General features: G+C 46.8%; 1 protein-coding gene across 1 annotated transcript; it reads left to right on the top strand.

Annotated features, from left to right (window-relative positions):
• The first annotated feature begins 22,686 nt into the window (after nucleotides 1-22,686).
• On the top strand, nucleotides 22,687-56,516 carry LOC123127357 (uncharacterized). The gene is made up of 2 exons (XM_044547011.1): nucleotides 22,687-23,354; nucleotides 55,714-56,516. The coding sequence occupies exons 1-2, from the start codon at nucleotides 22,713-22,715 to the stop codon at nucleotides 56,260-56,262; spliced, it is 1,191 nt and encodes a 396-aa protein (XP_044402946.1). The 5' UTR covers nucleotides 22,687-22,712; the 3' UTR covers nucleotides 56,263-56,516.
• Nucleotides 56,517-72,089: the final 15,573 nt, after the last annotated feature.

Below are 72,089 nucleotides of genomic sequence, written 5' to 3'. Positions count from 1 at the left end.
AGCCCTTTTTTATTTGACTCCAAATTGATATGATGTTGTAGGCCGCCTGGTGTCCCTACCCTTCCTAATCCCAGAACCTTTCAAAGAAAAGCGGCATGGCAGTTGCAGGTGGTTCCTGGCTCGATCAGACAACGGCGAACGATTGATGATCGTTCACACATACCGGACATGTTGTTTTGCGGAATACAATCACAGTCACTGCAAGGTCTTTGAGCAGGATCCCAGCTTCTTTGGGCCATCAGGAATTTTTGACTGGAGGCTGGTAAGTAGCCTTGGTACACACTCTCTGTTTGTCGGACTGAATTATCCGATTAACCAGGAGATAACCGACGGAAAGGATCATGATGGCAGCGCAGTTTCGTTCATCAGGCAAAACTGTATGTACATAGTGTACCATGCCTCTCTGCATGTACCATACCCTGATATGTGCCGCCACGCTCTGCAACCCAAAGTAGGAGATAGGGTCGCAAGTATCAGACTTTGACCTGCTGGCTGGAGTTTCCCCTGTCAAGCACCCATCTGGTTCAAGCCGTCAGCCAATCTCCACAGCTTAATAAATAGTAACATCTAACTGAGCTAGTTAGTTAGATGCGTACACTTGGTATAGTAGGATCTTTATTTAGCTCAATGCATACACTTGTTCTTTTCTGGTAGCCCTTTTGTAATAATGGCTGATGTTTGGTTTGGAAGAGAGAGCTGCGTCTTCACTCTTCTGGCCTGCTTACTGCTTCTGTTGCACCCCCAGCCCTAGTTGATGTTGCTGCTGTTTTCAATATACAATCAGTAGTATATTTCGTCTGTTGGTTGAATAAATGTGTTGTTAGAATGACAAACACAATGTTTTAAAAGTCATTGCACGGTTCGATCCTTAGTGCCCCGTACCGTACGTAACGCATACTATTTTTTGTACGGAACACATTTTCCACTTGTTGATAACATGCAGCCCACTGATGAAGGCCCAATAGAGGAGCCCATAAATTAACTAGAAGGGAGGCTCTCACATGAATCCGGCCCAGGTACATGCTCATGGTCCCCTAAACATAAATAAGTAAATAAATAAATAAAGCTAAATGCTCATGCACCAGTTCTTTAAATTCATGATTTAACAGGAGGATATTATTTCCTATGATAGTGTCATTACATTCAGTCGATATTATTCTTAGGCAAAGATAGCGACCAGTCTTCTTTCTGCCAGCATTTTCTTCCTGCAACCAGCGGACCCATGCAAATCGGAGTCAACGTCGTAAATAGTTCCAGTCCATCTTTATTTTTCAATAAGAATGTCCAACCCAGCCCAGCACATTGGCGACAGCACTTTATCCTCCACCTTGGTGCGCTCGCCGCGGCGCCGCCGTCCGGCCCTGTCAACATAGTTTTTTCGAAATGGTCCCTGTCAACATAGTGAAATGGGAGAGAACTGTAGTTGTGGGTATGATAGTACGGACCCACCAGGTCCACTCCCGAACACAAGCAAGCGCCTCTATTACTACTCAGATGCACCCCCTCGTTTTTTTACTCTAATCCACCCTGCTGATATCCGGGACCCACATCATTTTTAACGTATAGTCAATTAACGACAGAATTGCACAACTTTTTTTGAGTAGTAATTCGGAGGAGCAGGCTATAAACTGGGTGCAGTCTCTGTGGCCCGTCTAACAACATGACCATCCCAGCAGGTTTTTCTTCGGGAAAATAGGTAGCCTAGTATTTCTTTTTGAAGAATACCCAAGCTAGGCATATTTGTTTTCTTTCACTTACTAGGCTGCAAATCTTTCAAGACAAGGAGGGATGCATTCTGGCCTGGCCAAAGAGTATGATAAGAGTCTGTTAAAAGTAATATCAAAGGGGTTGAAAATTCCAAAACAAATATAGCAAATGGGATATTAGTTTCTTTTTTGTTTTTGTTCTTCACTTATATTTTATAGTATTTCATTGGATTTAACATGACATAGTACTAATTTATTTTTAAATTTGTTTAGTATGGCTACTAATTTTTGGATTAAGAATATTTTGTTCCTCATCCAAAATTTGCAAATTTTCAAATTTTCGCACATATTTAGTTAATTTTTTAACCCTCGTACTGACCAGAAAATGGGCAGCAATTCTAAAAATGGAAAACGGGCTGCAATAATTTCCATATGAATTAGAAAATGAGTAAAAATCATAAAAAAGCAAATGGGTTGTACACGCCACAGATTTCGAGGCTGGCTTGTTTACGCAAGGCTTTGTCAATCAACGCACGATTCTAGCAGCAGTGACTGTTGGATGTCCATCCAACGGCCGACGTGCTTCTTCAATCTCTGATCTTCCTACTCCAGGCGTGTCGGGGATATACCCGGCGGTATGAACCGGCCGGAAATATGACCCGGCGGTTTACTTGAGACTCGGTTTACACTTGGCGATTCACTGGCGACCCGCCCTGACCAGACGGTTTACAAGCGACCTACCTGAACATTATGATTCACTGGTAACCCGGCGGGCGGGATAGACGGATGACAAGGCTCAAGGCCCAGAAGGCCGGTTTATGCTAATGGTAGGCCGGTTTATGAGGAAAGCACAAGGGATATTATCCTACGAGGAGTTAAGACGCGGACTTGTATCTGGTTTGTATTAGAAGGTAGACTAGTCCTAATCCTAATAGAACTCCACATGTAATCTGCCCCTTCAACTTATATAAGGAGGGGCAGGGCTCCCCAAAGAGGGACAAGCAAAAAGAAACAATCCCTAGGGCTAGACACAAAAAGCCGGTTTACCGACGACTCCCTCGTGAGCATAATGAGACCTAGCCACAAACAGCATGTAGGGCTATTATCGGATGATGTTTTCCGGGGCCTGAAGCTGTCTAAATCTTTGTCTTGCGTGTTGCGTCTCTCGATTCCGCTCAACCCCTCTCAAACTACCACAGAGATGCGTTGGACTCATGACTAAGTCCTCACACTAAGGACATCTGACGTTTTAATTACACGACAGTTGGCGCCCACCGTGGGGCCTCGCACGCGGTGGTGATGAGTTCTTGAAGGGATCTTTACTCAGGATCAAGAGGCTCACGATCGGCAATGAGGAAAAATGGTCAGAAGAATCTACATCGACTCTGTGTTCAGTCATCGGAGATAAAATCAATTCTCGTCTCAAAAATCAAGGACAGAAGAAAAGTCTGCAACGCCGCCCGCACACGGCAGCTCTTATCCGTTTGATTTTCTCCTCTGCGACAGCCAACAGGATCGTCTAGAAAAAAAAGGGGATGAGGAAAAGCAGGCATGGGACGATCATACAGGAAGCCTGCCGTCAGCCGGGTCAATTAAATTCGCTGATTAACTTTGGAAGGACACGTATGAGATTGGGAGCAAGAGTTTGGGCTGCGTGTGTAAGCCGCCGCAAGTCGCCGAGATCAATAAGGGCATGTACAATGCATAGCCTCAAGGTGATGCCTCGCATGCCATGTAGGATCGGATATGACGTAAAGTAGGTTCGGATAAGGAAGCGGGATCCTCTCCAGGAGGCGGGTGCTTGAAGAGAAAAAATGTGGTCCGGTGACAAAAGCTGAAAAGGTTGGAGTGAAAAGTAGAGATGCATGTGTACTGGAATCTTTATTTTCTATTTTTTTAATGAGGCCCACTAGTGGTAGCTTGCATTGGGAAGAAAAAATAAATGTAAATACCTCAAATTACTTTTTTTCATGGGACATATGTATTCATATGCCACCATTATACATGCCCTAATTGTTTCTACCATAGCAAAGGTATTGCAGTATACGTCAGCTTGTGGGATTTGACGGTCGGGTCCGATTTAGCGACCGGGTCTGTTTGCTACTACCCTTGACCACTGGCTCAAGCTGTATTCACAGGAGAGTCAAATCCGAGAAAAAAAAGGGGATCTGACGTTGCTACCCCGTGGCGTGAAGACCGAGGGCTGCTGCAAGTTGATTGGCAGAAGAATATCTCCGTTTGCTACACAGAGAAGCAGTTTTTTTTTCAAAGCACAAGTTCATAGGCCCATTATGACCTCCAAATTGATGTCACGTAAAGCCATCTACTACAACTACTACTCCCTCCGTCTCAGTTTACAAGTCCTACGCGTATACCTATATTGCTAGTTTGATCACCCTAATATAAGCTATATAACACAAAAATTATATCTTTTGAAAATAGAACATCTGAAGTTTATATTGGTATATTTTTTGTAATATATTACCTATATTAGGTTGGTTAAATTGACGACCTAGGGATACACACACGCCTTGTAAACTGAGAGAGAGGTAGTAGTCAGAATTCCTTGTGTTCAATTGTTGCGGTTACCCAACAGAAAAGACGAAGAGAAGGTTAGCAAACGACGGGAGCGGATGTAGTATTTTCCAAAGCCGGACACGTCGCAAGAAAGAGTACGGAGCGGTAAAAAAAGGAAAAAGGGGCCACGATCCGGAAACAAAGCTGGCCGCGATCTGGACTACTGCGCCCAACCGGGTGACGCCCGGCGGCCAGATCCGCCCATCCTTGCTAAGCCGCCGCATCTCCGCCTCCGCCGTCATCTCATCCCTAAAGCGCCATGACTCGCCCCCGCTTTGCCAAGGCGCCACCTGCTGGTGTGATTTTGTTTTACTGATACAAAACAAAAGAAAATTGGGAGATAATGGAACACTTGGAGCAGTGCAGGCATGCATGTTGACTCAAAGACATGGAGCAGTGCACCGCAGTCTGCCAACAATAATGGGGATCAATATTCATTACAAAGGTGTGCGTAAGGGACGCGCGCTTACATCACTTTTGCGCTAGCAATTATCCATGCCGTGCTGCGGGACGAATACGTGAGCAAGTCGTCGTCCCTATGGCACGGTTTATATACACTTGTCGGGACAGCGCCCGCGATTGACTCGCCGTCCGCGCGGTTTACCACGCCCGCAATTAACTCGCCCGATCATATGGAGCATTGCTATTATCTATCATCAGGTGATATCCGTCTAAAATTATTTTATTAGCACTTATTGTTTTATCAAAGAACAATTTATCTTTGTCGTGGTCTGCAATGTTTTTATGCAGGATAATCATTTATGACAAAGGTATTGTTATACCGCGGACATGGAGCGCGTGCCAGCATAAATTTTGCACTGGCGTTCTTCCGGGTCATGCTGCTCGACGGATACACGTGCAAATCGCCGCCCCCGTTGTTTGGTTTACATCTGTCCGCGCATGCGGCCGACTCATTGTCCGTGCTGGCTTACAGACGTCACAGCCGACTCACCCCTCCGCACTGGCTTACCATGCTGCGGCCGGTTCAGCATGATTGATTTCAGCATCACCATAGTGATCATCAACTCCGCGGCGGATAATTTCCGACCTAAACGAATCAGGTGCTATCCATCTAAGGTCTATTTATTAGCACGTATTATTTTTGTCAAAGAACAATTACTTTGATCTGTGTATTTTTATATACAGGACAATCATTCACTACAAATGTGGTTTATATCATGGGTATGAAGCACGGGCTGACAATATTCCATTCGGCGATAGTACGTAACATATTACCCAATGAATGGACGCGCACAAGCCGCCACCCATGCGGCCCGGTCTACATCAACTAGCCGGGACCGCATCTGTGATTGACTCGCGCATCCGCACCGGCTTACAACGCCACGCACGACTCGCCCGTCCGCTCTCGCGGCCGGTACATGCGTCCGCGCTGGCTTACAACGAGGAGGACAACTTGCTTGTCCGCACCGGCGTACAACGCCATGGCCGACTCAACTATGTTGCCTCTGATGTTGCGGACATCTTTACTGTCCGTCTCTCGCGGCCCGGTCTACATCAACAGACCGGGCCTCAGCTTTCTGCATGAGCTGTTTATTGAGTATGAGCAAGTCACAGCTTGAGTAGCCCGAATTTCTTTCAACAAAATGGAGGAAAATTATCATATACTATCAGCCGCCGTCTACACTGGGTGGCTCAATGGGTAGGCGCACAAGTCGCCGCCACTACAGTTTGGTTAACTTCAAATCGTCAGTTGGAAGGAACCATTGGCCGAGTTGCTGACACGGCTCATACGGGATCATTTATAACCCGCCGCAGTCACCTCAACCTTCTGTGGATCACATCGTGCTCTCAACACCAATGATATACAAATTATGCCGATTTATATCATGGTCAATATGGAGAAATCTCAAGTCAACTCCTCGAATCGCCTTGAGGCTTGGGGGCTACAATGATATGACTCAGCAAATGTTGCCAGTTTTCGGTGAATTCAAGAACCCCAGGACATTGGAGGGAAAGATAACCCGGTCCCGGAGGCTACTACCATATTGATGAAAGTATAAAAGCCGTCAGGAAATTTCTGGTTAAAAATAGAGAATGCCGGTTTAAAATCCGGTTCAAGGGAAATCTGTTCTCCCACAAAGCTCTGAAGCTCTCAAATCCGGTTTAAGAATTTCTGGTTCAAAAAGAATTAATCTCTCGCAAGTTCGAGCTTAAAGGTCGCCAGAAAGTTTTTGACTGAAAATGAAGATTCCGATTTAAGATCCGGTTCAAGGGAAAGATGTCTCCTATAATGCTTTGAAGCTCTCGATATCCGGTTTAAACATCCGGTTCAAGAAGAAATATCTCTCATAAAGTTTGAGTTCTTAGAAAGTCAAAAGGGGCCAAAGAGAGCTTGTTGCACAGCACAACACAAACTATAGGCACCCGGCGAGCACAGCTCAGAAATATATCACTTGGGGGCTTGGTCGTATTCGAACCATAGCTACACCTCTTGATCGGCGTAAGGCCACCAGGGAAATCACTTGGGGGCTTGGTCGTATTCGAACCATAGCTACACATCTTGATCGGCGTAAGGCCAACAGGAAATCACTTAGGGGCCAAAGAGAGTGTTGCAAAAGCACAGCTCAAACATAGGTACCCATAGAGCACAGCTCACAAAGTTACTTGGGGGCTCTTTGTGCAACGCAACAAAGAGTTTGAAAGGACCCTTGTAATATGCTATCAAGCACGGCTTGGAAGCCTGGTGTATTTACCTAAAACCCCAGGCTAACCTGCCTTCATCAAGTAAGCCACTCCTTTCCAGGTAATTCTGGCATGACCCGCCAAATGTTTGACAAGTCAATCTTATACAGACCCTGAACTTGTCAAAGTTAAAACGACGATTGGTTAGTTGGAGGCCCATCTTGAAAGGCTTTGCGAAATGGTTTAACTCAGTGGCCTGGCAGCCCATGAAAAGCCTCAAATTTGGGCCTGGCAGCCCTTAAAAAGCCTCGACTACACGGTTTTATTCGCCTTTGTCAAGATTTTTTCTCTTTTGATGAAATTTTATGTTGAACCGGCGTCTATTGACCTGGCATGGCTATCAGTCATCAAATTAACCCGGTGTTTGTTAACCCGGCTTGGCTTTCAGCTACAAGTTGTCAGACCACATTCAATTTTAAGTGGTGTTTATTAACCCGGTCTGGCATTGACTATATGTCACCGGGATGATCATCTGGTGTTTATCATAACCCGGCATGACTTATTATACACCAGCCCAGCATGGTGGGAGTTATCAACACTCAAGATTTGGGTTCTCACCCTTACTACAAAAGTTGGTAAACCAAAGATGTGATTCAATGTCACAGGTATGATATATTTCATATTTGATTATTCTTAAGTGCAGCCTTGGTTATAAACCCGGGTTATATGTTGGGCATTATGACCCGTCCGGCGGTAAACCGCCAGGACACTTTAAACTTGTTGTATGCAGAAACAAGTTGAATAAAGCATAATTATAAATCACTGGCATTTATTAACCTGGCCTGGCTTTAAGATGATAAGTCACCAGTATATGATGAGAAATTATCCGGTGTTTATTAACCCGGCCTGGCTTTGGACTATAAGTCGCCAGTATATATTTGGATTGCGCCATTCAAATCATGCGCTCATAAATCATTGGATTATATAATTCAAATCTTCAAATAGCCAACATGGCTGGATTTTATTATGGTTATCAATAACCAGTATTATGATCAAGGTTTTCAAAATCGCTTTAGCGCAATGGCTATCATATTATCACTGGATATGATTTATTCTACAATTGAAGGAATAGTCCCGAGTCGCTGCAGGGTTACAACCTGGCACTTGGGGGCTATATTGTTCAAGTTGAGATTACATCAAATATGCAAGTCTCATGTCGCTGCAAGCATGCAACATGACACTTGGGGGCTAATGCAAAGTCATTTTTTGCTCATCTTATTGAAGACCCGACTCATCACATTATAATGAGCCGGCCCTTGGGGGCTGCCAATTGCTCCTGTCAACAATTCAAGGTACACAAGTTAAATCCATTATATTGAAGGGTCCATTGCTCAGTTGGTACAGTACAAGGATCTTAACCTTGTGGATGTGGATTCAAGCCCCATGATGGGGGTTACATCATATGATGTTATTTTCATTGAAGTATATATCAAGTCCCAACTCAATATTATCTTACTGAGCCGGCCCTTGGGGGCTACACATCACTGCTCAAATCTACATGATTATATTTACAAAGTCCCTACTCATTATTGCATAATGACCCGGCCCTTGGGGGCTACACTGGTTGAAGTTTTTTTATGAGCATAAGGTAATTTCAAGTCCAAGGTTGCTGCAAGCATGACAACCCGGCACTTGGGGCTACATATATGGAGTATTCAGTTTTTATTAGTGACTGAGATGAACAACATGGATTTCTTCAAAGTGGCAGTAATTATATGGAAACAAGTCTCAAATCGTCACTTTGTTCTGTTCAAGACTTGGGGGCTACAGGTAATATGGATATAAGGGAGAAATATCTTCCGATTTTCATTATGACCCGGTGTCTGCAACAATCATGAACCGGCGTTGGCAACAATCATGAACCGGCGTTGGAAACAATCACGACCCGGAATTATCAGTTTTTATAACCCGGCGATTTTGGAAATTATAGATCGGCAAGTTCTACATTTTCAAACCGGCTGAATATCAGTTGAATATTTGAAGACCAATATTTTTGTCAGCTCAGAGCATTGAAGGACGATTCAAATGGATTCTTTATTTACAAAATATCTTCTGCAAGCAAATTGATTATGAAGCTGGTCTATTGACTCTGATTTTCTAGAAGGAAGAAATGACAAGGATTTAAGGATGATCAAGTGCCGATTTATAAGAATTATTAACCCGGAGCACAAGCCGCCAAGTTTGTTCTTGTGTTTGTTTTATAGGATCAGTTTAACATGGATGAATCCAAATTAAACTAGGGGTTAATGTCGGGGATATACCCCGCGGTATGAACCGGCCGGAAATATGACCCGGCCAGACTTGGCGGTTTACTTGAGACCCAGTTTACACTTGGCGATTCACTGGCGACCCGCCCTGACCAGACGGTTTACAAGCAACCTACCTGAACATTATGATTCACTGGTAACCCGGCAGGCGGGATAGACGGATGACAAGGCCCAAGGCCCAGAAGGCCGGTTTATGCTAATGGCAGGCCGGTTTATGAGAAAAGCACAAGGAATATTATCCTACAAGGAGTTAAGACCCAGACTTGTATCTGGTTTGTATTAGAAGGTAGACTAGTCCTAATCCTAATAGGACTCCACATGTAATCCGCCCCTTCAACTTATATAAGGAGGGGCAGGGCTCCCAAAAGAGGGACAAGCAAGAAGAAACAATCCCTAGGGCTAGACACAAAAAGGCGGTTTACCGGCAACTCCCACGTGAGCATAAAGAGACCTAGCCACAAACAGCATGTAGGGCTATTACCGGATGATGTTTCTCGGGGCCCGAAGCTGTCTAAATCTTTGTCTTGCGTGTTGTGTCTCTTGATTCCGCTCAACCCCTCTCAAGCTACCACATAGATGCGTCGGCGTCACGACTAAGTCCTCACACTAAGGACATCTGACGTGTTAATTCCACGACAAGCCGCCTAAACTAGCGCCGGCGGGACTACCTGCTCCCTCCTTTTATGGCCCGCTGTGATGCCGCGCAGGCTTCCCCTGCCCACCCTACTCCCTCTGCTGGCCTGGTCGCATGCAATCAATTGCCTCCTTATTACGCGAAAAAATGATTCCTCCCACTGACATCTGGGGCGCACCGGTTGGGAGGCTGACATGTGGGCCTACTAAGTTGATGCGTACGCAAGGCTTGTCAACTTAGTCAACAAATGATTGTAGCAGCAGTAACCGTTGGATTTGAATCAAACGGTCCTGCTGCTTCTTCAAGTACTGCTCTTCTTGCACCAGCCGCCCAAACCAGCGCCGGCGAGACCACCTGCTCCTATCTCCAGTGGCCAGCTGTGCTGCCGTTGAGTCCTCACCGCCCCTACTATTCCCACCGCTAGCCAGGCCCTGCGGCGACGGTAGCCTCACACCGCAGCCGAACCAGTGAACCTCATACTCCTCTCTGCATGGGCATCCACTCCCGCGTCTTCCCCGACTCCGTGTCGTCCCCTTCCTAGGCCTCGCCGTCGTCCACCGCCCTGGTGCTCTTGGAGCGGTGTGGTCAATGTGGTCATGGAACGACTTCCATCGGTCATGGACTGTACGTGGAGAGGCTGACAGCTGGGTCCACGGCCGCACACAAGGAAATGCCTCCTTATTACGCGCAAAATAAAGATTCCTCCAGCTGACATCTGGGACCCACAGGAAGGGCCTCTGTATTTCGCGAAAAAAATGTTCCCCTCGCTGACAGGTCGGACCCACCAGCTATATCTTTGCACGCAAGGAAGTGTCTCCTTATTACGCACAAAAAATGAATACCCCCCTGCTAGCTAGGACCCACCATAGTGGGTGGCTGACTTGTGGGCCTACTAAGTTGATGGGGATGGAGGGCTTTGTCAACTTAGTCAATACTCCAGTGACCGTATGATATCCATATAAAGGCCATAGTGGTTCTTCAACCTCTGGTCTTCTTGCTCCAGCCGCCCAAAGCAGCGTCGGTCGTGCCGCCTGCTCCTGCCTCCCGTGGCCAGCTGTGCTGCCGCGAAGGCCTTACCGCCCCGATACTACTCCCACCGCTGGCCAGGCCATCCCTCTACTCACCCACACCCCCTGTTATTCTGCGACGACGGCAGCCTCACACTGCAACCGAACCAGTGAACCCTCGTACTCCTCTCCGCGTGGGCATCCACTGCCACGTCTTCCCCAGCTCCGCGTCATCCCCTTCCTAGGCCTCGCCGTCGTCCACCGTCGTGGTGCTCTCGGCGTGGCGTGGCAACGTGGTCAAGGAACGACTTCCATCGGACGTGGACTGTACGTGGAGAGGCTGATAGCTAGGTCCACGGCCGCAGCAAGGAAGTGCCTCCTTATTACGCGGAAAATAATGATACCTCCACCTGACAGCAGGGACCCACCGGACGGGCCACTATATTTTGTGAAAAAAAGTCCCCCCCCCCCTGACTGTTGGGACCCACCAGCTACATCTTCGCACGCAAGGAAGTGCGTCCGGGCAAAAAACACGATTCGCCACCCTGACTGCTGGGACCCACCAGCTACATCTTCGCAGGCAAGGAAGTGCCTGATAGTCGGGACCCACCTGGTCGAAGCGTATGTAGCATTGTCATTCTGGTCGCGAACATGTACGTACATACTGGTGGATGTAGAGGCACACACGTGTCGTAGTAGAGGCGCACACGTAGCATGTACACGTACGTACAGCGGCCAGTGTGCAAGAAAGAAAATATGGCCACGTATGTGTACATACGGGTGGGGTCTCGAACGCCTACTCGCGCATATGTACGGCCAGGGCTCATGTACATAGCTGGGTCGGAATGGAGAAATAGCGCCCTCGTCGTGTTCATGGGGAGCCAACGGGCTGGGTCGGAACGGAATGCATCATCATGTTCATCGGGAGGGCTTGGACGGAACAGGCGATGGAAACAAGGCCTGGCATACCATAGAACGGAGGAAACGGCTTTGTGTTCGACCACACACGTTCGAAATGGGATCCTGTTCATCGGGAGGGGTTTGGCGTACCGCAAAAAAGAGGAAACGGACTTGTGTTGGACCTCCTACGGTCGAAACGGGCTCCTGTTGATCGGGAGGGGTGTGGCATACCGCAAAACGGACGAAACGGACTTGTGTTGGAGCGCTACGGTCGAAATGGGGGTCCTGTTCATCGGGAGGGGTGTGACGTACCACAAAACAGGACTCCATGGGATACTGTTCATCTCCACCGTCGACCTCCTCCAGCCTCCACGGGCTACTATTCATCCACCATCGACCTCCTCTAGCCTCCACCTGCGACTGTTCATCCACGGGCTCCTGTTCATCCAGCCTCCACCGTGCGCTACTCCACCGGCTACTGTTCAACCATCCCTCTCGACGGGCTCCTGTTCAACCACCCGTCCACGGGCTACAGTTCATCCACCCCTCCACTATCTACTGTTCATCCAGCCCTCCACAGGGTCGTCCTGTTCATCCAGCCCCAACCGGCTCGATCGATCGGGGTCCTGTTCATCCAAAGGCAACGCCACGGAGTCCTGTTCATCCACCCCCACCGCTCACTATTCATCCAACCCCCCCCCCCCCAACGCTCACTGTTCATCCATAGGCAGCATCGATCGGCTTCAGTTAGCAGCAGTAGCGAAGGAATCACTCGATCGGGTTCAGTTAACAGCCATCGATCGATCGCTCGGGTTCAGTAACACATAGCCTGCAGTGCAATCGCTCGGGTTCAGTTAGAGCCTAATTCCTCGCTCGGGTTCAGTTAGAGCCAACGCCTCGCACACACATGCATACATGTATGAGAGAAACGCGCATCGCTCGGCCCCCGACCACCCACCGTAACCGGGAACTCGCCGAAATTTTCCTCGCCCTCACTTCTACCATGGTTTTTTCCGTCATGGACGGCCCAAAGAATGTCATGCAGCTGCGTCTCCGGCCCGCCCAGGAGGAAAAGCCCATTTTCTGTCATGATTTTTTGTCATAGAAGTAGGAGCCCACCACATCTATGATGATACCGGGTTTTGTCACAATTATCGTCATAGAAGTGTCATAAGTATGACAGAAAAAAATTCCGTTCGGCCCAAAATGTCACGAATGTGTCTTTTTTTGTAGTTTTTTGCGTGGCCCCAACCGGAGCTAGGCGAGGCCGGCGCCCCAGGAGTCAGGAGCAGGGGGCTATACGTGTCGGCATCCATGAGCAGCCACTGCTTCCGGAACCCCTTCACAGCAGGCGAAAGCTCAAAGTCAATCCCCGAGTCGGCTGACGCGGCCACGACTTCGAAGGTCGTGCATCCTGAGCATTGGCGAGCGTCGACCAACGGGAGCAAGAAGAAATGGCGAAACAGGGCCACGGAAGGGGTAAAACATACCATGGCCTCACAAAGGAAGGCGAAGACAGCGAGAAGGATAACAGAGCGGGGGTCCAGATGCAGTAGGTGGATCTGGTAATGTGAGATTATAGCATTGAAGAAAGGAGAGAAGGGGGGAACCAGACCCGCCAGGAGAGCGTGGAGGTAGATGGGGATCTCAGTGGCACTCATCTCGCTCACACGCCAAGACGCGGGATGGACGGGTGTCGCCTTCCACTCATTGGAATCGGCTGCAAGGACATGGCGGACCTTTTCCAGCCCCTCCTGGTTGATCACCGTTGACTGCTCAAGAGCTGGCTCCAAGGCCGACGGAGGCCCGGCCGGGGCACCCTCAACAAGACCAAGACCGCCAGGACGGCAGGACGGAGGTCATCACCGAGCCCACCGCAACGTCACGACCAGAGGCTTTTCATAGGCAAATACCCTTTAGTCAGGATAAGTTGTACTACTTGTCCCCTTTCGAATCCAGTCGTTGTGGGATCCCTTCCCGCCAACATTTGGGAAGAGGACCAAGGCCACTATAAATAGGACTTAGCCACCACCATAGAGGAGGAGATCCATTCTCACCTGACCACCTCACCAGCTCTCTCGAGCTCAAGAACACCTCACCTCCTGAGGCCAGTTCATCCACTTTACTAGTTCGTCCTCAGCCCTTTGAGGCGATCCACCAAAACGCTGGAGTAGGGTATTACACCGCAAGGTGGCCCGAACAAGGATAAATTGTTGTGTCTCTTTGTCTCTTCGAGCTCGTCGCGCTAGGCTTAGGAGAATCGCGAGTAGGCAGGCTGGATAGGTTGAGATCTCTGCACGCACCCTAGAGTTCGAACCTTTCAAGGGTTTGCGAAACCCATAATTTGACAAGGACATAGAACGTATGATGTACTAGAGACTCACAGATGACATATCGTTGTGTCTCATAGTTGGGTCTGTCCAACTTGGACCTTATCTTGACACGGATACGACTACATCAAATCCGACCAGATCCTTCTGAGTCCATATTATCTAGTTAGCATCCAACACTCCATGGCTAGTGAGACAAAGCCATCAACCGTGTCATGTGCTAGTCTAGTCGGTTGCGCATCTACACAGCCCTTTCGACTAGGGACCTTTTAGGACAGTCATCATACAATGCATAGTCCCACTAACAAGTCACGTACTTGCTGATACACATCATTGATAATGTCCAAGGACTATCTTTATTCATAAACACATAGGAAATATCATCATACATGATTGCCTCTAGGGCATATCTCCAACAATTCCGATGGAGGAATCTCCGGCAAACTCCGATCTACCGGAGCCCCATCGAATCTGGACGAGTTTAGGGAGAGGTGTCCAACGTCCAGCTTAGACATCATTTGGAAGATCCAACCGTTCATCGGCTACGGAATTCCTATATCGACCACCCCTCAAAATTATCCATGCGGACAAGGTGAATGCAATTGTGTCCACCTAAAACAAATTATCCATGCGGACTAGGTACGAGCAAACAAAAAACTGATTTACCAGTTAATCGATCCATAGTCCATCTAAAACAAATGATTTTCTAAATTATCCATGTATTTTAAATTGTATATCTGAGTTTAACATGATTTATACGAAATTTGATTAGAAAAATGAGTAGAATCTGAATATGATATTATTTTACCCGTTAAATATTTTTTAATTATTTTTTGAGTACGAACTTAATCTATAGCACATGGTCCGTTTTTCTTTCATATCAGCGATCATTCACACTGCAAATAAACATCCACTAAAAACAAACTGAGACGAAGCGGGAATACAACTCTCTAGTTGGTCGCCTCCCAGTCTTTTTCTAGCCTTCACTTGTACTAAGCGGGAATACTGCTTGTGCATCCACTTCCATAAACCTCAAAATTATTCCATATGAGTCCACCATACCTTCCTATATGCGGTATTTACCTGTCGTTCCAAGTAAATTTGTATGTGTCAAACTCTAAACCTTCAAATGAAATTCTATTTTGTATGCTCGAATAGCTCATGCATCAACTAGGGTTGTCTATATCTTCCATGCTAGGTGGGTTATTCTCATGATGAGTGGACTCCACTCATCATTTACGAGAAAATGGTCGGTAAGCGGGATGCCCAGTCCCATGCTCAAATCAAATCAAAATAATTGCAAACAAAACTCCCCCATGATTGTTGTTAGTTGGATGGCACCCGTTGTTTCGGACAAGCCATGGGTTGATGTTTGTTGGTGGTGCGGGAGTATAAACTTTACCATTCTGTTTGGGAACCGCCTATAATATATGTAGCAAGGACGATATCAAGATCTCTCGGTTGTTATGTTGACAATGAAAGTATACCGCTCAAAATATTATTTATCTCTGTTTCAAAACTCGAGCTCTCACACCTCTGCAAATCCCTGCTTCCCTCTGCGAAGGGCCTATCTATTTACTTTTATGTTAAGTCATCATCCTCTTATTAAAAAGCACCAGTTAGAGAGCACCGCTGTCATTTGCATGCATTGCTATTAATTTACATTGAGTATGACTGTGACTGGATCTCTTTTACCATCAATTACAATGTCTAGTCAGTCCTTGATCTTCAGGGGTGCTCTGCATTTATGCTTTGCGGTCTCAGAAAGGCTAGCGAGATACTATCTTGTTATATCATATTATGATTGCTTTGAGGAAGTGTTGTCATCTGAGGTTTATTGTTATTGCTCGCTAGTTGATTATGCCATTGATATGAGTAAACATGAGACCTAAATGTTATTGTGAATATGGTTAGTTCATAATCTTTGCTGAAAACTTGAATGCTGGCTCTACATATTTGCAACAACAAGATCAAACAGAGTTTGTAGAAGTTTTTCTTTATCACTTTCAGTTTGTCAACTGAATTGCTTGAGGACAAGCAAAGGTTTAAGCTTGGGGGAGTTGATACGTCTCCAATGTATCTACTTTTCCAAACACTTTTGCCCTTGTTTTGGACTCTAACTTGCATGATTTGAATGGAACTAACCCGGACTGACGCTGTTTTCAGCAGAACTGCCATGGTGTTATTTTTGTGCAGAAATAAAAGTTCTCGGAATGACCTGAAAATCCATGGATACACGTTTTGGACTTCATAAAAAATATTGGCAAAAGAATCAGCGTTAGGGGGCCCACACCATGTCCACGAGGGTGCAGGGCACCCCCCTTGGGGCGCGCCCCCTGCCCCGTGGGCCCCCTGGGACTCCACCGACCTCAACCCCAACTCCATATATTTACTTTTGGGGAGGAAAAATCAGAGAGAAGGACTCATCACATTTTACGATACAGAGCCGCCGCCAAGCCCTAATCTTCCTCGGGAGGGCTGATCTGGAGTATGTTTGGGCCTCCAGAGAGGGGAATCCGTCGCCATCATCATCATCATCCATCCTCCATCACCAATTTCATGATGCTCACCGCCGTGCGTGAGTAATCCCATCGTAGGCTTGCTGGACGGTGATGGGTTGGATGAGATTTACCATGTAATCGAGTTAGTTTTGTTAGGGTTTGATCCCTAGTATCCATTATGTTCTAAGATTGATGTTGCTATGACTTTGCCATGCTTAATGCTTGTCACCAGGGCCCGAGTGCCATGATTTCAGATCTGAACTTATTATGTTTTCATGAATATATGTGAGTTTTTGATCCTATCTTGCAAGTCAATAGTCACCTACTATGTGTTATGATCCGGCAACCCCGAAGTGACAATAATCGGAACCACTCCCGATGATGACTGTAGTTTGAGGAGTTCATGTATTCACTAAGTGCTAATGCTTTGGTCCGGTACTCTATTAAAAGGAGGCCTTAATATCCCTTAGTTTCCCATAGGACCCCGCTGCCACGGGAGGGTAGGACAAAAGATGTCATGCAAGTTCTTTTCCATAAGCATGTATGACTATATTCAGAATACATGCCTACATTACATTGATGAACTGGAGCTAGTTCTGTGTCACCCTATGTTATAACTGTTTCATGAGGAATCGCATCTGACACAATTATCCATAAGTAATCCATTGCCTATGAGCTTTTCACATATTGTTCTTTGTAAGTTACTTTTCCGTTGCCACTATTACAATTACTATAAAACTGCTACTATTACTTTTGCCACCACTACCGTTACTTCCATACTACTTTGCCATTAAATACTTTGCTGCAAATATTAAGTCTTTCAGGTATGGTTGAATTGACAATTCAGCTGCTAATACTTGAGAATATTCTTTGGCTCCCCTTGTGTCGAATCAATAAATTTGGGTTGAATACTCTACCCTCGGAAACTGTTGTGATCCCCTATACTTGTGGGTTATCACAACGCTCTTTTGCTATGAGAAAAACAAACAAAAAAGGTCGGCCCAGCAGCTACAGCGGGAGTGCGGGGGCGAAGAATCAGGCGAGACAGAAGAATTTTGACTTAAAACAGTGTGGAATAGTTTCACAACTCACGCCACCTGGAACATCACAGCGTAATGGTGTCTCCAAACGTCATAACTGTACTTTATTAGATATGGTACATTCTATGATGTCTCTTACTGATTTGCCACTATCGTTTTGGGGTTATGCATTAGAGACAACCGCATTCTCGTTAAATAGGGCACCATCTGAATCTATTGAGATGACACCGTATGAACTGTGGTTTGGTAAGAAACCTAAGTTCTCGTTTCTTAAAAGTTTGTGTATGCGACGCTTATGTCAAAAGGCTTCAGCCTGATAAGCTCGAACCCAAAGCGGATAATTGTGTCTTCATAGGATACCTGAAAGACACTATTGGGTATACCTTCTACCACAGATCCGAAGGCAAAATCTTTGGTGCTAAGAAGGGTCCTTTCTTGAGAAGGAGTTTCTCTTGAAAGAAGTGAGTGGGAGAAAAGTAGAACTTGATGAGGTAGTTGTACCTTATCTCGAATTGGAAAGTAGTACATCAGAGAAAGTCGTTCCCGTGATGCCTACACCAACCAGAGAGGAAGCAACTGATGATGATCATGGAACTTCAGATCAAGTTACTACTGAACCTCGTAGATCAACCAGAACACGTTCCACACCAGAGTGGTATGGCAATCCTGTCCTAGAAGTCATGTTGTTGGACAATTGCGAACCTACGAACTATGAAGAAACTATGATGAGCCCGGATTCCGAAAAATGACTTGAGGCTATGAAATCTGAGATAGGATCCATGTATGAGAACAAAGTGTGGACTTTGATGGATTTGCCCAATGATCGGCAATCCATAAAGAATAAATGGATATTTAAGAGGAAGACAGACGCTGACGGTAATATCACTGTCTACAAAAGATTGACTTGTTGCAAAAGGTTTTCGACAAGTTCAAGCGGTTGACTATGATGAGACTTTCTCACCCGTAGCAATGCTTAAGTCTGTCTGAATCATGTTAGCAATTGCCGCATTTTATGATTATGAAATCTTGCAAATGGATGTCAAAAAACTTGCATTCCTTAACGGGTTTCTTGAGGAAGAGTTGTATATGATGCAATCAGAAGTTTTTGCCGATCCTAAAGGTGTTAACAAAGTGGCAAGCTCCATTGATCCATCTATGGACTGGTGCAAGCATCTCGGAGTTGGAATATACGCTTTGATGAGGTGATCGGAGCATATGGTTTTATACAGACTTATGGTGAAGCCTGTATTTCTAAGAAAGTGAGTGGGAGCTCTGTAGCATTTCTGATATTATATGTGGATGACATATTGCTGATTGGAAATGATATAAAATTTATGGATAGCATAAAAGGATACTTGAATAAGAATTTTTCAAGGAAAGACCTCGGTGAAGCTACTTACATATTGGGCATCAAAATCTATAGAGATAGATCAAGACACTTAATAGGACTTCCACAAAGCACATACTTGACAAAGTTTCGAAGGAGTTCAAAATGGATCAGTCAAAGAAAGGGTTCTTGCCTGTATTGAAGGTGTGAAGTTGAGTAAGACATGAAATGGCAGAAGATAGACAGAGAATGAAAGTCAGTCCCTATGCCTCAGCCATAGGTTCTATAAAGTAAGCCATGCTCTGTACCAGACTTGTTGTGTGCCTTGCCATGAGTCTGGCAAGGGGGTACAATAGTGATCCAAGAGTGGATCACCGGACATCGGTCAAAATTATTCTTAGGTACCTAAAGAGGACTAAAGAAATGTTTCTCGGTTACGGGGTGATAAAGGGTTCGTCGTAAAAGGTTACGTCGATGCAAGCTTTAACACTGATCCGGATGACTCTAAGTCTCAGTCTGGATACATGTTGAATGTGGGAGAAATTAGCTAGAGTAGCTCTATGCAGAGCATTGTAGACATAGATATTGCAAAGTACACACGGATCTGAATGTTGCAGACCTGTTGACTACAAACCTCTCTCACAAGCAAAACATTATCACACCTTAGAACTCTTTGGGTGTTAATCACATGGCGATGTGAACTAGATTATGGACTCTAGTGAACTCTTTGGGTGTTAATCACATGGCGATGTGAACTAGATTATTGACTCTAGTGCAAGTGGGAGACTGATGGAAATATACCCTAGAGGCAATAATAAAATGGTTATTATTATATTTCCTTAATCATGATAAAGGTTTATTATTCATGCTAGAATTGTATTGACCAGAAACTTAAATACATGTGTGGATACATAAACAAATATTGTGTCCCTAGTGAGCCTCTACTGGGCTAGCTCGTTGATCAAAGATGGTTAAGGTTTCCTAACCATAGACATGAGTTGTCATTTGATAACGGGATCACATCATGAGGAGAATGATGTGATGGACAAGACCAACCATTAGCATAGCATATGATCATTCAGTTTATTACTACTTCCTTCTTAATGTCAAATACATGTTCCTTCGACCATGGGATCATGCAACTCCCGGATATCGGAGGGATACCTTATGTGCTATCAAACGTCACAACATAACTGGGTAATCATAAAGATGCTCTACAGGTATCTCTGAAGGTGTCTGTTGAGTTAGGGTGAACCGAGATTGGGATTTGTCACTCCAAGTATCAGAGAGGTATCTCTGGGCCCTCTCGGTAATATACATCATAATAAGCTTGCAAGCAAAGTGACTAAGGAGTTAGTTGCGACATGATGTATTACGGAATGAGTAAAGAGACTTGTCGGTAACGAGATTGAACTAGGTATGGAGATACCGACGATCGAATCTCGAGCAAGTAACATACCGACAAAAAAAGGGAATTCATATGTTGTCATTACGGCTCGACCAATAAAGATCTTCGTAGAATATGTAGGAAGCATTATGGGCATCCGGGTTCCGCTATTGGTTATTGACCGAAGAGGTGTCTCAGTCATGTCTACATAGTTCTCGAACCCGTAGGGTCCGCACGCTTAACATTTGTCGATGATATAGTGTTATATGAGTTATATGATTTGGTGATCGAATGTTGTTCGGAGTCCCGTATGAGATCACAGACATGAAGGGGAGCTCCAGAATGGTCGGGAGGTAAAGATTGATATATAGGACACTGATATTTGGACACCGGAAGAATTTCGGGAGGTACCGGGTAGTCATCGGAGCACCGGAAGGCGTTCTGGGAAGCCCGGGGAGGATAATGGGCCTATTCGGCCAGTGGAGGGGAGCACACCAGCCCACAAGGGGTTGGCGCACCCCCCCCCCCCTAAGCAGTCGGCCTATGGGAGAAAGGAAAGAAGGGGGATTCGGCCTCCCCCTTCCTTCCCTCTTCCCCCTTTCCTTTCCCTGCGTCATAAATATGAAAGGGGGCACGGCTAGGGGCAGGAGCCCAAGTGGGATTCGGCCCCACTTGCTATACATGTGAAGGGGGCGCCGCACAACCCACGACAATCTCTTAGCCGTGTGCGGCGCCCCCTCCATAGTTTCGTTCCTCGGTCATATTTTCGTAGTGCTTAGGCGAAGCCCTGTGGAGATAGCATCACCATCACCATCACCACGCCGTCGTGTTGCCGGAACTCATCCACTACTTCGCCGTCTTGTTGGATCAAGAAGGCGAGGACGTCACCGAGTTGAACGTGTGCTGAACGCGGAAGTGTCGTACGTTCAGTACTTGATCGGTTGGATCGTGAAGAAGTTCAAATACATCAACCGCGTTACTAAAATGCTTCCACTTACGGTCTATGAGGGTACGTAGACACACTCTCCCCTCTCGTTGCTATGCATCTCCTTGATAAATTTTGCGTGTGCTTAGAATTTTTTTTATTTTTCATGCAACGTTTCCCAACAGAAACCAGAGAGTGTACATCTTTGTGGTCTGTTGAGGTGCCAGGGAAAATAAAAAACTTTCTGTGGAGACTGGCTAGATGCTCTATTCTGATAGAAGACGTGTGATACAATCGAAACATGGCCGATCATGATAGATGCCAATTGTGTGGTGTACGAGATTCTTGGAGGCACTCCCTCCTGGAGTGTTCGGCATCAAGGTGTGTTTGGGTTCTAGCGAATGGGCAAATTATAGATCATCTGGAGACCACTAGAGAGCCTAGTGCGAAAAGTTGGATCCATGCAATGGTCGATACTTTGACACACCAGAAACTGATAGAGATGGTTGTGAATCTATGGGCAATTTGGAAGGCAAGACGAAAGGCAATACATGAGGGTATTTTGCAAAGTTCACATGCAACACACTCCTTCTTCATGAACTTCATTGCCGAGCTGGACACTCTGTGCTCAGGAGGAACTCATGCGAGCGAACGTCCGCAAGATTCTAGGGGTGGGCGAACTCGGGCCACTCGCCAGCCTTGGAATCCCCCAGGAGTTGATGCAGTGAAAATCCATGTGGACGATGGTTTTTCAAGGAACGGAGAATGTGCAACAGCTGCAGTATGTAGAGATCATATTGGCTTGTTTTTGGGATCTTCGGCGATGGTGTTTGAAGGAATAACTGATGCGACAATTCTGGAAACTTTGGCATATCGGGAAGCCCTTTCGCTAGCTCTTGGTCTAATGGTGGATAAACTTGTTATTGCATGCGACTCGAAGCCAGTTGTTAGGATATTGAAGATATAAGGAAGACGTGCCGATTGTGAAGGAAATTACTATGGGTTCGGCTGGTTTCTCCAAATGTGATTTATTTTCGAGGGCCGATCTTTGAACTGGAAGGCTCATAATTTAGCGAAAGTTTCTACTCCCACCGTCCCATAATATAAGAAGTTTCTGCAAGCTATATTAGGTTGCAAAAACGACATTATGGGACGGGGTAGTAGTTCTCTAGAAACTGGCAGCCATGTGTGGCTTGGGATCCCATGATCCTCTTATTATTTCTGTAAACCTTGTTATCATTCAATAAAGTGTGGTTACGGCTAAAAAAGAAGTTTGACTCAAAAAAAGAAAAGAAGAAGCACTCGCACTAAAAACTAACATAGATGTTGAAATAGAATTTTGCTAAAAAAAAGGTGTTGAAATAGAACGGAACGCCGCCGCCTCTTTTACTCATTTCCAGTGCGCGACATGGCCTCTCAGCAACCTCCGCCGCCGCCGCCGCCGAAGGAGAAGAAATCCCCGCCACCCGCTCCCACCACCATATGCGCCCTCGGCGACGACCTTCTGCGCGAGGTATTCCTCTGCCTCCCCTCCGTCCCAAGTCTCGTCCGCGCCTCCCTCACCTGCAGCCCCTTCCTCCGCGCCGTCCGCTCGTCGCCTGCATTCCGCCGCCGGTTCCGCGACCTCCACTCACCCCCGCTCCTCGGCGTCTTCGTTGAGATCCACGATGCCGCCATGCCCACCTTCGCGCCCACCCGCCGCCGCTCCGACGTGGACCACGCCGCCGCCATCCGCGGCGCCGATGTCTTCCTTACCCTGCTCCCCGAAGACGATAAGGACGCCGATCGCGAGTGGTCCATGGAAGACTGCCGCGACGGATATGTCGTTCTCGTCAACTGGGAAATCAAGCAAATGGCTGTCTACGATCCCCTCACACGGGCCCTGGATCTCTTCTCCGCGCCACCGGACGAGATCTGCAGCGACATGCACGTTGAGTTCCACATGCTCGCCTCTGAAGAATGCCACGAGCAGTTCCGCATTGTCTCTGTCTGTCATGACGAGTGCGGGGCGCAAGCTGCCGTGTTCTCATCAGATACCAGAGAGTGGCAGGTTTTCCCGTTTTCAGAGGATGATCACTGCAATCATGATGGTACAATGGTGAATGGGTTTGTCTATTGGACATTTACAAGCGGAGCCAATATCCTTGTGCTGAATACGGCTACACTGCAATTCTCGCAAATCAATCCGCCGCTGCATATGGAAGGGAAAGGGGAATTTAAGCCTGGCGAAACCAAGGATGGGAGGCTCTGCTTGGTTTGCACGGTTAGATTCACGCTTGTTGTCTGGGTCTGGGGACCGGATGATGACGACGTTGATAGATGGATCCTGGATAAGACATTTCCGGTGCAGGATGCGATCACTCTGCATGATGATTGTGCTCTCAATGTTGTGGCGATTATCGGTGGTTTGGTGTATCTTTCTACTTCTTGTGTGACGCATTCGAATTCTTGCTTTTTCATGTCCTTCTGCCTTGAAACAGAGGAGCTGAATAAGCTCTGCCCTGTCACTCCCTGCTCTATTCGTTCCTATCCGTACATCATGGCGTTCCCTCCTTCATTGATATGCAATAAGGTGAACCCTCAACCTGAAGGAGCTTGACTAAGCGGAAGAACAAAAACTGGAACCAGATAATGTTACTTTCTCGCTATAGAGTAAACAAAGATGTTCCAGTGTTGGGAACTTTCAGTCATGTATCAATATCATTAATAGCTGACATGAATGTTTTTGTAACTGGAAAGTGGCTGAAGCTTACTTCTATGTTTTGGAAGAAGCATTCTCTGGAGATTAACAGTATTTCGTAAATGCAATGGGAATTCAGATGATTCTCAATTACTTAATAGCCAGATTTCAAGTTCTCTCGCATGGATATACATGAACAAATATCTTCAGTTAGCTCTCTGTCCTTTGTAGAAGATTTCTAATACTACTGTAAATGTTAAGCCACATGCTGTCCTAACTATGTATTCGTAACCTTTGCTATATCAATAAAGTTAGGCAAAGGTACAACTTGCAAGATCAGTTTATAACTGACATAAATGAAGATAGATTTTATTTTTGCAATATTTTTCTCAAGTATACATAGTTGGTAGTCATCTCGAAGTATGGTGTCGATCTAACTGCCGTTGTACGTGTAAGGTGTGGGGAAATATCTAGTACTCCCATCCTTGGGGTGCTCCCCATGCTCCAACTTTAATTAAATCAAATTTAAATGTTTCAAAAAATTCTGAAAAAAAATATGCATGTTTACAAGGAATGTGACTACAACTTCTAAAAATTTCAGGTCCAAACTCTAAATGCACATTGAGAAAGAAAAATGTGAAATCTAGCATGAATAGTGTCATAAAAGACAAAAACAACATTTGACACTATTCATATCTGAATTTGTCTTTTTGTTTCTCAATGTACATTTCGAGTTTTGACCTGAAATTTTTAGAGGATGTAGTCACATTCCTTTTGAACATTCACAATCTTTTTCAGAATTTTTGAAACATTTAAAATTGATGTTTTAGACTTGGAGTATAGGGAGCACCTGATATTTCCCCCCTGTAAGGGCTAGTGAAATTTATTTCTGGTGAGCCCGGTAGGAAGCTTAGCTCTGTAACCTTTGTGTTGTTCGACTCATGCTTGATGTCTGGGTTTGGAGAGCCGCGATGACGATTTGTATAGATGAATGCTGGACAAGACATTTCCACTATTGTGGGCCAAATAACGACGTGATTATTCAGTGTTCAGTGCTGGTAGTGGATCATTTTGCACTGAAGACTGACAATTATTAATGGATTTGTGCATTTGTCTACTTACCGTGAGAAGGATCGTAGTTTACCTTGCTATTCTTTTAACTTTATCCTTTGATTATCGAAAATGATAAATCATGAACGTTCGGGACTTGACCATGGCAAATCGAAAGTTTTCGATGGCAATTTTAGTGACGCGAGAATGGCAAGTTTAGTCGACACACACGGCGATTTTCTGGCAAAAATACACCACACACAGATTTGCCATGCTTGGCAAATAAACTTTCCATCGTCGTGTCACTAAAACTACCATCGAAAACATTTGATTTGCCATGGTCAAATCCTGAACGTTCAGGCGTTATCGGGGTCCTTGATTGTTACTGAACATCTTTTGGTTATGTAGATGCAATCCTTGTTAGATTTACTCATTTAAGTATAGAACAATAAATCAACACCCACTCTGCTATCGACACGAGTGATGGCATGTTCTGAATTCAAAAATATTCGTGAAATCATAAAAATGTTCACGAATTAGAAAAATGTTTGCCATTCTGAAAAAAGTTCATAGTTTTGAAAACGTTCATGAATTCAAAAATATTCATGACTTTGAATGTCCATGAAACACAAAAGTGTTCATGAATTCAAAAATTATTCATGAATTTGAAAATTGTTTCCGTATTTCAAAAGGTGTTCATGTATTTCAAAAAATGTTCACGAAGTTGAAAAAATATGCATGACTAAAAAAGTCAGGAATTTGAAAAGACTTCACGAATACGAAAATGTTCGCGAGTTTGGAAAAAAGTTCACGGATTTGAAAAACAAAGAAATGAAAAATAAAAGAAAAGCGAAAAGAAGAAAGAAGAAAAGGCAAAGGAAAAAGGACCTAGAACCTTTCCAAAACCGGTGGAGAGAAAAAACGACAATGGGCCGGCCATATAGAGGACGAGGCGCGTGGGAGGGTACGCCGATAAAACGGAACGCTGCCGCCTCCTTTAGAGCATCTCTAGCAGACCCCTTATATCGGCAACCCTTATGACACATTTACAGTTCGCGGAAAACGTGTTTTGCAGCTCGCGCGGGCGGGGTCTGTTCGGCCGCAGCCCGCGCGAGCCCGCGAAACACATTTTCTGAATTTGACACATATCTCCCGTATTACAGAAAAAATGAATTCAAATAACATAAAATGTGAATATTAGGAATCCAAATTACAATAATTATTAAAATCATCAAATTAAACTAATAATTACAACAATTGCCCCAAATACAATACTGATACCGATCACACATAAATTAAATGAAATGAATGTAAAATTGGTTGGTGCCTTTGCCAACGGTGCTCAATGCCTTTGCCCATGCCTTTGCCGATGGTGCTTAATGAGATTCTCCTGAAGCTGATGGTGGGTGTTTACGTTTTCAATCTCTCGGTATGTTTGAAGGAATTTGTATGCGTTCAGGGTCTCTAGCTGGCTTCACATGGCTACCGACATTGTCATAGAAGAACTCCAAGTTCATGTCCCTCACATCTTTGATGATCATATTGTGAAGAATCACACAACGTGTCATGATGTTGTTCAGGGTTTGCTTGTCCCAAAAACGAGTAGGACCATGAATAATGAGAAATCCAGATTGCAAAACCCCCAAAGGCTCTTTCAATATCTTTTTGGGCGCCTCTTGTACCTTTGCAAATTCAATATGCTTCCTAGTTTGGGGCTTTTTGATGCTCTTGACAAATGTACATCAAGAAAGGTAAATATCATCTGCAAGATAGCACCCCTTTGTGTACTCATGCCCATTCACCGTGAAGTTGCAAGCATGAGCATCACCATTAGTAAGTCTAGCAAATAAATGAGACCGTTGCAATACATTGATATCATTGAGAGTACCCGACATACCAAAAAACAATGCCAAATCCATAAATCCTCGGATGCTACGGCCTCTAGCACAATTGTTGCATCACGAGACTTGCCACAATACTGTTTGTGCCATGTCTTCGGGCAGTTTTTCCAAGTCCAACGCATGCGATCAACACTTCCTAGCATGCCGGGCCAACCTCACTTCTCATTTGTTGTCATCAATTTTTTAGTGTTCCTTGTTGGGTGCACAAAGATATACAGGACCAAAGACGCGGATGATCACTTTGGTGAACCTACGCACTGACTCAGTTGTAGTATATCCGCCAATGTGAAGATACTCGTCGGCATAGTCAGCCGGAATGCCATATGCAGTCACCCGCATAGCTACCGATATTTTTTGATATGCGCTAAACCCCAACAACCCCGCAACGTTTCTCCTTTGAGTAAAAGACAAGAATTGCCCTCGCAAGTTTCACAATTTTTACGAAGAGGGATCAGCGCATACGATACCTTCTCCGGAAGAGGTGCGGCGGATAGGTAGGATTGTCTGCGAAGTAGTCTTGCATCAACATCATATTCCCGAGATGGCAGTTGTGAGGGATGCAAAGACGGCCGACGGTTGATCCTCGCTGTCTCTTGTGGTTTTGATCCTCCACCTCCACGGCTAGGACCACCACCACCATCTGTTGTCGATGGCGCTCGAGCATGGAATCCACCAATTCATTTGACTAGGACGAATCCTCGAGCAAAAACTGCTCGCGTGGACTCAAATTCATGTACAAAATCGCAGCCGAGCTCGCATCAATGAAATTTCAACACATGTGATCGAGTTACAAGGGGTAGAAAAGGGGCTTATCGATGATGACTCGGTGGTTCGGCGAATCCGGGGCAGGCGGTGACTCGGCGGTGGTCGACCCGGGGCCGCGACAACCCGTGGGCGGCTCAGTGCATCCGGGGCACTGGCGAGTGAAACCGGGTGTAGTGCTGCCTGGCGGCGCGATTCCGCTGGCAGAAATGGCCGGAACCGCAGGCAATGGGCGGGCGGTGATGGTGGCGGGTGGCTGCTGGAGCAGATGTGGGGAACGCGCACGCTGGAATGTCCCTCCCCCCAACTGCTTTCGCGGGATATAGGGCACCGATGGGGAGGGGGGAAATCTGGGTTTTCGGGGGTCAGAGGGGGCAATTTACCGCGCCCCTCAATTTTTTTTAAGGGTCAAAGGTGTTTATGGTTTTTCTTCGGGTTACTTTTTTGGTGTAAAACCGTAAACTGACGATTATTTTGCGGGTCGGGGCTGTTAAGGCATATCTCTCTCTACGTAGTTTTGGTGATTGATGACAACACGTTTGCGGACTAATCGTGTGCTTTGAGCATTTCAGAGATTCATCCTTTAGCACGAGACGATTCCTTCCCCTCGGAGTTCTAATCAAAGACGGTGTAGCTCTTTCATCTCTGTTTTGGTGGACATCTTTCGTAGGAGTCACCGTACTATCGTCCGCTTTGGTAAGGCTAGGGTGGAATCAACACGTACACATCCTCTTTGCACCCCCCCTGAGCCTTCCCGCTTCGATGGAGCTTTCTTCTCCTTCCTTTGAGCTTGGTTTGGTCCCAGCGGTAGTACAGCTCAGGAACCACAGGCGGCAGTACTGCTCCGCAGCGGTAGTACCGCCTGGGGGTCCTCAGCCGTAGTATCGCTGCGGTACCGGGCTCCTACCGCTTCGACTCGAGGGGGTCGCCTCTCGTGTCGGATTGTGCAGCCGTAGAAGCGGTAGTACCGCCCTACCACCGCGGCAGTACCGCACGGGATTCAAGTCCTGCTCACCTTCTTGCCCTCCCAAACTACACGACAGTACCGCAAGGGGGAGCGGTAGTACCGCTGGGCCCAGCGGTAGTACCGTTGCCCCCTGCGGTAGTACCGCCCTCTGCAGGGCTGTTTTGGGGGGTAACGGTTGGATTGTCCCCCCCCCCCACTATAAAAGGAGGTCTTCTTCCCCAAAGTTGACTTACCTCTTCCCCCCCCCCAAGCTCCATTGTTGCTCCAAGCTCCATTTTCACCCGATCTCTCTCCCTAGCCAACCAAACTTGTTGATTTGCTCGAGATTGGTTGAGAAGGCCCCGATCTACACTTCCACCAAGAGAAATTTGATTCCCCCCACTAATCCCTAGCGGATCTTGTTACTCTTGGGTGTTTGAGCACCCTAGACGGTTGAGGTCACCTCGGAGCCATAGTCCATTGTGGTGAAGCTTCGTGGTGTTGTTGGGAGCCTCCAATTCAGTTGTGGAGATTGCCCCAACCTTGTTTGTAAAGGTTCGGTTGCCACCTCCAAGGGCACCAATTGTGGAATCGCGGCATCTCACATTGTGTGAGGGAGTGAGGAGAATACGGTGGACCTAGTGGCTTCTTGGGGAGCATTGTGCCTCCACACCGCTCTAAGGAGACGTACTTCCCCTTAAAAGGAAGGAACTTCGGTAACACATCCTCGTCTCCATCGATTCTCCTTTTAGTTATCTCTCACCTTTACTTGTGCAAGCTTACTTCGTGTTGCATCTCTTGCTTGCTTGTGTCATTATTGTTATTGCATCATATAGGTTGCTCACCTAGTTGCATATCTAGACAACCTACTTTGAAGCAAAGCTGAAATTGGTAAAGAAAAGCTAAAAATTGTTAGTTGCCTATTCCCCCCCCCTCTAGTCAACTATATCGATCCTTTCAATTGTATCAGAGTCTCGTCTCTTTATTAAGGACTTTGCCATTTGAAGAGTATGGTTGACACCACAGACGGTGGGGAGGAGCACTCCGGTGTGAATTCGAGCTCGTCTACGGCCGATGGGGGAACTGCGGTCTCTCGTGAGGAATTCAATGTGGCTTTGGACACATTGAAAACCTCCATGACGACTGAGGTTGAAAGCATGTTTAATAAATTCTTAGAAGGACTTAAACTATCTACCTCGCCGATGAAAGTGGGTGATCCCACTAACAAGGTGACGGATGCTAACTCCGACAAGGGGGAAGCTAATAGTGAAAAGGGTCCTTCTACTAGTGGTAGAAACGGCACCGGCATCTTTGCCCATGTGGAACCTCCAATTTATGGAGGACCGATTCCCTCTACTCATTTAAATCATGCCGGCCCCCTCCTAAGATTGTGAAAATGAGGACTTTGATTCTTGGGTTTACCGCTTAATCATGTGAATACTAATTTTTGGAGAATCATTGAAGAAGGTTTCTATCCACGTGACCGAAGCAACTTCACCCCTAGAGAAGCCGTGGATAATCAATTCAATGAGAATGCTCTCTTCATCATCCAAGATGCAATTCCCCCCGAAGATCTCCCTTATCTCCGCCCCTTCGCCATGGCCAAAGACGCATGGCATTGTGTTGTGTCTCTCTATCGGTGAAGCGCAAGCATTCAACGCTCCAACTATGAAGTGGTGCAAGATGAAGCCGTTGAGTTTGCAATGAAATAAGATGAAGAACCTCGTGAGCTCTTTAGGAGAGTAACCAAACTCGTGGTCTCACTCCGAGATCATGGGAGCAAGGACACGGATGACAATTGGATCAAGCGCAAGTTCCTCAAGGCCATGATGCCCTACAACAAGGCCATGTCCTCCATCATCCGTGAAAGACCGGACTTCCACTCCATGACCTCAAATGAAGTGTTGGATGAGTTCGTGGCAATGAGCATCTTGGACAAGAGCGCCGACAATGCGGTGTTGCGTTCTCAAAGAACAAAGAAGCCCAACCTTGCCTTGAAGGCCAAGGTTATTGTGGAAGAAGATGAAGAAGAGGAAGATGAGGAGGGAAACCCTGAAGATACAAAATATGATTATCGTGAGCACATGGCTCTTGCTTCAAGGCAATTTTGGAGCAAGAAGAACACAAGGCCCAACTTCAACAAGAACAACTCAGGTGGTTTCAAGGGCAAGCAACGAGTGAGAACTTGTTACAATTGTGGCAACGTGAGCCACTTTGTTGTGGATTGTCCTTACGAGAAGCGGGAAGACAATGGTGGCAAGCTCATCTGAAAGGACAAAGCCAAGTCCTTCCCCAACAAGAACAACTTCACCAAAAAGACTCCTACTCGAGGGTTGGTGGTTCAAGAAGAATACCATGAGGATGACGATGATGATGAAGATGGTGAAGCAATGGCCATGGCCTCCGTTGCCATTGTCACAACTCCCCGGGTGTCTCTCTTTGATTCACCCAACGAGAACATCACCGCCAAGTGCCTCATGACTAAAGCCACTAACAAGGTAACCCCCAACATCAAAACCACCATCATTACTAATCCCTCCTTAACGGATTGCATTGATGAAAATGAGGGGTCTAATGAAGAGATAAATGAATTTGAGTCTTTTATGAGTAAACTCAAGGGAAAATCCAAGAAGCACTTCGTTGCTCTCTTGGAACAACTTGGTGAAGCCAATGACATGATCGAGGCTCATGAAGAAACCATCTTTAAGATGGAAGGTCATAGTCGTGACTATGCCGATGAGATATCGGATCTCTCTAATGCTATTGAGGAAGAGCGTGAGCATCGTTTGGCTCTTGAGGAGTCACACAACGATGACCATGCTAAATTAAAGAAAGATCTTGATCATGCTCTTGTTGTCTCTCGTGTGCTAAACTCTGAGAAGGCTAAACTTGAGGTTGACATTGCTAGACTTAAAGAGGAGTTTGATTTACTTGACAAGGCTCACAAGGCCTTGAAGGGTGCTCATGCTAGACTCAAGGAGTCTCATGATCAACTCCAAGTGAAGCTAACCAAGGAGAAACCCACCTTTCCTCATATGGTCTTAATTGATAATGCAAATGCTACTAACCCGTGTTGTGAGCATGTGCATCTTGTGGAGGAAAATGCCAAGTTGAAAGAGCAACTGGAGAAAGGCCTTGTGACATGCATTCAAGGTGAGAAGAACGTCAATGACCTTTTGAGCAATCAAAAGGAATTTGTGGCCAAGGAGGGAGTTGGGTTCACACCCAATTCCAAGAACAAGAAGAAGAACGACAAGACCAAACGACCTCCCCCTCTCAAGCAAACATTTGTGAAGGAGGGAGAGGGTGCTCCTAAGGAGAAGAAGAACAATGTGAAGGGTGGTGATGTCAAAAGGGGCAATGCCACCCCTTCCAACAAAGCCGACGACTTTAACCCTTCTTATGTATTATGTCATGCTAGTGATGGGCATGTTTATGCTAAATTTGTTGGTTCTCCTTATGAGTACATTGAATGGTCTATTTGGGTTCCCAAGACCCTTGTTACTAACATCAAAGGACCCATTACTCAATGGGTACCTAAAACCAAGCATTGATCTCTTGTAGGTGTTTGCTTCCGGTGGAGGATCATGGTTGCTCGATAGTGGAGCCACAAATCATATGACCGAAAGCAAGGACTTGGTGGTGGATGTGCAAAGGATTCCATCTATGCCCACCAACATCGAGTGGGGTGATACCTCGTCTTCTAAGTTATTGGGTCTTGGCAAGGTTGTCATTTCTCATGATCTTACAATCAAGAAAGTCATGCTTGTTGAGTCCCTTGCTTACAATCTACTTTCCGTTTGTCAACTTGCACTCATGGGCTTTGCCACTTTCTTCGATATTGATACTGTGGCCCTCTTGTGGAGCAAGACTCTTAAAGTATCCTTTGTTGGGCATGTCGAGAATGGTCTTTATGTTATTAACTTTTTGGAGCGACCCACTAAGATCGCGACATGCCTAATGGCTGAAGTTGATGTGGGATGGCTTTGGCATCGCCGTTAGCCCACGTCAATACGAGATCTTTGCAAAGTCTTCTCAAGGGGGACCTTGTCCGTGGACTAACAAATGTTAGTTTTGCCAAAGATCGTGCTTGCAATGCTTGTATCAAGGGAAAGCTTCATGAGACGGCTCACCCTCCCACGACTATCATCTACTCGAAGAGACCCTTGGAGCTCCTTCACATGGATCTCTTTGGGCCTCCATCCTTTGATAGTCTTGGGGGTAGAAAGTATTGCTTGGTGATTGTGGATGACTATCCAAGATATACTTGGGTATATTTCTTCAAGAGAAAAAGCGAGACTCAACAAACCGTCATTGACTTTGCAAATGAATCTCAACGTCAACATGATGCAAAGATCTTGATAATAAGGAGTGACAACGGCACTGAGTTCAAGAACTACACCTTGGATGAGTTTCTTAGTGATGAGGGGATCAAGCATCAATATGCTGCACCTTACACCCTTCAACAAAATGGTGTAGCGGAGAGGAAGAACCGGACGTTGATGGATGCGGCAAGGACCATGATGGCGGAGTTCGAGTCTCCTTACAACTTTTCGGCCGAAGCCATCAACATAGCGTGTCATGCATCCAATCGGCTCTACCTCCGCAAAGGCTTGAACAAGACTCCTTATGAAATACTTACCGGTAACAAGCCCAACCTCAAGTACTTCTGGGTGTTCGGGTGTAAGTGTTTCATTCTCAAGAAAGGTGTTCGTTTGTCTAAATTTGAGGCTAGAGCTTATGAGGGCATATTTGTTGGTTATGCTACAAACTCTCATGCTTACCGTGTCCTCAACAAGTCCACCGGACTCATTGAGGAGACGTGTAACGTGGAGTTTGACGAGAATAACGGCTCCCAAGTGGAGCAAAGTGGTACTTATGATGTAGGTGATGAAATTCCTCCCCAAGCCATAAGAAGAATGGGTGTTGGTCATATCCTATCCATTGAGGAACCCCTTGTGGCTGAAGGAGAAGGACAATACTCCACTCAAGTGGAGCCATCACCAACCCAAGACCCACACGCTTCCGAAGAACAAAGTGAAGGCCCTCAATCTCGTGAACAAGATCAAGGGCAAGATCAACCTCAAGATGGTGGTGAACCACCAAATGATGCCTAAGGTCAAGTTCTCCCCTTCGAGCAAGTTCATGATCAAGAGCAAGGTCAAGATCAAGAACAAGCTCAAGACGACGCTCAAGATGATCAAGTAACCCCTCCTCTTTTCACATCCGAGGAGGAATTAGAGCGTCGTGCCGCGAAGATCGCTTCCAAGCTCACTACCAAAGGTCATCTCATGGAGAATGTGGTTGGAAGCCTAAGAAAGGGGGTAAGCACTCGTAGACAATTAGCAAACCATTGTGAACATCACGCGTTTGTTTCTTGTGTCAAACCCCAAAAGGTTTATGAGGTGCTCGAGGATCCGGATTGGCTCAATGCCATGCATGAAGAACTCAACAACTTCGAGCACAACCAAGTATGGAAGTTAGTGCCAAGGCCATCCGGGAATCATAATGTCATTGGAACCAAGTGGATATTCAAGAACAAGCAAGATGCTCATGGGATCATTGTTCGCAACAAGGCTCTTTGGTGGCACAAGGCTACTCCAAAGTTGAGGGTATCGACTACGGTGAAACCTTTGCTCCCGTTGCTCGCCTTGAATCTATTCGTTTGTTGCTTGCTTATGCTTCTCATCATAATTTCAAGTGGCAACAAATGGATGTGAAGAGTGCTTTTCTTAATGGTCCCATTAATGAGTTGGTGTATGTCAAACAACCCCCAGGGTTCAGGATCCCTATTTCCCCGATCATGTGTACCAACTCCACAAGGCGCTATATGGCCTTAAACAAGCCCCACGTGTGTGGTATGAGCATCTTACGGAGTTGTTACAAGATCGTGGGTTCGAAATCGGGAAAATTGACCCCCCCTCTTTTTACTAAGAAGGTCAAAGGGGAGTTGTTTGTGTGCCAACTATATGTTGATGATATTATTTTTGGTTCACCTAACAAAGCTTTCAATGAAGAATTTTCCGCTCTCATGACCTCAAAGTTCATGATGTCTATGATAGGAGAGTTGAAGTTCTTTCTCGGGTTCGAAATCAAGCAAAGAATAGAAGGAACCTTCATCAACCAAGCCAAATATGCTCAAGAGATTCATGCTAAGTGATGTCAAGCCGGCCTCCACTCCAATGCCCGTCAAATGCCAACTTGACATTGATCCCAATGGTAAAGCGGTGGATCAAAAGGTATATCGCTCCATGATTGGGTCCTTGCTTTACCTTTGTGCATCTAGACCAGATACCATGTTGAGTGTGGGAATTTGTGCACGGTTTCAAGCCGCACCTAAGGAAATCCACTTTGTGGCGGTCAAGCGAATCTTTCGATATTTGGCTCATACCCCAAACTGTGGCTTATGGTACCCAAGAGGATCCAACTTTGATCTTTTGGGCTACATAGATTCAGATTGGGCGGGAGACAAAGTGGATAGGAAGTCCACCTCCGGAGGGTGCCAATTACTTGGTTGCTCTTTAGTGAGTTGGTCTTCTAAGAAGCAAAGTTGTGTATCTCTCTCGTCCACCGAAGCAGAGTATGTGGTTGCTGTTAGTTGTTGTGCTCAACTCCTATGGATGAGGCAAACTTTAAAGGATTACAGTGTCACTTGTGACGAAGTGCCTCTTTGGTGTGAAAATGAAAGTGCCATCAAGATCCCTCTCAACCCGGTGCAACACTTCAAGACGAAGCATATTGAGATTTGGTATCACTTCATCCGGGATCACATTAGGCGAAGGGAGATCAAACTCATGTATATCAAACTCAAGATAACCTTGCAGATATTTTCACAAAGCCCTTGGATGAAGCAAGATTTCACGAGTTAAGGCATGGGCTAAATATCATTGATTCGAGCAATGTGGTTTGAACCCTTGCACACCCCACCATACTCATCATGCATTCTTGTCTAGGTGTAGGCATGGACATAGGGGGAGTGTTATTCTCTCAATGAACTTTCCCTCCCCCATTATGCATAAACTAATCAAACTCTTTCACATTAGCCATTTTTTATGGTACTTGTGCTTCAAAGATGAGTTTTGGTCATGGGCCCAAGGTTAAAATCTTCGCGGTGCCATACCTTCGAACTCAAACATAGGTGGCCTTGGCCACCGCCCTCTCTTGGAGAGGAGTGTGTTTCTCGCCTTCTTTTGCCTGGTTTGCTTGTGTGTTTGCTCTTGTGTTTAGTCGTCTTTTTTTGTGAGCTAAGCCTTTTTGAGCCAGGCTTTTTGCGGCTGAGCGGTACTACCGCTGGGTGCGCGGTACTACCACTGATGATCATCAAGCGGTACTACCGCCCACCACAGCGGTAATACCGCTCCGGGGCGGGCGTGGGGGGTTATGTTGGGGAAGGGGGAGTTGCTTTTCTACCCCCATACCCATTCGCTCCACTCGCTCGTCTTCTTCGTCGCTCCAGGGACGCCTCACCGCAGGAGGGCTTCGGCGGGCCGCCGTCTTCGTGTCGTGCCTCTCTAGTTCCTTCGGTGGAATTGATCCCCACCGCGTCCTCTTGCCATGAATGCCGGTATTGCCCCCGTTCCCGTTCTCCTTTTGCCTAGATTTCACATCTAGTTGTCAGGGGCAATAGGCATTGCTTTGCTCGATTTTTGGCTAAGTCAAGGCTTGAGTAGGTTGGAGATGGCATCTAGACCTTGTGGATTGAAGTTTGGTAGGTAATTTTTTTAATTTGGCATCACCAGTAGTGCCGGATCTGCCCACGGCAGTAGGGAACCAGCGTTCCCCGTCTAGAGCAGTACTGCCGCTCATCTGGCACGGTACTACCGCTCGAGCGGTACTTGTAACGCCCCGGATTCGATGCGCCAGGTGTCTGCCAGTTATTTGCTGTCGTTGCCATGTCATTTGTTTGCGTGTTGCATATTGTCATGTCATCATGTGCATTTCATTTTGCATACGTGTTCGTCTCATGCATCCGAGCATTTTCCCCGTTGTCCGTTTTGCAATCCGGCGCTCCTATGCCCTCCGGCGTTCCCCTTTTGCCTCTCGTTGTGAGCGGGTGTTAAACTTTCTCGGAATGGCCCGAGGTTTGCCAAGCGGCCTTGTTATACCACCGGTAGACCGCCTGTCAAGTTTCGTGCCATTTGGAGGTCGTTTGGTACTCCAACGGTTAACCGGGTAACCGTAAAGCCCCTCTCTCTTTGCAGCCCAACACCCCTTCCAAAGTGGCCCAAAACCCATCTAACTCCCCTCCATGCTCTCGGTCGTTCGATCACGATCGTGTGGGCGAAAACCGCTCCTCATTTGGACTCTCCTAGCTCCCTCTATCTATAAATATGCCCTCCCCGTCCAATTCGCGGATGATTTTCCCCCAAAACCCTAATCTCCTCCCTCTCCGTGCCGGACACGTCCGCCCCCGGCCGGACATGTCCGCCCGTCGCCCCCGTCCAATAGGACACTGACACATCGCCCCGCCGGCCCGCTCTCTCTTCTCCCACCGCCGCCGGCCCGCGGAGCCCGTCCTGGACCCGCGCGGGCCCGGATCCCGCCACTGCCCGGCCCGACGCACCGCCGCCGCCAGCCCGCGTCCTCGCCCGCGCCTTTGCCGGAGTCGCCCGCGGGAGTGCTCCGCCACCTGCGCCCGAAGTCGCCGGCCCCGCCTCCTCTCCGGCGCCGGCCGCCCTCCGCCGCCGGAGCCCCGCGTCGACTCCCTCGCCGGCAGCCGCGCCCTGGCCACCCCCGACCAGAGCCGTCTCGGCCATCCGTGTAGCGCCGCCGCCCGCTCGTCGCCCCGGCCGGCGCCGCCGGCTCCCTCCGCTCCGCCGCCGGTCGCGCCGCGCCGCCTGTCTCCTCCAGCCCCGTCACCCCGTCGCCCAGCGCCTAGCCGCGCCGCCCTTCTCCGGCGATCGCGCGCGCTGCCGTCGTGCGGGATCGGGAGGAGCCCGATCCGCACCTCCCGCCCTGGCCCAGATCCAGGCCCAGCTGGCCCATCTCCCTTGGCCCGCCCGGCCTCTCCTTCATTCTGGGCCGAAGCCCGTGGGTGAGCATCCCCCTATCCTCCGCCCCGTGCGTCATATAGTTATCCCGCGCACGTGTTTTTTTTTCTTCCAAAAATCTGTTGTCCCAAATATTTCAGTATTATCATGCCATGTTCATCACATTGTATCTCTGCATCCGTAGCTCCGTTTTGTGCGTGTAATATGTCAAATTGTTCGCCTCGATGAGTACATCATTTCATTACATTGCATCATATTCATTTGAGCTCATTTTGATGCCTGAATCATCGTTGTAAGAGTGCTTCATGATGTTTTCTGCTGTCTGTTAACAGAACGAGCTCATTTGTCATTTTTGCCATGATTGATGTGTGCATCCTATGAGGTTGGTGTCTTCATGTGTTTTGATCTATGCCATGTCTTATTTACAGAGGTGCTTACCATGTATTTTTGTGATCAATGTGGTGACTAGCACAAGCATGCAAACTAGGCATCGTGATGTTACTGATTTTAGTCCCTGTTCTGCTGTTATTTTGATGCCATGTAAACTTGATGCTACGGAGAGATCCATGCATATTTTGAGATACTTAAGTAAAAATGTTTTGAACATGTGGTTATTGTCTATCCATTCATGCCCTTATTTACAATTATGGAGTAGTCTAGCATGTCATTTGCGTGATCTACTTTTGCTTCAAAATGTTTCCTGACAGATTGTTTACATGTTATTCAATTTTGCCAAGGTTGTTATAGTTGATCCTTGCATGCTATGAACTTGTTCTTGCCTTGGTTTGTTACATAAACATGTCTTTTTGATGATGCTATGATTATATTGTCATGCAATGACTTGTGGTGAGTGAATCGAGCTTGTTAAGTAGGGTACTTGCTGTTGCTATTTTGCTAGGCTGAATCTGTTATTTCGTGATGCTATATAAACCTGCTGCTACAAATCATTCTATGCATAATCTGGAGATGTTCACTAAATATGTTTTGATTTACATGTCATGCTCTATCCATCCATGCCCCTGGTTGCATTTATAGCTTGCTGTAGCTTGTTCATATCTTGCGCCAAAGTTGCTTGATAATGTTGTTGTCAGCCTGTTAACATTAAGTTCAGTTGTTTCCATGATTGTTGCTAGTGTTCCATGCACTCTATGGACTTAATCTTGCCATGCTTAGATTCACAAACATGCCTTCTTACTGTTGGTTGCCTTGCCATGCCATTTTTTTCTCTGTGGTGAGTGGTACAAGCTCATCTACATGACTTCATAATTCTGTTTCTGCCATGTTTGAATCTGTAATATAACTTGCCATGTTTACGTGGGTGCCATTATATTTTCTGATCTTTTTTGGCTCATGGTCAGTAAAACTTTTGATATATGCATTTAGTAGGTTCATGACATGCCTTTATTTGCCATGATAAGTTCCTGTAACATGTTGTTTGATAGCTCTAAACATTGCAACCTGATGTTATTTTCTGCAAAGTCTGAACTGTTATTATTTGCAATCTTACCATGTGTGTTTGAGCATGTTCTAGCGATTTCTGGAGATAGCTCAGTGTTCATGTTTTGTTATGCTTTACCTGTACATCATGCCCATGTCTTTTGTTTTCATGTTGAGGTCCTGTAGCATGTTGTTTTGGTGCTTGCAAGATGCCTAGTTGCTGTTTTGGACAGATTGTTGCTATAACTTGTTTCATGTGTATGTGTTGAACCGTTGCTCCGTTTTGAGTGTGCTCTATATGAAACTTGCTTGATTTTGCATGTAGTTTCATATTATCATGTTGCATCCTTGTTTTGAGGTGTTTGCTTGATGTTTGGGTGCATTTTGCATCAATGCCATGTTTAACTTGTTTTGCTCATACCTTCTAGGCCGTAGCTCCGAACTAAATGAACTTTATTTGTAACTTGACTAGAATCTCGTGTAGATCATCTTGGTGCATCTTAACTTCCTGTTTAACAACTTGAACATAAGTTTTATTCAGATCTGGACCAATTTCGAAATATGCATATGAGGACTTACCGAAATTGTTATATGTTGTTCCCGGCCTCATTTAAACTTGCCTTGATGTGTTGCTCTTGTATGCATCATCTCTTGCCATGAGTAGCTTCATGTAGTCTTGTCTTGCATCATGTTTTGTTATGCATCATGTCTTGTATATGTGTGGTGTGTTTACTATGTTGTGCTTCTTTTCGATAGTTCCTGTTTCGTAACGATCGTGAGGATTCCTTCGTCTATGCTTGGTTCGTCTTCGTGGGTTCGTCTTCTTCATGGACTCGTTCTTCTTCCTTGCGGGATTTCAGGCAAGATGACCGCTACCCTGGATCTCACTACTATCATTGCTATGCTAGTTGCTTCGTTCTATCGCTTTGCTGCGCTACCTATCACCTGTTTATCAAGCCTCCCATATTGCCATGAACCTCTTGTTGGAAATATGCCCTAGAGGCAATAATAAAAGTATCATTATATTTCATTGTTCATGATAATTGTCTTTTATTCATGCTATAACTGTATTATCCGGAAATCGTAATACACGTGTGAATACTTAGACCACACTATGTCCCTGGTAAGCCTCTAGTTGACCAGCTCGTTGTGATCAACAGATAGTCATGGTTTCCTGACTATGGACATTGGATGTCGTTGATAACGGGATCACATCATTAGGAGAATGATGTGATGGACAAGACCCAATCCTAAGCATAGCATAAAAGATCGTGTAGTTCGTTTTGCTAGAGCTTTGCAAGTGTCAAGTATCTCTTCCTTCGACCATGAGATCGTGTAACTCCCGGATACCGTAAGAGTGCCTTGGGTGTATCAAACGTCACAACGTAACTGGGTGACTATAAAGGTGCATTACAGGTATCTCCGAAAGTAGCTGTTGGGTTGACACGGATCGAGACTGGGATTTGTCACTCCGTATGACGGAGAGGTATCTCTAGGCCCACTCGGTAATGCATCATCATATTGAGCTCAATGTGACCAAGGTGTTGGACACGGGATCATGCATTACGGTACGAGTAAAGTGACTTGCCGGTAACGAGACTGAACAAGGTATTGGGATACCGACGATCGAGTCTCGGGCAAGTAACGTACCGATTGACAAAGGGAATTGCATACAGGGTTTGATCGAATCCTCGACATAGTGGTTCATCCGATGACAACATCGAGGAGCATGTGGGAGCCATCATGGGTATCCAGATCTCGCTGATGGTTATTGACTGAGAGCGTCTCGGTCATGTCTGCATGTCTCCCGAACCCGTAGGGTCTACACACTTAAGGTTCGGTGACGCTAGGGTTATGAAGATATGTATATGCAGAAACCCGAATGTTGTTCGGAGTCCCGGATGAGATCCCGGACGTCACGAGGAGTTCCGGAATGGTCCGGGGGTAAAGAATTATATATAGGAACTGCTATTTCGGGCATCGGGACAAGTTTCGGGGTTATCGGTATTGTACCGGGACCACCGGAAGGGTCCCGGGGGTCCACCGGGTGGGGCCACCTGTCCCGGGGGGCCACATGGGCTGTAGGGGGTGCGCCTTGGCCATCATGGGCCAAGGGCACCAGCCCCTATAGGCCCATGCGCCTAGGGTTTCCCCCTAGGAGGAGTCCTAGTGGTGGAAGGCACCCCTAGGTGCCTTGGGGGGGAGGGAAACCTCCCCTAGGCCGCCGCCCCCCCAGTAGATCTCATCTACTAGGGCCGGCGCCCCCCCTTGGCACCCCTATATATAGTGGGGGAGAGGAGGGACTTCATACACCAGCCCCTGGCGCCTCCACCTCCCCCCGTTACGTCTCTCCCTCGTAGTCTCGGCGAAGCCCTGCTGCTGTGACGCCCTGCATCCACCACCACGCCGTCGTGCTGCTGGATCTTCATCAACCTCTCCTTCCCCCTTGCTGGATCAAGAAGGAGGAGACGTCTCCCGTCCCGTACGTGTGTTGAACGCGGAGGTGCCGTCCGTTCGGCGCTGGTCATCGGTGATTTGGATCACGTCGAGTACGACTACATCATCACCTTGCAAGCTTCCGCACGCGATCTACAAGTGGTATGTAGATGCAAACTCTCTCCCTAGACTCGTTGCTTAGATGAACTCATAGATGGATCTTGGTGAAACCGTAGGAAAAATTTTAATTTTCTGCAACGTTCCCCAACAGTGGCATCATGAGCTAGGTCTATGCGTAGTTCTCTTTGCACGAGTAGAACACAACTTTGTTGTGGGCGTGGATTTTGTCATCTTACTTGCCTCTACTAGTCTTTTCTTGCTCAACGGTATTGTGGGATGAAGCGGCCCGGACCAACCTTACACGTACGCTTACGTGAGACCGGTTCCACCGACTGACATGCACAAGTTGCATAAGGTGGCTGGCGGGTGTCTGTCTCTCCCACCTTAGTTGGAGCGGAATCGATGAACAGGGCCCTTATGAAGGGTAAATAGAAGTTGACAAAATCACGTTGTGGTGATTCGTAGGTAAGAAAACGTTCTTGCTAGAACCCAATTGCAGCCACGTAAAAGATGCAACAACAATTAGAGGACGTCTAACTTGTTTTTGCAGCGATTGATCATGTGATGTGATATGGCCAGAAGTTGTGATGAATGATGAATTGTGATGTATGAGATCATGTTCTTTGTAATAGGATTCACGACTTGCATGTCGATGAGTATGACAACCGGCAGGAGCCATAGGAGTTGTCATTATTTTTTGTATGACCTGCGTGTCATTGAATAACGTCATGTAAACTACTTTACTTTATTGCTAAACGTTAGTCATAGAAGTAGAAGTAGTCGTTGGCGTGACAACTTCATGAAGACACGATGATGGAGATCATGATGATGGAGATCATGGTGTCAAGCCGGTGACAAGATGATCATGGAGCCCCGAAGATGAAGATCAATGGAGCTATATGATATTGGCCATATCATGTCACAACTATATAATTGCATGTGATGTTTATTATGTATTATGCATCTTGTTTACTTAGGACGACGGTAGTAAATAAGATGATCCCTTATAAAATTTCAAGAAGTGTTCTCCCCTAACTGTGCACCGTTGCTACAGTTCGTCGTTTCTAAGCACCACGTGATGATCGGGTGTGATGGATTCTTACGTTCACATACAACGGGTGTAAGACAGTTTTACACAGCGAAAACACTTAGGGTTAACTTGACGAGCCTAGCATGTGCAGACATGGCCTCGGAACACGGAGACCGAAAGGTCGAACACGAGTCGTATGGAAGATACGATCAACATGAAAATGTTCACCGACGATGACTAGTCCGTCTCACGTGATGATCGGACACGGGCTAGTCGACTCGGATCGTGTAACACTTAGATGACTAAAGGGATGTCTAATCTAAGTGGGAGTTCATAATTTGATTAGAACTTTATTATCATGAACTTAGTCTAAAACCTTTGCAAATATGTCTTGTAGATCAATGGCCAACGCTAATGTCAACATGAACTTCAACGCGTTCCTAGAGAAAACCAAGCTGAAAGATGATGGCAGCAACCTATACGGACTGGGTCCGGAACCTGAGGATCATCCTCATAGCTGCCAGGAAACAATATGTCCTAGAAGGACCGCTAGGTGACGCTCCCGTCCCAGAGAACCAAGACATTATGAATGCTTGGCAGTCTCGCGCTGATGATTACTCCCTCGTTCAGTGCGGCATGCTTTACAGCTTAGAACCGGGGCTCCAAAAGCGTTTTGAGCATCACGGAGCATATGAGATGTTCGAAGAGCTGAAACTAGTTTTTCAAGCTCATGCCCGGGTCGAGAGATATGATGTCTCCGACAAGTTCTACAGTTGTAAGATGGAGGAAAACAGTTCTGTCAGTGAGCACATCCTGAAGATGTCTGGGTTGCACAACCGTATGACCCAGCTGAACATTAACCTCCCAGATGAGGCGGTCATTGACAGAATCCTCCAGTCGCTCCCACCAAGCTACAAGAGCTTTGTGATGAACTACAACATGCAGGGAATGGAAAAGACCATTCCTGAAGTGTTCTCGATGCTGAAGTCAGCAGAGGCTGAAATCAAGAAAGAACATCAAGTGTTGATGGTCAATAAGACCACTAAGTTCAAGAAGGGCAAGGGTAAGAAGAACTTCAAGAAGGACGGCAAAGATGTTGCCGCGCCTGGTAAGCCAGTTACCGGGAAGAAGTCAAAGAATGGACCCAAGCCTGAGACTGAGTGCTTTTATTGCAAGGGGAAGGGTCACTGGAAGCGGAACTGCCCCAAATACTTAGCGGATAAGAAGGCCGGCAACACCAAAGGTATATTTGATATACATGTGATTGATGTGTACCTTACCAGTAATCGTAGTAACTCCTGGGTATTTGATACCGGTGCCGTTGCTCATATTTGTAACTCACAGCAGGAGCTGCGGAATAAACGGAGACTGGCAAAGGACGAGGTGACGATGCGCGTCGGGAATGGTTCCAGAGTCGATGTGATCGCCGTCGGCACGCTGCCTCTACATTTACCTACGGGATTAGTTTTGAACCTTAATAATTGTTATTTAGTGCCAAGTTTGAGCATGAACATTGTATCAGGATCTCGTTTAATACGAGATGGCTACTCATTTAAGTCTGAGAATAATGGTTGTTCGATTTATATGAGAGATATGTTTTATGGTCATGCTCCGATGGTCAATGGTTTATTCTTAATGAATCTCGAGCGTAATATTACACATGTTCATAGTGTAGATGCCAAAAGATTTAAAGTTGATAACGATAGTCCCACATACTTGTGGCACTGCCGCCTTGGTCACATTGGTGTCAAGCGCATGAAGAAGCTCCATGCCGATGGACTTTTAGAGTCTCTTGATTATGAATCGTTTGACACGTGCGAACCATGCCTCTTGGGCAAAATGACCAAGACTCCGTTCTCCGGAACAATGGAGCGAGCAACCAACTTGTTGGAAATCATACATACCGATGTGTGCGGTCCAATGAGCGTTGAGGCTCGCGGAGGATATCGTTATGTTCTCACTCTCACAGATGACTTGAGTAGATATGGGTATGTCTACTTAATGAAACACAAGTCTGAGACCTTTGAAAAGTTCAAGGAATTTCAGAATGAGGTGGAGAATCAACGTGACCGAAAGATAAAATTCTTACGATCAGATCGTGGAGGAGAATACTTAAGTCACGAATTTGGTACACACTTAAAGAAATGTGGAATCGTTTCACAGCTCACGCCGCCTGGAACACCTCAGCGAAACGGTGTGTCCGAACGTCGTAATCGCACTCTATTGGATATGGTGCGGTCTATGATGTCTCTTACCGATTTACCGCTATCATTTTGGGGATACGCTCTAGAGACAGCTACATTCACTTTAAATAGGGCACCGTCTAAATCCGTTGAGACGACACCGTATGAATTATGGTTTGGAAAGAAACCTAAGCTGTCGTTTCTAAAAGTTTGGGGATGCGAAGCTTATGTCAAGAAACTTCAACCTGAAAAGCTCGAACCCAAGTCGGAAAAATGCGTATTCATAGGATACCCTAAGGAAACTGTAGGGTATACCTTCTACTTAAGATCCGAAGGCAAGATCTTTGTTGCCAAGAACGGATGCTTTCTGGAAAAAGAGTTTCTCTCGAAAGAAGTAAGTGGGAGGAAAGTAGAACTCGATGAAGTACTACCTCTTGAGCGGGATAGTGACGCAGCACAGGAAACCGTTCCTGTGATGCCCACACCAACTGAAGAGGAAAACCAAAACAATGATCAAGGTACTTCGGATCAAGTTACTGCTGAACTTCGTAGGTCCACAAGGACACGTTCCGCACCAGAGTGGTACGGCAACCCTGTCCTGGAAATCATGTTGTTAGACAACAATGAACCTTCGAACTATGAAGAAGCAATGGCGGGCCCGGATTCCAACAAATGGCTTGAAGCCATGAAATCCGAGATAGAATCCATGTATGAAAACAAAGTATGGACTTTGACAGACTTGCCCGATGATCGGCGAGCGATAGAAAACAAATGGATCTTTAAGAAGAAGACGGACGCGGATGGTAATGTTACCATCTATAAAGCTCGACTTGTCGCTAAGGGTTATCGACAGGTTCAAGGGATTGACTACGACGAGACATTCTCTCCCGTAGCGAAGCTAAAGTCCGTCCGAATCATGTTAGCAATTGCCGCATACTATGATTATGAGATATGGCAGATGGACGTCAAAACAGCATTCCTTAACGGGCATCTTAAGGAAGAACTGTATATGATGCAGCCGGAAGGTTTTGTCGATCCTCGGAACGCTAACAAAGTATGCAAGCTCCAGCGATCCATTTATGGACTGGTGCAAGCATCTCGGAGTTGGAACATTCGCTTTGATGAGATGATCAAAGCGTTTGGGTTTATGCAGACTTATGGAGAAGCCTGCGTTTACAAGAAAGTGAGTGGGAGCTCTGTAGCATTTCTCATATTATATGTAGATGACATACTCCTGATGGGAAATAATATAGAATTTCTGGACAGCATTAAGGCCTACTTGAATAAGTGTTTTTCAATGAAGGACCTTGGAGAAGCTGCTTATATATTAGGCATCAAGATCTATAGAGATAGATCGAGACGCCTCATAGGTCTTTCACAAAGCACATACCTTGATAAGATTTTGAAGAGATTCAGAATGGATCAGTCCAAGAAGGGGTTCTTGCCTATGTTACAAGGTATGAGACTGAGCTCAGCTCAGTCACCGACCACGGCAAAAGATAAAGAAGAGATGAGTGTCATCCCCTATGCTTCAGCCATAGGATCTATTATGTATGCCATGCTGTGTACCAGACCCGATGTAAACCTTGCCGTAAGTTTGGTAGCAAGATACCAAAGTAATCCCGGCAAGGAACACTGGACAGTGGTCAAGAATATCCTGAAGTACCTGAAAAGGACAAAGGACATGTTTCTCGTTTATGGAGGAGACGAAGAGCTCGTCCTAAAGGGTTACGTTGACGCTAGCTTCGACTCAGATCTGGATGACTCTAAGTCACAAACCGGATACGTGTATATGTTGAATGGTGGAGCAGTAAGCTGGTGCAGCTGCAAGCAGAGCGTCGTGGCGGGATCTACGTGTGAAGCGGAGTACATGGCAGCCTCGGAGGCAGCACATGAAGCGATTTGGGTGAAGGAGTTCATCACCGACCTAGGAGTCATACCCAATGCGTCGGGGCCGATCAAACTCTTCTGTGACAACACTGGAGCTATTGCCCTCGCAAAGGAGCCCAGGTTTCACAAGAAGACCAGGCACATCAAGCGTCGTTTCAACTCCATCCGTGAAAATGTTCAAGATGGAGACATAGAGATTTGCAAAGTGCACACGGATCTGAATGTCGCAGATCCGCTGACTAAACCTCTCTCGCGTGCAAAACATGATCAACACCAGAACTCTATGGGTGTTCGATTCATCACAATGTAACTAGATTGGTGACTCTAGTGCAAGTGGGAGACTGTTGGAAATATGCCCTAGAGGCAATAATAAAAGTATTATTATATTTCATTGTTCATGATAATTGTCTTTTATTCATGCTATAACTGTATTATCCGGAAATCGTAATACACGTGTGAATACTTAGACCACACTATGTCCCTGGTAAGCCTCTAGTTGACCAGCTCGTTGTGATCAACAGATAGTCATGGTTTCCTGACTATGGACATTGGATGTCGTTGATAACGGGATCACATCATTAGGAGAATGATGTGATGGACAAGACCCAATCCTAAGCATAGCATAAAAGATCGTGTAGTTCGTTTTGCTAGAGCTTTGCAAGTGTCAAGTATCTCTTCCTTCGACCATGAGATCGTGTAACTCCCGGATACCGTAAGAGTGCCTTGGGTGTATCAAACATCACAACGTAACTGGGTGACTATAAAGGTGCATTACAGGTATCTCCGAAAGTAGTTGTTGGGTTGACACGTATCGAGACTGGGATTTGTCACTCCGTATGACGGAGAGGTATCTCTGGGCCCACTCGGTAATGCATCATCATATTGAGCTCAATGTGACCAAGGTGTTGGACACGGGATCATGCATTACGGTACGAGTAAAGTGACTTGCCGGTAATGAGACTGAACAAGGTATTGGGATACCAACGATCGAGTCTCGGGCAAGTAACGTACCGATTGACAAAGGGAATTGCATACAGGGTTTGATCGAATCCTCGACATAGTGGTTCATCCGATGACAACATCGAGGAGCATGTGGGAGCCATCATGGGTATCCAGATCCCGCTGATGGTTATTGACTAAGAGCGTCTCGGTCATGTCTGCATGTCTCCCGAACCCGTAGGGTCTACACACTTAAGGTTCGGTGACGCTAGGGTTATGAAGATATGTATATGCAGAAACCCAAATTTTGTTCGGAGTCCCGGATGAGATCCCGGACGTCACGAGGAGTTCCGGAATGGTCCGGAGGTAAAGAATTATATATAGGAAGTGCTATTTCGGGCATCGGGACAAGTTTTGGGGTTATCGGTATTGTACCGGGACCACCGGAAGGGTCCCGGGGGTCCACCGGGTGGGGCCACCTGTCCCGGGGGGCCACATGGGCTGTAGGGGGTGCGCCTTGGCCATCATGGGCCAAGGGCACCAGCCCCTATAGGCCCATGCGCCTAGGGTTTCCCCCTAGGAGGAGTCCTAGTGGTGGAAGGCACCCCTAGGTGCCTTGGGGGGGAGGGAAACCTCCCCTAGGCCGCCGCCCCCCCCCCCCCCAGTAGATCTCATCTACTAGGGCCGGCGCCCCCCCTTGGCACCCCTATATATAGTGGGGGAGAGGAGGGACTTCATACACCAGCCCCTGGCGCCTCCACCTCCCCCCCCCCCGTTACGTCTCTCCCTCGTAGTCTCGGCGAAGCCCTGCTGCTGTGACGCCCTGCATCCACCACCACGCCGTCGTGCTGCTGGATCTTCATCAACCTCTCCTTTCCCCTTGCTGGATCAAGAAGGAGGAGACGTCTCCCGTCCCGTACGTGTGTTGAACGCGGAGGTGCCGTCCGTTCGGCGCTGGTCATCGGTGATTTGGATCACGTCGAGTACAACTACATCATCACCTTGCAAGCTTCCGCACGCGATCTACAAGTGGTATGTAGATGCAAACTCTCTCCCTAGACTCGTTGCTTAGATGAACTCATAGATGGATCTTGGTGAAACCGTAGAAAAAAATTTAATTTTCTGCAACGTTCCACAACACCTCTAACCTTTGACATCTTTCCTATGCAAACCGTTGCTTGGCTATGTTACCGCTTTGCTCAGCCCCTCTTATAGCGTTGTTAGTTGTAGGTGAAGTTGAAGATTTCTCCATGGTGGACAGGATTTTGTTGGGATATCACAATATCTCTTATATTATTAATGCATCTATATACTTGGTAAAGGGTGGAAGACTCATCCTTATGTCTGGTGTTTTGTTCCACTCTTGCCGCCCTAGTTTCCATCATACCGGTGTTATGTTCCCAGATTTTGCGTTCCTTACGCGGTCGGGTGATTTATGGGACCCCCTTGACAGTTCGCTTTGAATAAAACTCCTCCAGCAAGGCCCAACCTTGGTTTTACCATTTGCCTCACCACCACCTATACCTTTCCCTTGGGTCGACCAACCCGAGGGTCATCTTTATTTTAGCCCCCCCCCCCCGGGCCAATGCTTGTCTAAGTGTTGGTCCAAACCGAGCGATGTCCGGCGCCCCCTGGGCAACCAGGGTCTATGCCAACCCGACGTCTGGCTCATCCGGTGTGCCCTGAGAACGAGATATGTGCAGCTCCTATCGGGATTTGTCGGCACAGCGGGAGGCTTTGCTGGTCTTGTTTTACCATTGTCGAAATGTCTTGTAAATCGGGATTCCGAGTCTGATCGGGTCTTCCTGGGAGAAGGTATATCCTTCGTTGATCGCGTGAGCTTATCATGGGCTAAGTTGGGACACCCCTGCAAGGTATAATCTTTCGAAAGCCGTGCCTGCGGTTATAGGCAGATGGGAATTTGTTAATGTCTGGTTGTAGATAACTTGACACCAGATTCGAATTAAAATGCATCAACCGTGTGTGTAGCCGTGATGGTCTCTTTTCGGCGGAGTCCGGGAAGTGAACACGGTTTCTGTATTATGTTTGACGTAAGTAGGAGTTCAGGATCACTTCTTGATCATTGCTAGCTTCACGACCGTTCCATTTGCTCTCTTCTCGCTCTTATTTGCGTATGTTAGCCACCATATATGCTTAGTCGCTGCTGCAACCTCACCACTTTACCCCTTCCTTTCCCTTTAAGCTTTGCTAGTCTTGATACCCATGGTAATGGGATTGCTGAGTCCTCGTGGCTCACAGATTACTACAACAATAGTTGCAGGTACAGGTTTCGCGATGATCATGACGTGAGAGCGATGTTTGCTTGTCTTGGAGTTCTTCTTCTGCTCCTTCTTCGATCAGGGGATAGGTTCCAGGTCGGCAGCCTGGGCTAGCAGGGTGGATGTCATTTGAGTTTCTGTTTGTGTTTCATCCGTAGTCGGATGTTGATCTTATGTATTGTGAAGTTGTATTCGTGTGGCATTGTATGCCTTATGTATGTATCCCCATCTATTATGTAATGTTGATGTAATGATATTCACCTTGCAAAAGCGTTTCAATATGCGGGTCTATCCTTGGTGGGACCTTCGAGTTCCTTTTGGATAGGGTCGCATATTGGGCGTGACAGTACTGCCGCTCCTTGGTTGCGGTACTGCCGCTCCTTGGTTGCGGTACTGCCGCACCTTGGTCGTGGTACTACCGCTCTCAAGCGGTACTGCCGCTCCTAGGTCGCGGTACTACCGCTGGATGCCCTATTCCATCTTTTTCCTACCACTTTTTGATCCATGTTGTTTTGTTTGAAGGCTTATGCTCTTTCTTTCATGTTGTTTCTTTTGCTCGTGTGTTTGGTCCGGGTGATGAACATCCTGAGCAGCAAGCCCGTTGTGTCAACCCCGGACGTTCAACGTCAAGGCGCTACCGTACCTCTGAGACAACGGGTGCTTCCTCAAGTGCTCAACCTCCGCCTCAACTTCAGAAGAAGCCTGCCAACAAGCCAAAGCCGAGGGGCAAGACTGTGACTGAGATGACTGCCAAGGAATTCTGGGAAAGGCGTCGCCGCATCCCCTATGCGGAAGACCAAGAACCCACTTTGGTCAACCGCCCGTTCTGGAACCGCTTTCAATTTGCCATCTACTTTGATGTGATCAAGGCTAAGAAGAATCTTTATGTTGATATGCGTTCCATCGACACAGATGCTATGGAGAAGGACCCTGAATACTTTGGTGAAGCTATTCAAATGTGCACTCAGCTGAACATTCTCAGAATCATGTAGTTCAACAAGGACTTTGATGCAGATTTGGTGGCTCAATTCTATGCCACTGTCCATCTGGGGGCTGATGAAGAAAGGACTCTGACTTGGATGACAAATGGGAAGTTACTTTCTGTCAAGTGGAAGGCCTTCATGGAGTTACTTGGGGTGGAAGATCATGGGCTTGAGACTCCAGTTGGCTTCCGCCCTCACCGCAATGCTACCTCCACTCACAAGCAAGCCCTCTGGCCCTTCTGTATTGTGAAGATTCACCCCGTGACTGAGAAGGAGACCTATGAGTTGCCTGCCTTTCTGGGCATCCTTCATCGCATTTTCCGCGAGACTCTCTTCCCTCATATCGGGAATCTGGATATGGTCCACTCCTATCTAGTGGACATGCTTCTCTTCTGCCAACGTGAGAAGGATACAAACACTGGCGAGTCCCTGGACATTTCCCATGTCATGTGGTCTGAACTTCTCTATGTCGTTTCTGAGCGCAAGTGCCCGATCTATGAGAAGGCCTGGGCACATGTCTATCCTAGGGTTGTGCTAGAAACAGGAGAGTTGGTTCCTCATGAGATCAAGCGTCTGAGGAAGAAGGATAATTGGGGCACCCCAGCTCCTAAGTCTGGATGTCCATCTACAGCTGCTGGCATGGAGACCGAGGACGAGGCTGAGGCCGATGATGATGAGGACTATGAGCCCTCCGGAGTGGAGCCCTCTTGGGCAAAGAAGATCAAGCGCAAGATGAAGAAACTTTTCTGCAGAAGTCTCATGGCCAGTACATGTCTCATGTCTCTGAGAAGAAGGCCCGGAGCCATCACAAGGAGCTCATGCGTTAGCTGGGTGCAACTGTTAATAGCGGATCTGAGGGAAGGATCAGTGATGAGGAGGAGTGGGTTCAACAGCACTGCCCGTGGACCGATTCAGACACCGAGCAGTTTCCTACCAATGACGGGGGTGCAGACGATCCCGCTGGGATGTGATACACGAGATCCTCAGTTTGCTGTCATCTGGAGCCGTAGCAACGCTCTTTGCCTTTTTGGTGTCTCGATGCCAAAGGGGGAGAGAGTCTAGGGATTTATGTCATTGCCGAGTTGTGTTTTCTCTCTCGTCGTTTGCTTTGTTTGGTTTGCTTTGTTTGGTTTGGTGCTTGTGAGACCCTGTTCCAGTTCATATGGTGTGAGACATATGCTACCTTATCCATTATTATCTATGTCCATCAAGTACTTTGGTATCTTGTGAGTTGCATGCTTATCCTGTTATATACCCTGCTCACATGTACCCATCTGCTTAGGTTGTTGGACTATAAAATATAGGGGGAGTGTTGATCCTAATGTGTGTGCCTTGCATTCCAAAGGCACCTATAATTAGGTGCACACATTCAGGGGGAGCCCGTCTATATTTTGTAGTTTTGAATTTATCTTTACTTTCATGTCCTATTGTTGTGCAAATCCCTGGTTGCCATCAATCCACCAAAAAGGGGGAGATTGTTAAGGCATATCTCTCTCTATGTAGTTTTGGTGATTGATGACAACACGTTTGCGGACTAATCGTGTGCTTTGAGCATTTCAGAGATTCATCCTTTGGCACGAGACGATTCCTTCCCCTCGAGTTCTAATCAAAGATGGTGTAGCTCTTTCGTCTCTGTTTTGGTGGACATGTTTCATAGGAGTCATCGTACTATCAAGAGGGGGTCCGTTTTGGTAAGGCTAGGGTGGAATCAACACGTACACATCCTCTTTGCACCCCCCCCTGAGCCTTCCCGCTTCGATGGAGCTTTCTTCTCCTTCCTTTGAGCTTGGTTTGGTCCCAACGGTAGTACCGCTCAAGAGCCACAGGCGACAGTACCGCTCCGCAGCGGTAGTACCGCCTAGGGGTCCTTAGCCGTAGTACCGCTGCGGTACCGGGCTCCTACCGCCTCGACTCGAGGGGGTCGCCTCTCGTGTCGGATTGTGCGCCACTAAGCAGCGGCAGTAGAAGCGGTAGTACCACCCTACCACCGCGGCAGTACCACACGGGATCCAAGTCCTGCTCACCTTCTTGCCCTCCCAAACTGCACGGCAGTACCGCAAGGGGGAGCGGTAGTACCACTGGGCCCAACGGTAGTACCGCTGCCCCCTGCGGTAGTACCGCCCTCTGCGGGGCTGTTTTGGGGGGTAACGGTTGGATTGTCCCCCCCCCCCCACTATAAAAGGAGGTCTTCTTCCCCAAAGTTGACTTACCTCTCCCCCCCTCACCCCCCAAGCTCCATTGTTGCTCCAAGCTCCATTTTCGCTCGATCTCTCTTCCTAGCCAATCAAACTTGTTGATTTGCTCGGGATTGGTTGAGAAGGCCCCGATCTACACTTCCACCAAGAGAAATTTGATTCCCCCCACTAATCCCTAGCGGATCTTGTTACTCTCACCCTAGACGGTTGAGGTCACCTCGGAGCCATAGTTCATTGTGGTGAAGCTTCGTGGTGTCGTTGGGAGCCTCCAATTCACTTGTGGAGATTGCCCCAACCTTGTTTGTAAAGGTTCGGTTGCCGCCTCCAAGGGCATCAATAGTGGAATCACGACATCTCGCATTGTGTGAGGGCGTGAGGATAATACGGTGGCCCTAGTGGCTTTTTGGGGAGCATTGTGCCTCCACACGGCTCTAACGGAGACGTACTTCCTCTTAAAAGGAAGTAACTTCGGTAACACATCCTCGTCTTCATCGGTTCCCCTTTTAGTTATCTCTCACCTTTACTTGTGCAAGCTTACTTCGTGTTGCATCTCTTGCTTGCTTGTGTGCTTGTTGTTATTGCATCATATAGGTTGCTCATCTAGTTGCATATCTAGACAACCTACTTTGATGCAAAGTTGAAATTGATAAGAAAAGCTAAAAATTGTTAGTTGCCTATTCACAGCCCCCCCCCCCCCCCAGTCAACTATATCAATCCTTTCAGGGGCGATATAAAGGGTCTGTTAGAGATGCTCTTACTCATTTCCAGTGCACGACATGACTCTAGATTTTTTTTTACGGGTCGGCTCTAGATGCTCTTATCCCCGAACCAGTCAAGCCTATGTGGTTACGGGCTTAGGGCCAGTTCTTTTGAGATGCAGCTTATCCATAAGCGTCCATAAGCTGCGATGGGAATAAGCCTCAGAGAAGCTGCCATAGAAATAAGCCCATGAGAATAAGCCATCCAGTTCTTTTTAGCTTCCGTCGTTTGGCTTATTTTCTCATGCTTCCAGTGAATAGTCTGTAATACCCTTGGGCACAGCTGGAATTCGCATCAATTTCTGAATCATATCATCCAAATCACTAGCAGATCTGCAGGTGGCTCACTAATCACTAACAGACCATGATTACTAGAAAGAGAACGAAATGGCTCATCCAAATTGAAGCATGTCACAGCAGACTGGGAGGATGGGAGGAAGGAGAGGGTGGGAGTGGAGGTTTGAGAAGGAACCAGTGGGGGGATAAGATGGAGGTCGCCCTGGTCCACAGGTGGAGCTGGATGCGGCTGCCGGAGTGGGGCATCGACCGGAGCAACTTGAAAGGCTGGAGGCAGATGGGGAAGGTGTGTTGCCCAGTGAGGCGTGAGAGGAAGGTGCAGCGGCGGAGGGTGGCCTACCCGCCGTCCATCTTGGCGGCGCCGAAGGGACGGGCTGGATCGACGGAGAGCGGCGGTGCCGCGGCGGCGGCGGCTGGCTTGGGAGGAACCCTAGCTTCTCTGTCGCTGGGTGCGCCTCTCCCGGTGAGACGAGCGAGCGAGAGGACGAGCGAATCGTTTTTCTCGGGGGATCGAGGGAAACTGGCCAGGGGCTGAGCGGTGGCATTTCTTCTGTAAAATGTGCAAACAACAATGGCAACAAAATATACCCTTTCATCTTAAGTGGGCTTCTGCGGGAAGGAGCTCCACCCCCAGCTTATTTTCATTGTGAAGGAGGACGCTGTGAAAATAAGTTAAGCCAAGACCCCCAAACGAGTTCTTTTGGGCTTCTGGCTTATTTTCACAATAAGCTGCCAGAAGCTACAAAAGAATTGGCCCTTAATGGGCTTGCGGCCCCCGCCCCCTTTTTTTTTCTCTGAGATGACGGCCTTTGCTTTCCTACGTGTTGAAATAAAACGGAGCGCCGCCGCCTCCTTCACTCATTTCCAGTGCGGGACATGGCCTCTCAGCAATCCCTGCCGCCGCCGCCGCCGCCGCCGCTGCCGCCTCCGAAGAAGAAGAAATCCCCGCCACCCACTCCCACCACCATATGCGCCCTCGGCGACGACCTTCTGGGCGAGGTATTCCTCTGCCTCCCCTCCCTCCCGAGCCTCGTCCGCGCCTCCCTCACCTGCAGTCCCTTCCTCCGCGCCGTCCGCTCGTCGCCTGCATTCCGCCGCCGGTTCCGCGACCTCCACCCACCCCAGCTCCTAGGAATCTTCCTCAACATCCACGACCCCGCTTTGCCAGCCTTTGCGCCCACCCGCCGCCGCTCCGACGTGGACCACGCCGCCGCCATCCGCGGCGCCGATGTCTTTTTTACCCTGCTCCCTGAAGACGATAACGACCCCGATCCGGAGTGGACAATAGAAGATTGCCGCGATGGATATGTCATTCTCGTGAACTGGCAAATCAAGAAAATGGCCGTCTACGATCCCCTCACACGGGCTCTGGATCTCTTCGCCGTGCCACCGGAGGAGGTCTGCAGCGACATGTACGTTGAGTTCCACATGCTCGCCTCTGAATGCCACAGGCAGTTCCGCATTGTCTCTGTCGCTCATGAAAGGCGGGGGGCGCAAGCTGCCGTGTTCTCATCAGATACCAGAGAGTGGCAGGTTTCCCCGTTTTCGGAGGATGCCAGCCCGCCGGACGATGGTTTGGGTGGTACGATGGTGAATGGGTCTGTTTATTGGACATTTACAAGCGGATCCAATATCCGTGTGCTGAACACTGCCACACTGCAATTCTCAGAAATCAATCCGCCGCTGCATATGGAAGGGCAAGGGGAATTTAAGCCTGGTGAGACCAAGGATGGGAAGCTCTGTTTGGTCTGCGCAGTTAAGCTCATGCTTGTTGTTTGGATCTGGAGACCCGACGATGACGGTGTTGATAAATGGATCCTGGACAAGACAATTTCGCTGCAGGATGGTCTGGATGGTGATGTTGCTCTCAATATTGTGGCGATTATCAGTGGCTTTGTGTATTTTTCTACTTTTTCTGAGATGAATCAGGATTCTTGCTTGTTCATGTCCTACTGCTTTGAAACAGAAAAGCTGAATAAGCTCTGTCCTGTCACTCACTCTTACCATTCCTATCCTTACATCATGGGGTTCCCTCCTTCATTGGTATGCAATAAGGTGAACCCTCAATCTGATGAGGCTTGACTAGGCCGAAGAAGAAAACTGGACCAGAGAATGTTACTTTCTCGCTAGAGTAAAACCAAGATGCCCCATTGTTGTTGGGAATTGTTAGTCATTTGTGTAACCCAATCATATATCATTGTAGCTGACACAATATTGTTTTTTGTAACTAGAAAGTAGCTGAAGCTTACTTCTATGCTTGGAAGAAGTATTCTATGGGGATTAACAATGTTTCCTTAATACCAAATGGGAACTCAGATGGTTCTCAGTTACTTTTAGCTAGATTCTTAAATTCTCTTGCGTGCATATACATGAAAAAACATCTTCAGTTAGCTCTCTGTCCTTTGTAGAATGCTAATAATGTAAATGTTAAGCAACGTGTTGACCTAACTATGTATTTATAACCTTCACTGTATCAATAGAATTAGGCAAAGATACAACTTGCAAGATCAGTTTATAATTGACATAAATGAAGCTAGATTTTATTTTGCATTATTTTGCTCAAGTATACATAGTTGGATCCTATCAGTGTAACTGGTCATTTGGAAATATTGTGTCGGCCTAGCTATTTGGAGCAGGTCCAGGCTTGCAGTTCTGATGATCAAGGGCGAGTTTAAGCGTCTTCTAAGCACGCCATGCTCCATGAGGACTGATATTGCAGTTTGAAACACACATTTGAAATTTGCTCAAGCTACTGTTGCCCAATCAACCCCAAGGACTCTGCTGCCCACCTCCTGAAGATACCGCTCCCTCCAAACCTTGAATCACTTGGTATGCAACTGCGTTATGCTGCATAGATGGAGTTCATGTAGAATGTTGTGACAGTGGGATTCCTAATTAGAGCGCTAATTCCCCATTTTGCATCCCATTACATGCAATGCTATGGTTTTCATGCCAACCGCAGTGCCTGCTCTGCTAAGCTGAACGGTTTTGCTGTATGCCAGTTTTATCTTGGCCTAATTTCAAGAACTTGTAGAACTCATCGCATGGTTGACCATAGTTGATTGATCTTTCAGGTCAATGGTACACATCTTTTTGTAATATTTCCCGTGTGTTGTAGACTATTGACAGACTGCAATCTGAACGCTGTAGTTATCTCAAAATCGAGCTGCCGCTGCACCTCTCGAAATAGGCTTTCGCAGCTGCCGCTGCACCTGGAAGGGTAAGAAGCTCTGTAACGTTTGTGTTTTTCAACTTATGCTTGATGTCGGGGTTTGGAGACCTGGCGTCTGGCGATGACGATTTGTAGAGATGAATGCTGGGCAAGACATTTCCACTGTTTTGGGCCAATTAATCATGTGAATATTCAGTGTTCAGTGCTGGTGGTGGATCATTTTGCACTGAAGACTGACAATTATTGATGGATTGGTGCACTTGTCTACTTGCCGTGAGAAGGATCGTAGTTTACCTTGTTGGTTCCTACTCCCTCCGTCCGGAAATACTTGTCATCAAAATGGATGAAAATGGATGTATCTAAAACTAAAATACATCTAGATACATCTATTTCAATGACAAGTATTTCCGGACGGAGGGAGTATAACTTTATCCTACGGTTTTTACCGATGTCTTTTGGTTCTGTAGATGCAATCCTTATTAGATTTACTCACTAAATCAACAACCCCTCTGCTATCAGTGCACAATTGATGACATGTTCTGATATTTTGGTTTTTGAAACTACCTGGTGTTATCGCACTGCTGACACCCGTATGCTACATGTGGACTTCGATTTCGTTGATAAACAAACCCAGGTCTCCGGAATTCTTCTGTGTACTGGAAGTGCTGTATGCACTCTGATATTTGCGATTTCTCAGCAGAAAGACTCAACTGAATTTTCCACACCAAACAGCACTAGGCTTCTGGTTAATATTGTTATGGGAGAAACCGATACAAAGTTAATGGTCGGCATTCTCAGATCATGTAATAATTAGAATAATTTCATCTTGCCTTTTTTTTTGAAGATCAATCTTGTGGGTCAAACACTTAGTCTAAATTTACCATGTTCTATTTGCAAAGCGGAATATTGTGCTTTTAATCCGAGAAGTCAAAATGGATTCCGGGTTACATGGAGCTCTTTTTATTTAAAATATATATTTTTTAAACCTTCAAAAAATCTGCATGTGCATAAAGATGTGTAGTATGTACATACAAAATATCAATATACGTGCATCTTTTGCTTTTCTTGGAGCTGCAAATTTGACATTTATGTGTAGCTTACAATTTTTGGAAGTTTTATATATCTGAAACTTCTAAATATTTTCTTTCCACTTTTTGAATACCGGGCTCTATGGAGCCCAGTGTCACGTCCTAGGGGCGGCGAGGTTCGCCGGAGTAGTGATCGGAGATGGAGGAGAAGACCTAGATCGGGAGAGCGAGGTAGGAAGGTAGGAGAAGGCAGCGAGAGGATAAGATTCAGAATTTCATTTCAAATGATCGATGCCTTCTTACAGAAGTCGACCGTTGCTTATATATGCACAGTTCGATTACAGGCCGGGCCGACCCACTACTCAACGCCCACACACGCACCCAAGGCCCACTTGCAACTTGAATTACCCGCCCTCTTCTCCTGTCCTCTGCTTGCCGCCGTCCCTGACTGTCGTCAGTGCCTTGGTACTGACAGTACCCTCCCCTGAAACGCCAGCGTGTCCCCATGCTGGTGCATTCGGATACCTGGAACGGAGCACCTGGTAGTCCTCCCACGTAGCGTCGGCTGCGGCAAACTTGGTCCATTTGATCAACACCTGAAGGTGCGTTGCATTGCCCTTCTTGACCAGTCGACGATCCAGAATTTCCTCAGGTTGAATCTCCGGATCAGACAAATCGAGCGGTGCTGGCAGGGTAGTGAACACCGGCGTGTGATCAGGCACATGTTCTTTCAGTTGAGAGATGTGGAAAACCGGATGCACAAGGCTCCCACGCGGCAGTTCCAGTCTGTATGCTGCTTGACCAAGCTTGGAGAGGATTTTGAAGGGGCAAAAATACTTAATGGCTAGTTTCGGGGAGGGGCAATTGACCACTGAAGACTGTGCATAGGGTTGGAGTTTCAGATAGACCATCTCCCCTTCGATGAACTGTCTGTCAGTTCGTTTGCGATCTGCAAACTCTTTGTATTTGCTTTGAGCTCTAGCTAGCTGTTCTTTGAGTGTTGCTGTGTGTTCAGTATGTATAAACAACCACTGTTGTACATCAATATTGTGAGACTGAGCTGGACTGTACACTTGTCGCACATGTGGCTCATACCCATATAGAGCCTTGTAAGGAGTGCATCCCAAAGTAGAGTGGTAAGTGGTATTGTACCAGAATTCTGCTTGAGATAGCCAAGAAGCCCACTTAGCTGGAGAGGCATGAACAGCACACCTTAGATACATTTCAAGGCACTGGTTCACCCTTTCTGTTTGCCCATCTGTTTGAGGATGGTATGCAGTGCTCATTTGCAACTCAGTGCCCCACACTCTGAATAGCTCCTTCCAAAATGAGCTGGTGAATATCTTGTCCCTATCTGAAACTATGAACAGCGGCAGACCATGCAACCTGACCACAGTATTGAGAAATACTTTTGCTACTGATGCTGCTGTGAAAGGATGTTTCAGTGGAATGAAGTGGCTCACCTTGGTGAAACGGTCCACAACTACTAGAATAGCATTGTAGCCTTTTGATTTGGGTAAACCTTCAATGAAATCCATGTTGATTGCTTGCCAAGGATCATCTAGAACAGGTAGAGGTTGCAGCAAGCCTGGTACTTTGCAGTGTTCATGCTTGGCTTGCTGACACACATTGCATTGTTTCACAAAGTTCTCCACATCTTTTTTGATACCATACCAGGAGAATAGCTGTTTCACCTTGTGGTAAGTAGCTAACATACCTGAGTGTCCTCCTATGGGAGAAGAATGGAAGGCCTGAATCAGCTTGGTTTGCAATCCAGAGTTGGCTCCCACCCAAACTTTCCCTTCTTGTTTAATGAGGCCTTCCTGTAACTGAAACCCTGGGCAAGCCTGACTGTCCAGAGCTAACTTGGTGAGCATTGTTTGTGCAACAGGGTCCATAGTATAAGAATTCAACACTTCCTGTATCCAGACAGGTTTACTGGTAGACAAAGCTTGAACTGGAAATAAATGTGCCACTCTGGACAGGGCATCTGCAGCTGTATTTTCAACTCCTCTTTTGTATTGGATAGAGAAATCTAGCCCCACTAGCTTAGTCATAGCCTTTCTTTGAAGATCAGAAGTTAAATTTTGATCTCCAAGGTGGCATAAGCTCTAATGGTCAGTCTTGATCACAAATGGAGCTCTGGATAAGTATGATCTCCACCTGTCAATGGCCATCATGATAGCCAAAAATTCTTTTTCATATATGGACACTTTTTGACTGTTTACTCCTAGAGCTTTACTGTAGTAAGCAACAGGGTGGCCTGATTGTGTGAGCACTGCACCAATGCCAGTATTGCAAGCATCTGTCTCAATGGTGAAGGTTTTGTTGAAATCTGGTAATGCCAATACAGGTGTTGTGGCCATAGCTTGTTTGAGGGACTGAAATGCAGTGTCAGCATCTTTATTCCACTGAAATGACTGTTTCTTCAGTAAGGCTATGAGAGGCTTAGCTAACAGACCATAGTTTTGAACAAACTTTCTGTAGTAGCCAGTGAGACCTAGGAAACCCCTCAGTTCAGTGACATTGGTGGGAGTTGGCCAATCTAACATTGCAGCAGTTTTTGCAGGATCAGTGCTTACTCCTTTGTCAGAAATAATGTGACCAAGGTACTCCATGGACTGCTGTGCAAAAGAACACTTGCTTTCCTTCACCACCAAATTGTTTGCTTTCAATGTATCAAACACTGATTGAAGATGAACTATGTGTTCCTCTAAAGTACCACTGAAAACCAATATGTCATCCATGAAAATTAAGACAAACTTTCTGTTAGAGCCTTTGAATATGTAGTTCATAAAGCACTGAAATGTAGCTGGTGTTGTGGCTAGGCCAAAGGGCACCACCTTGAACTGGTACTGTCCATTGTGAGTTTTAAAAGCTGTTTTGAACTCATCTGCTTCTGCCATACGAATTTGGTGATATCCTGACTTGAGATCCAACTTAGAAAACCATTTAGCTCCCCCTAATTCATCCAACAGCTCATCAATGACAGGCAGAGGAAATTTGTTCTTAATAGTGACCTCATTCAGTCTTCTATAGTCCACACAAAACCTCGAGGTGCCATCTTTCTTCTTGACTAGCAGAACAGGTGAGGCAAAAGGACTTAAACTGGGTGTAATAAGACCTGACTGTAGCATTTCAGACACTTGTCGTTTAATTCCATCATTTTGCTGTGGGGAGTACCTGTAAGGCCTGCAGTTTACAGGAACTGCTCCAGATACAAGATGTATTTCATGATCAAATTCCCTCTGTGGAGGTAGGGTTTTGGGATCATTGAACACACCTTTGTTTTCTTGGAGCACTTGCTGAACTTCTTCAGGTATTTCAGAACGAGGACTGACAACCATATAATGTAGCATAGCTGTTGCCCATATTTCATTTCCCTTTTCCCACTTTTTGAGTTGTTCCATTGATACTTCCTTAATTGTTTCTGTTCTAGCTGGCAGTACCCCTTGCAACCTGACAGTTTTCTGCTGATATTCAAACTGAATCCACTTCTCAGCCCAGTGGCATTGCATCACACCCCATTTCTCTAGCCAATCCATTCCTAGGACAATATCATATCCTCCTAGTGGAAGCACTTGCATGGCACTATAAAAACTATGCCCCTGAATCCACCAGGTCAGTTCAGGTACAAACTTGGTGCAATCCACCAGTCCTCCATTTGCTACTTTCACTTGCATGGGTTTCTTCATTGTCTGGGCAGGTACTGCAACTCTGTCCAACAATGCTTGGTCCACAAATGTATGAGTGCTCCCTGAATCCAGCAGTATTAACACCACCTGATTTCCAATCAGAGCCCTGAGATGAATGGTTTTGGGATGGGATGATCCAGACAGAGCTGTGTCAGAGATGGTGGCACACTCTTCCTGGTAGTTGTCCACTAAGGCATCCAGCACTGCATCTAATATAATTTCATGAGGATCTACCAGCTCTGCTGCTTTCAAATGAGCTGCAGGTGCAGCTGTGGGTTTACAGGCATGACCTGGGGCATACTTCTCTCCACATCCATAGCATAACCCATTTGCTCTGTGATACTCCTTAAGTTGTTTTGCCTTCCACAATTCCCCCGGAGCAAAACTCTGCTTATTTTCATTCCTGGTAACTGAATTTTTTGAATATGTTGATTTGAAGTATTTCTGTTGCTGTGTCAATCCCTCCTGTACCACTGCATACATAGCGGCCAACTGCACCGTTGCTGGTAGCTGTATTTCCACGGCTGCACGAAGCTCTTCCTTCAGCCCCATAACAAAACGAGTGACCAGGAAGGTGTTGCTGATGGTCGGCTCATAGAGCCTGATGTGATAAACTAATTGCTGGAACTGCTGTTTATATTCATCCACTGAACCACTTTGCTTGAGCATCATTAACTCTTTCATCCTTTCTCTATGTATATTCACATCAAATTCCTGTAACACTGCAGCACAAAACTGTTCCCATGTATGAAAGGCACTCTGCTGTTTGAACGCCTGATACCAGTGTGCTGCATTGTCAGTGAGGTACAGAGAATCAGACGTGACTCTGAAATTATCCGGGATGTGGTACAGACGAAAAAAGGCCTCGCACTTGTCCAACCAGATCCTAACATCCGTGCCATCAAACCAAGGGAAATCCATCTTAGGCATCCATTGTCGTCTGCTCGATTGATCCTCTGTTCCCTGAACTGCCGCGTAATCAATTGGGGCTGGAGGATGTACCTGGGAGAAACGCAGAGGCAGACGTGGTGGTGGCCCTGGCATGGCACCCAAAATGTCGTTCGTCACTCCTGAGGCTGTTGGGGATGAACTCTCGCCAAATTCGTGCGGCATGGGCTGCTTCCCCAGGTGAACGGCGTGCGCTTGCTCTTGCTGAACCTTGCCCAGGGCGTCACACGAGAGGTTCACCTTCATCTGGACCTGGTCGATGCGGGCCGACTGCTCGGTGAGCTTGGCGTCGAGGGCTTCGAGCTGTGCGCTGATGCCGTCGACGACCGTCAGCTTGCTCTACGCCGCATGCAACTCGGTGAATTCCTGCAGCATCCGCTCCTGCAGTGCCTCCATCTCGTCCGCGAGGAAGCGCGTCTGCGGGTTCGGCTTGAATGTCGTCATCGCGGCTCGTTTCCCCCCAAATCAACCCACCTCAGGTCGGGAATTACGCAAATCAACCGAAAGGGGATCCGCGACCGTCGCCTTGGATTTGCCGGGTACGATTCAGGAAAAAATCGGGCGCGGCGGAGCGACGGCTCTGATACCAGATTGTCACGTCCTAGGGGCGGCGAGGTTCGCCGGAGTAGTGATCGGAGATGGAGGAGAAGACCTAGATCGGGAGAGCGAGGTAGGAAGGTAAGAGAAGGCAGCGAGAGGATAAGATTCAGAATTTCATTTCAAATGATCGATGCCTTCTTACAGAAGTCGACCGTTGCTTATATATGCACGGTTCGATTACAGGCCGGGCCGGCCCACTACTCAACGCCCACACACGCACCCGAGGCCCACTTGCCACTTGAATTACCCGCCCTCTTCTCCTGTCCTCTGCTTGCCGCCGTCCCTGACTGTCGTCAGTGCCTTGGTACTGACACCCAGGAGCTAGATTGATGTTCCCGCTTTTAACCTTCATTCTCTTGATCACGTTGTTGTATAACCAAAGATATACACTATGAAATGTACGACCAATTATTTTTCACCACCACAAAGATTGTGGTGTTCCTCGGTTGGACATTTTCTTCTTTTCAAACTAATTCCAGACATAGTCCGGGCGGCCCACTTTAGTTCCCATAACTATGGTTTCCTCTTCCCTTTCACTGACACTGGTGCTATGCGATGTGAATGTGTGGTGCTTCTGGCTTGGTGTCTTCCGTGCTCGTTTGAAGCCAGTCGGGATTCTCTCACCCCTCCTTGGGTGGGTCATGCTGCATCGCTTGATTGCTGGAGGGCACTAGGAGGTCGCAGTGTGGAGCGGTTCTCCTTCGATGACAACCGTTGATGGTTGGGCATGTTGGGGTTGTATGTTTTTGTTTCAAGTTTCCACCGCTAGGTCAGCCGATGGGGAGTTTGCCCCCTTTGCATCTGGTTTTCCCGACTTTTTTCTAATTAATTGGATAACTCTCTTCTTCTTCAGTAAAATGTAGGAACTCACATACTTTTTGAAATTATAAGTCGAGACATAGAAAACTCAATTGCATGGACTAATCAAGTACACATACATAAATCTCCACAACTGATACATCATATCATTAAAGCGTTAAATCCTCAGCGTCCTTTTCCTGTTGTTTTGACAATATACAGATATATCCATCTAGGGTTTTCTTGCCTCTTGGCTCTTGTCGGCGCGCCGGTCCGCCTCATCTTCTATGGTCCTTGGATCATGGAGGCACGGTGGATCCGGCCCTTGCCGGCGGGAGGGCTCCGTTTTTAGATGTTTTTCCGAGTTTTGTTAGGATTTGTGCCATGTTGAAGAAGATGAGGCGACGGCGGCTTCTTGAAGATGGAATAAGGTCCTCCCCGCCAAGCCCTCATCCCGGCGATGTTTCAAGCATCGTCGGAAGACGTGTGGAGGTTTATCTCCGGCGAATCTCGTGGGATCCGGTCAGCGTTTGTCTTCGGTGGATCCGACGGGATCCGGTCTTCGTTCGTCTACGTGTGTGTGTCTGCAGGTTGGATCATTTCGGTCTATGCTTCTCTTCATCGACGGCGGTTGTTGTTCTGGTGCGCTGGTCTTATGGGGCCTTAGCATGACGACTTCCCGACTGTTTATTACAACAATGTTTGTCCGGCTTCAATGAGGAAGGAATGATGACGGCGGCGCGCCTTCGGCTCGCTCCGGTACTTGTAGTCGTCGCTAGATGGTCTACGGACCTAGGATGTAAATTTTACTTCTAGTGCTCTTAGTACTACCTTGACAGTTGATGAATAGATCGAAAGTTTTTTCGCAAAAAAAAAAGTGCACATACATAAAAAAAAGGGGTAAACACACTTTCACGCACATTGCATAAAATTGGTGATATTGGGAAATCGCACTTAGAGTTTGAGCTATATTGCCTCGATTATTCTTTGCGCCATCTCGGTGAGCAATATCACTTTATTCTGCCACTCATGGCTAGCCTCACATGTATCCAAAGTACTGCCGAGAGGCAGCTGCCCTGCCGCACAAACTGCTTACTGATTCATATTGCTAATGATAGTGTTTGTGAAAATTCAAGAGCCAGCTGCCCTGCCGCACAAGCTAATTGCTTCATACTGTATTGCTCACGGTAGTGTTTATGAAAATTCAAGAAAAGCTGAACTTTGCTTTGTGCCCCCTCCTGTTCTCATTTGCTTTTGAAATGTCGACAAGTAGTACTCCGTAAAATTTAATGGAGTCATCTCGCATTCGTTTGCACCGACGCGTGGGCTTCGGCAAGGCGACACTTTATCCCCATATTTGTTTCTCTTTGTTGTTGATGGTCTTTCCGCTCTAATTAGCCAAAGTATCGATCTTGGGAACATATCACCGGTGAAAATTACTAGAAGGGCTCCAGGGATTTCTCATTTGCTTTTTGCGGATGACATCTTGCTTTTTTCTAAAGCTTGTGACCAGCAGGCCGCCCATGTCAAGAATATGTTAGAGGTTTATGAACATGGTACGGGGCAGTTCATCAACCCGGCCAAGTGTTCTATCTTAGTGGGCGACTCTTGTCCTGTAATGTCATGCAAGAGATTAAGGGAATCCTTCAAGTTGAAACAATTGGGTTTGAGGACAAATACCTTGGACTTCCCACTCCAGATGAGAGAATGACTAAAGGAAAGTTTCAGAATCTCCAAGCTAAACTCACCAAGCGTTTGTTTTCCTTTGATGGCCATCCAACTCAAGTTGGGAAAGAGATTCTAATAAAATCAGTTGCACAAGTCATCCCTAATTATTTAATGAGTGTCTTCAAGTTACCCCTTGGGGTTTGTGATGATCTTAACCGCATGATTCGCAATTATTTTTGGGGTGCGGAGGAGGGGAAGAGGAAGACACACTGGTATGCTTGGGATAAAATAACTAGACCGAAATGCCAAGGTGGTCTGGGCTTTCAAGACTTCAGATTATTTAATCAAGCGTTACTAGCCCGCCAGGCTTGGCGGCTCCTTGCTTATCCAGATAGCCTGTGTGCACAACTACTTAAGGCAAAATACTACCCGAACGGTAGATTGGAGGACACAGTCTTTACGGGCAATCCTTCGTCTACTTGGCAGGGTGTGTGCCATGGTCTTGAACTATTGAAAAAGGGATTGTGTGGAGGATTGCAAATGGTGAAAAAGTAAGGATTTGGCGTGATAGATGGATTGCCCGTGTACCCACTGGTGGTCTCATATCGCAAAAAGGACGATGTAGATACAAATGGGTTTCTGAGCTGATGGACCACAATGGTTGTTGGGACAGCGCAAAACTAGCCCAGTTTTTTCTCCCAGTTGACATTTGTGAGATCCAGAAAATTCGCCCGTCACTTCGTCTTCGTGAGGATTTCATTGCCTGGGCACCAGAGAAATCAGGCTTATTCACTATCAAGAGTGCTTATTTTTTTCCGAAACGGAGGCATAAGATTTGCCTCATCTATTAAATAAGGAGAGAATAGAATTTAGAGTTTTACAGGACACCCCATACAAGCGACATGACAATTACTCACATATAATGATAGTCCCTAGCTTCTTGGCGCCGGCAGTAACCCATAACTTTGCCTCACCAATGATGGTTTGGAGGAGAATAGGTGGTGGCGCAAATTTTTGCCGAAATACCCTAGCATTTCGCTCGTTTCAAATGGTCCAAGAGGTGAGCATGACGAGAGAGGACATGGCATGCCAATTTGGGTTTCGGTCATCGGTACGCTTGACCCACCACTCCTTGACGGATTCATCAAGATGCCAATCGGGAATGTTGATGTGAGGTAGCCCAAGCTTCTCGATGATAGATCTCCAAAGCCTAAGAGTGTAACGACACTTGAAGAAGAGGTGTGGCCCCGTTTCTTGCTCTCTCTTGCATAGTGGACAAAGACCACAATTTACCCAACCACGCTTCTCCAATCGATCGGCGGTCCAAATTCGGTCTTGCAGGGCAAGCCACGCAAAGAATTTTACCTTAGGGGGTGCTCAAGCCTTCCAAACCATACGGTCCATGGGAGAGAGAGAGTCAATCCAAGGAACAGAGCCTTCTACGCAGTGGCCGCCGAGTAGATCCCATCGTTCGCATGTTTCCAAGTAATGTCGTCTTCGGCTTGGTCGTCAAGGGGGAAGTCATGAATAAGCATCCAAAGAGTGAAGAATTCGCTAATGTGGCGAATGGAGATAACAGTGTTTGGATTGATTTTGAAAATCCATGCATTCTCATAGAGGGCTTCACGCACCTTCCAATTCTTTCTCCTTGAAGCCTCATAGATTAATGGAGCAATATCCATGGGTTTCCGCCCAAATAGCCAAGGGGAGTCCCAGAACGGTGTTTTTGCACCGTCACCCAAAGTGATAGTTGTAGAGGCGTAGAAAAACTCGAGGTCCTCGGCGGTGCAAGGGTTACCAAACCCCACCCAAGGCTTGTGGGGCTCCTTCCATTCATACCACAGCCAACGAAGACGTAAAGCTCGCGAAAAATTTTCGGTGTTGAGTACCCCCAGGCCACCATATTCCTTTGGCCTACAAACTATTTTCCAATTGACTTTGCACTTGGCTCCCGTTGTCTTATCCGCACCGGACCATAGGAACGACCTCTCCAATTTATTTAGGTTGTTGAGTGTACTTGGCGGCACAATGAGAGGCGTGATTGAGTAGATCGCTTGGGATGAAATGACTGATTTGACAAGTGCCGTGCGGCCGATGGTAGTGATATTTTGGCCGTCCCAAGTGGCCAATTTACTCGCCGCCTTGTCCTCAAGGTATTGGAAATCCACCTTTCTGAGCCACCAAACAAAGAGAGGCAAGCCAAGATACTTCACCGGGAAAGTAGCACGAGTTGCAGGCAAGCTCTGAAGAGTGTGCCCAAGATTAAGATGACCACATCGAATTGGCACAACGGAGCTTTTCTGAAAGTTGGTGCATAGACCTGTCACTTCGCCAAAGCCTCTCAAGATGGAAGCCAGATTGTCAACATCCCTTTTGATAGGAGCCAGAAAAACAGCAGCATTATCCGCATATAGGGAGGTTCTCACCGTAGGCCCCCGCCCACGTATCTTGTGAAGAAGGCCTTTCCGGGTTGCCAAATCCAGAATCTTATGCAGCGGATCAATCGCGATGACGAAAAGCAGGGGGGAAATGGGGTCCCCCTGCCGGAACCCCTTCCCATGCTTAATGGGAGGGCCGGGGATGCCATTTAAGAGAATACGAGACGATGACGAGGATAGGAGTGCGGCAATCCAAGCCCGGAACCTATCCGGGAAACCCAAACGCTAAAGGAGATCTAACATGTAGCCCCACTTGACAGAGTCAAATGCCTTTCTTATATCCAGCTTGAAAAGAAGAGACGGGGTCTTGCACTTGTGTAAGCGCCTAGCAAAATTACGAACGCACATTAAGTTGTCATGTATGCTACGCCTCTTTATGAATGCACTTTGCGCGTTGGAGACAAGGCAGTCCATGTGTGGAGCCAGCCGGAGCGAAAGGATCTTGGCAATTATTCTTGCGATGGCGTGGATGAGACTGATAGGTCTGTAATCAGAGATGCCTTCCGCGCCCTCCTTTTTGGGCAATAGCACAACATTGGCAGAATTCAACCAATGCAGGTTGGAGGTGTGGAGAGAGTCAAAACACTGGATGACTCTCATGACCGTAAGCTTGATGATGCCCCAACACTTCTTGAAGAAGACCCCCGTGAAGCCATCCGGACCGGGCGCCTTATCACTAGGCATCTCCTTTATGGCCGCCCAAACCTCATCTTCCGTGATGGTGTTGCCTAGGTCGTGCAAGTCATGGGTCTCTATGCGAAGCTCCTCCCAGTTGAAGTCTTTGTTGCTACTGCATCCTGTACCCATGATCTCGGTGAAGTGGGAATGTATGATCTTCTCTTTTTCCTTGTGTTCGGTCACCCACCCATGCACATGTTTGATCCAGTGAATGTGGTTTTTCCTCCTTCTGGCATTGATGCATCGGTGGAAGAATTTTGTGTTTGCATCCCCATGCTTCAAATTTGCCAACCGAGCACATTGACTCTTCCTAGACCTCTCAAGAACCGCCAAGCTAATCACCCTCCGCTTGAGTCTTGTGCGCAAGTCTCGCTCCTCAGGAGAGAGAGCCCTTTCCTCTTGCGCGATGTCGAGGTGTAGAATCACAAGCAGGGCCGCATGGAGCTGAACCTTAGCCTTGAGAACAAGTTCTTGCTCCACTTAGATAGACGGATCGCAGTTTTTTTAGCTTATGGTACAGAACTTGGTACGGCTCCGAGTGCCCGACGCGCTCGTCCCAGGCCTTTTGCACTACCTCGGAGAAGCCAGGCAAAGAAGCCCAGAAGGTTTCAAACTTGAAGGACCTAGGCCTTCTGGGCCCTTTATCATCAGCAAGCAGCAGGGGGCAATGGTCGGAAAGTGAAGATGACAGAGCATGTAGGACATGGGTGTTGAAGGTCGTATCCCACTCCGCATTGCAAAAGAAGGAGTCAAGCTTGCAGAGAGTTGGGTTGTTCCGCTCGTTGCTCCAGGTGAAGCGCCGATTCTGGAGGTGAATTTCCTTGAGCTCACAAGATTGTAACGCAGCCCGAAAGCGATTGATCCTACGCCGGTTGAAGATTCTCTTGTTTTTGTCGCGTGCACGGTAAATTTGGTTGAAATTCCCAAGGGCCAGCCATGCAGTCCCATTAGGAGGCTTGTGGGAGATAAGCTCGGCAAAAAACGCATCTTTGCAGGCGTGGTCAGTTGGCCCATAAACAGACGTGACCCTAAAACAGACGTCAGTCGCACGGGCACGAACCGTACCAGAGAGGCAATAGGTCGATGCAGTGATATCGAAGACGTCGAGGACCGTGTCATCCCAAAGTAGCAGAATCCCTCCCCTAGTCCCCAGAGCCGGGCGTTGCGCAAAGCCTTGAAGCCTGTTACCACCAAGGAAGGCAGCAACGAATTTATCAATGCAGCCAAGCTTAGTCTCTTGCAAACATACAAGCTGGCATGAGGAGGCTGCAATCGTCGCGCTCAAGAGTGCTTATAAGTTAGCTTCAGATGAATTATACAATGGGCATGTTTCTTCTTCAAGTTCTCGGCCTGATGGACGACGGCAGGGCTGGAAGGCCCTATTGTCATGTGCGTGTCCTCCAAAAGTTCTGAGCTTCACTTGGCGACTCGCTACAGACTCGTTGGCCACGTGGTGTAACAAGAGGAGAAGAAAACTTGAGCTTGATGCGACTTGCCCCATTTGCGGATCGGAGGAGGAGGAATCCTTTCACACTTTTTTTACCTGTATCAATGCTAGAATGCTATGGAGGGATGTTTCTGAAGAATGGATGTTGCCGGATGTGACCTCTATCACAAGATCTGGTGAAGATTGCTTCATTCAGTTTTTATGCCTGTTGGATGAGCCTACTCGACTTCGAATATTCATGTTGTTTTGGCGTATCTGGTATGTGCGAAACGAATTGGTACATAACAAACCTGCACCTCCAACTGATGTTTCTGTCAGATTTCTCTCTAGCTATCTGGCTTCACTTCAATCTGTTATAGATCATCCTAATGCTGATCATATTAAAGGCAAAACCCCTGTCCAACTTTACCTCCCATGTACCTCACTCACATGCAATAAAAGTTCAGAAAATGGTACTTGTTGGAGGCCCTCAGCTATTGGGAGAGTCAAACTAAACACAGATGGTTTTGTTCAAGATGGAGTAGGTGGAACAGGCATGCTATTGCGGGATCATATGGGTGAAATTATCTTCAGCTCCTGTAGGCATTTATCCTCATGTGATGATGTGCTCGAGAGTGAAATCTTAGCTATCCGTGAGGGGATCATGCTAGCTCTACAATGGAGCAATCTTCCAATTGATATTGAATGTGATAACCTGACGGCTGTCAACATGTTGAAAGCAGAGACACAAACATATCAAAGTACGCGTTTCTCATTCAGGAGATTAAAGCTAGCATGTCGGAACATAGCTCTTGTATTACTCATATACGTCGAAATTGTAATTTTTCTAGTCATGCTTTGGCAAACTTTGGTAGGACTCAGGGTAGAACAATGGTGTGGCTAGGGTCTGGACCAAAGGATGTGTTGGATGCTGTCGAGCGTGATATAACCTTGATTGAGTAATACAATAATTATTTCGCAAAAAAAATGTCGACAAGTACTCCTTCGAAGAGTAGCATTCTACATGTATCTTTTTTTTACGCCGGTAACTGTCACACATGTGGCATGTAGTAACACCGTCCACATGTTTTTCGCACTAAATTTGCCATCCAAAAAAAACAAATCTCAGAAAAACTGAAATTTGCCATCCAAACAGAATTTTTTCATGCTTCACAACTAAAGTTGTCATCCTCTTGTAACTAAAGTTGCCATAAAAAAGTGTGGGCGGAATTGCTTCGTGGCACACATGTAGGCGTTATCATTTATTTTTTTAGACAAGCATTCTACATGTTTTTTTTTCGAGACAAGCACTTTTTTAGGATAGACAAGCAGTCTACTCCCTCCATTCCCAAACATAAGTCTTTTTAGAGATTTCAGCAAGTGAGTACGTACGAAGCAAAATGAGTGAATCTATACTCTAAAATATGTCTACATACATTTGTATATTATAATCCATCT

Source organism: Triticum aestivum, chromosome 1B, assembly GCF_018294505.1.
Source record: "Triticum aestivum cultivar Chinese Spring chromosome 1B, IWGSC CS RefSeq v2.1, whole genome shotgun sequence".
NCBI classification, from domain to species: Eukaryota; Viridiplantae; Streptophyta; class Magnoliopsida; order Poales; family Poaceae; genus Triticum; species Triticum aestivum.
The sequence above is the reverse complement of the archived record's forward strand: the minus strand, read 5'-3'. Positions and strand labels throughout refer to the sequence as shown.

Excerpts from the sequence above, each read along its gene's own strand:
- LOC123127357 (XM_044547011.1), top strand. The coding sequence starts at position 22,713 with ATGGCCTCTCAGCAACCTCCGCCGCCGCCGCCGCCGAAGGAGAAGAAA. Across the intron at positions 23,355-55,713 it reads CAGATACCAGAGAGTGGCAG|GTTTCCCCGTTTTCGGAGGA; the intron begins GTTTTCCCGTTT and ends AGAGAGTGGCAG.